Below are 52997 nucleotides of genomic sequence, written 5' to 3'. Positions count from 1 at the left end.
TCTTAAAGTGGTTTTAAGAGGGTTCGAGGTGGTTTCGGGCCTTGGAGTCAACTTTCACAATGTAGGCTTATATGATTTAATCTTAGTGTGCATTTTATGTCGGCTGCTGCGCATTTTCTGTCTTGTAGGATTGAAGATAAAAAGTTTACCTTTCTTGGAATTCCTATAGGTTGCAATCCTAGGAGGATTTCTACATGGAAACTTTTGGCGGGAAGCTGAAAGAGCGGCTCGAGAATTGGAAAGAGAGGTTTCTTAGTTTCAGATGAAGAATTACTTTGTTAAAATCAGTATTATCGACCATCTCTATTTTCCAACTTTCTTTTTACAACGCTCCCATGAAGATTTGCAAGGAAATTACGAAGATTCAACATAATATTCTTTGGGGAGACTCGGTAGATAAAAGAAGAATTCATTGGATAGGTTGAGATCAGCTATGTTTGCCTTATAAGAAAGGTGGTTTAGGCTTAAAGAGAATCGACGATTTCAACATTGCTCTTCTCTTCAAATGGAGATGAAGGATTTTGCAGGTGGGAGACTCTTTATGGAAGGATATCTTGACGATGAGATATGGCAATTTGAATTTCAAGTTAATGGCAGGTCACGGTTGTAGAGCTTCTGCTGCCAATTCAGCTTGGTGGAAAGATTTGATTAGTTTGGAGAAGAGGTTTCTTTCGCCGACTCTTTCAGATAACATTAATTTCAGGTTAGGCAATGAAGTTTTGGTTCTGTTTAGGAAAGATATTTGAATGGGGAGCAGAGCTTGAAAGGCTTGCTTCCAGATTTATTTCGCTTGAGTTCAATAAAGGATGAGAATGTGGTTTGTATGGGAAGCAGGTCAGATAATGTGTGAAAGTGGGGTGATTGTGGGATCGATTGCACTTCGAGTTAGATTGGGTCGAATATGATGCAGGAGTTTCGGGATAAGTTATCAGTGGTAGCGTAGTTGAAGGATGCAGAGGATGGTGTGGTTTGGAGGCATGATCCCTTGCTTGGATATTTAACAAAGTCTGGTTATGCATTGTTGGATAGGATGCATGAAAGCATCAATATGGAGGAAGGTTTGGAATCTCCTCTTGGTTTTATCTGGAAAGTTGTTGTCCCATACAAAATTAAAGGCTTTGGGTGGAGATGTTATCTAAATAGGCTACCGACGAAAGTCCTGCTAACTTTAAGAGGTATAGTTTTCCCTTCTAATGATCTTCTATATATTTTCTATTCAGAAGCAGAGGAAACTTTTGATCATCTTATTCTTTATTGTCCTATCTCTAAATTAATTTGGAACATTATACTAGATTGGGTTGGTTTTTGTTTTGAGTAGGAAGAGCGCTTATGGAGAAATTTCCTTCAGTGACATTTTAGTTGTAAGAAGAAGAAGTCGAAGGCAGGTAAAAAAAGCATTATCTGGTTGGCGGTGGCGTGGGGCATATGGAATTTGAGGAATGATATTATTTTTAACAATAGAGTGTGCAACGTTTCAGATCTCGTTTGGAATATAAAATTGAAGGCGTGGAAATGGTCCATCATCGAAGAAATTTCTAATTCGAAGTGTAATTTTTACAAATTTTGTAAGGATCCATTGTTCTTCTTATCATAAGTCACAATTGATTAAAAATTTCTCTTGTTCCGAACCCTATCTCGATTTTTTGTAAGCAGATTTGAGTATCCCTAATATTCATTTATCTACAAATCTTTGCTTATATATATATATATATATATATATATATATATATATATATATATATATATATATATATATATATATATATATAATTTGCTTAAGTAACCTTAAAATTAAAGGTAAATAAAATTGAAAAAAAATACTAGTAAAACTTATGTTTGCGAGTTGTGACAAGGGAAGAGAAAATATGGGAAACTAAAAAACAAAGATGGTGGACATGTAAATAAACAAAATAGAGACCCTTTTATGAAATTTAAAAGAAACAAAGCTTCTCACACACCCCATTCATTATTTTAGGAAACTCACCACTCCCCTTTTCCTTCATGTAGATAGATTCTCTCTTTCCGCGTCCTCAACTCGCTTTCCCAACTCACTCGTGACTCGTCCGAGTCCAACTACCTCATGGCCAATAACCCCTCCGACGCACCCGCCGCCGATGACTTCCTCGAACAAATCCTCAGCCTACAGACCTTCGCTTCCGCCGACTCTGGATTGACCGGACCCGACATCTCTCTGACGGGAACCTCGCCGATGATGCTGCAGCTCAACTCCTCCGACGCCAACCATCACCTCGCCGCCGGAGGTTCCTTTCATGCGCCGGTGTACCAGTTAGGGTTGAGCTTAGACCAAGGCAAAGGAGGAGGGTTTTTGAAGCCGGAGGAAGCCTCTGGTAGCGGGGAACGCTTCCGCAACGACGTCGTTCATGGTAGACCTAATAATGTGAGAATTCCTCTTTCAATTTTCGTTCTCTTTGAAATTGAGCTCTTGCCAGTGGTTTTATCGTTTCAGTGTAATATGAGGGTTTGTTTTAGTAACAAGTATACTTAGTTTCTAAGACGCTCAGAATCTCAGATACCTCGAACACGATGACGACACCGATAATAATTTAAAAAAATCATAATTCAGGTATCATGCACATGTACCAGTGTATGCAATATTATCAACCTTATGGAATTATTATTGCATGTAATTTTTGATGAAAATAACACATGGGAGTGAAACGTTAATTTGTTTACATGGAATACAACCTTGTGGAATCGACATAAGGCATCCGTATACAAATCAAAGATGAAGGAATTATGCATTAGGATTAGATTTGTACTGGACAAGATATTTGGAAGTGTTATACTGATTATGGATTGATTTGAACATTTCAGGATTGTGATTTGTAAATTTGGTTATTTATATCTCTTTGTCAATACTTATGGTTGCTTTTCTGGGATCTTTGAATTCTTGAATCAGATAGGATATATATATACTTTACTTTGAGTATACTTGAATGAATGGTTTATTGTTTTAACAGTATTTTTTTTTTTACTTTCCTTTTTGTTACTTGTTTTTTTTTGCCTCAGATAGGGAAGAGGGGGCATTGATCAATTATCATGTGTAATCCTTGTGCAGGTTTTTCATGGGCAACCCATGCATACAACTGTTCCTGCTGCTCCACATCCTCCAGCCATGCGTCCTAGGGTGCGGGCTAGAAGAGGACAGGCTACGGATCCTCACAGCATAGCTGAGCGAGTGAGCTTTGGATATTTGCATGGATATTGACTATTTGCTGGCTTTTATGTGTAATATTTTATATTGTAGATTAACTTTGTTTGATTGCAGTTACGTAGAGAGAGAATAGCGGAAAGAATTAGGGCCTTACAAGATCTGGTTCCAAGTGTCAATAAGGTAAGTGAAAATTGTGTGCAAATTTTGCTCCAAAGCATAAACATTTGAACAGTCTTGGCATATCAAGTTGCTAATTTTCTTTATCACACAAGTCCTAAATAAACCATGACTCTATTGAATAAAATTTGTAGTTTGAATTGAGACATATATGTATAAAGTAATTATTTTAGACCATTTTTCTAATGACATGTTGACAACTAGTTACATGCACTGCTTTGTTACACGGCCTCTGCATACAGAGATGTTGATTATGGAATTTATTGTGGATTAGAGTTGTTCTGTTGCATGATTGCTGTGTTCTTTTTTAAAGAAGGTAATGATGCTGAATTATTCCGTACTTTCTAATATTATGATGAATTTCTATTCTGTTCAGACAGATAGAGCTGCCATGTTAGATGAAATTGTGGATTATGTCAAGTTCTTAAGGCTTCAAGTAAAGGTAAGCCGCGACCGTTCTCCTTATTACTCCTGTCCAATTTGTAATTAGTGACAGTTTTAATTATAATGGCCTTTCACAGTCTCATGTGTATTGTATGTTAAATCTGCTCGCCTATGTTGTTTTAATTCTCACCTTACCGAGTTCCAGTAGTTATGATTCCACTCATAGTCAAAAGTGAAAACAACTTCTAATAACTGTTGATTTATCTGCCTTTCAGGTTTTGAGCATGAGTCGATTGGGTGGAGCAGGTGCAGTGGCCCCACTGGTAACCGATATCCCATTATCATCAGTCGAGGTGATTATTATGAAGAATGAGTAGTTGAAAAAACTAGTAGATATACATATAGAGTCGAGATCCATTTTTACCGGGAGTAATTTTTTGCATAGTAGCTCTGCCTGATAACAGTCTGTATAAGTTAAATTCCATAGTTTGAATATATCTTCAAGCAATCTAACAAATGTAGTGGTGATCAGGAAGATGGCAGTGAGGGTGGAAGAAATCGGCCGGCTTGGGACAAGTGGTCGAATGACGGCACAGAAAAACAGGTCGCTAAGCTTATGGAAGAAAATGTTGGAGCTGCGATGCAATTGCTTCAATCAAAGGCGCTTTGCATCATGCCTATCTCACTGGCATCTGCGATATACCAGTCACAGCCACCGGACAGTTCTAGTATAGTCAAGCCTGAAACCAATCCACCTCCACAGACCTAGGGCACAATCCATGGACCCCATCAAAGGCTCGTAGAAGACTTCTGAAACCCTCAAATCATTTTGTCTGTTTCACACCCTATAATTAAGTCATTGGCAAGCATCATGTTGCAATCAAAGTCAGATACCATGATTTTTTCCTTTTTGCCTTTCTCTCTGCTTTTGTCCATACAAAGTTTAATGTCAATGCCTTAGAAAATAGAGGCAGCCCCAAATTTCAAGAGGAAGAAATTGTCAAAAGTTCACTTGATATGCTTTTCTCTCTTTTGCTAAAATGGGTGGTGGGTAGTAGTGGAACATGATGCAAGCACTTTAATAGTGGGGCTTAATTTTTGTGTAGTGGGCTGTGGGACCCTTGTAAAAGTTTATATTATAGAATGGTGTGTATATTATTTATAGTATTTAGTAGTAGTGATTTGAAATGCAGGGTAGTAGTTGCTTTAACAATGCTGAGAGGTGCCATGTCCAGTCCAGCAGAAAATAATTGTGCTTTTTGGTTATTTAAGGATAGGGACAACTTTTTCTATTGTGTTGAATCATTATTGGATTTTGATGTATTGGATGGAGATGGAAGGGAACTAGTGTGGGAACACATATCTATATCAATCATTAAGCTGGGTCCTTATTCAACTTGTCTCTCGAATATAAGTATTATACGGTGCATACGGTAATGGGATTACTATAAGTAGGGACCAACCTTTTACTTCCTTTGGAGGATGACAAGTAACCCAATTGTTATGTTTACCCAATTGTTTGAAAAATTAAGGGGTTGTTTGAATTAGTTTTAATTTAGTTTTTAAAATTATTTTGTAAATTAATTATAAAAAATGTTTGGGTTAATACCTATTTTCATCTCTGTCATGTCATATGGGTTTGGTTAATTCTCCTAAAAAAAAAGTTGCAAGAATGGTCTCAATAAATTTTAAAAGTTCAAAAAGTCTGATGTGGCATTATTATTATTATTTTATTATTTGGTTCTTTAAAAGATTAAATATGAAAGTTTAAAAAATTGGTCATTTGAGGTGTTGAACTCAAGACCTAAAGCATACATGAAAAACACCCATACCATTAGGCTGTGCTTTGGTTTTTGTTCTACAATTGAGAAATGACCGGTCAATCAAATTTATGTACCAAAACAAGTTAGAAAAATGACACAAAGTCATTCTCCTAAAACTTGTAGTACAAAAACAAATATGAGTGATCAAGACAAAGTCAAGGAGATGAGATAATTACATCAACCAAGTCCTTCTTAGTATCTTAGAACAAATTTATCATCAAACCAATAATCTCATGATCACCTTAAAGTAGATTTAAAATGATAAAAGTTTATCAAGAACTAATCCAAACCTAATTGAACAAGATGACTACATCCTCATCCAATTGATCATAAAGAAAAAGAAAGAGAAGAAGATGGAGATGAAGAGATAAGGTAAAACAAAACAAGATAGAACAAACCAAATTGGATCATGAATTAGGTCTAATTACGTAAAAATTAATCATCCATTTTGGTGAATTTGGTCTTTCAACATATCAACACCCGAGTTCTATTGATGTTGATGAAATTTATGACCTAATAAGTCATAATCCAAGGCAACCAACAATAAGACCAATCATCAAACATTAATATCACATAATAAAATATAAAATGTATTTTTTTTTTGAATCAAAAGACTTGTGTATTAATTCAAAAAACCATAGGTACAAAGCGATCCAAACGGATCCAGCCATCCAACAATTGACTATAACATCAAAGTAGCTAGGTAAGGCCTTAGCTTCAACTTACCCCACCTTCTATAAACTATAATATCAATAATGTTATTCCCGATTGTCAATCTATCAATATCTTTCCCAAAACTAATCGAGTTCCTATACATCCATATACCATATACCGTTTCCGCTATAGCAAGCTTAAGCATATCCGATCTGGTAGATTTTCCTCTGCAATTCTGAATAAGCCACAGTATTTCCTGAGTCCAATTAAGTGGTTCATGTAGACAATTCAGCCAAAGTAATACCCTTTTCCAAATAGCCTTTGTCTCAAGACAATCAAAAAGCAGATGTTCTATAGTTTCTTCCTGCGAACAAAAACAACAACTAGTGTGGTCCACCATTCCAAATCTGAACAATCTATTTCTCATTGCCAATTTGCCATGACATGCCATCCACAAAAGGAAGAGAGCGCGAGACCGTGCACTATTCCCACAAAACAGCCTGAACCAAGGAACTTGACTATGTACTTTCATGAGTTGTTTATAAACCACTCTAGAACTGTAACCTTGCCACTGATTCCAGCCCTGCATACCAATTGCTACATCTCTTTGTTGTAAAATTGTCTTGAAGATCCAAGAGTGTTGCTCCTTAGCTTCCAAAAGCATTATGTCCTGACCCTTTATATAATAGCAATCAATCCACCTAACCCATAGGTTGTCTTTCTTCTGCTGAATATTCCAGAGTAGCTTCATCATGGTAACTGAATTCCACACTTGTAAATCCACTATATTGAGTCCACCTGCCTTCCTTGGTTTACATACTTGCTGCCATGCTACAGGGCTCTTTCGACTGATTATAGTGCCACCAGTCCATACAAATGTCCTACAGATAGAATTAATATGATGTATAACATGCTTTGGGAGAGGGAGACATTGTAACCAATAGTTTGCAGTAGCAAAGCAAACACTCTTTACCAGCTGGACTTTCCCTGCATAACTTAACAACTTACTACTCCAGTGAGTAATCCTCCCCACAATTTTATCAATCAATGGCATATAGTGGTGCAAATCCAATCTCCTGCTGGTCATAGGGATACCAAGATATTTGAAAGGCATCACTCCCTCTTGAAAAGTTGTAAGATTCTTCAATCTCATCTTGGTGTCTAGATCAACTGCCCCAAAGAAGATCCTACACTTCCTAGGATTCACCACAAGCCCTGTAGATTGAGCAAATGTTTGCACCACTTTCATAAGCATCTGCACTGAGCCAACATCTCCTCTTGAGAATATTAGAACATCATCTGCAAAAGAAATATGGGTTAGATTAACAACTTTACATCTGTTATGGTGTTTAAATCCAGGATCCAGTTGCATCTTGTATAGTAGTCTATGTAAGTATTCCATCATGATAACAAACAATAGAGGTGATAATGGGTCCCCCTGTCTGAGTCCTCTCTTTGCAGGCATAATAGAAGTATAAGTCCCATTTACATTAAATCTATAGGATACTGTAGTCACTGTCAGCATTATCCACTTTATGAATTGTTGGGGAATTCCAATCTCACTCATGATAGTCTGCAGGGCCCCCCAGTCAACCATGTCATAAGCTTTTTGTAAATCAAGCTGTAACATACATCTAGGCACCCCTCCCTTCCTTGAATAGCCTATCAGAAGTTCAAAAGCAAGTAGGATATGATTTTGGATTTGTTGTCCAGGCACAAAAGCTGCCTGACTGTGACTAATCACTGTCCCCATCACTTAAGCCAGCCTGCCAGTCAAAACTTTAGAGATAATCTTATATAGAGTGGTACACCCAGCTATAGGTCTATAATCCTTGATAGTCCTAGCTTCTTCACTCTTAGGGATTAAAGTGACAATGGTACAGTTAACTGCCTTGTAAATTCTGCCATGAACAAAAAAATCCCTAACAGCTGCCAAAATATCACTTTTAATAGTCTGCCAGCTTGCCTTGAAAAATTTGGCCCCATAGCCATCAATGCCTGGTGCTTTTAGGTCACCAATGCCTTTCAATGCAACCTCCACTTCTTGCTCACTGATTGGCTCCACCAGTTTAAGTCTTTGTGCAAAGGTCAGTTGTGGTCCACGTCTTAAGGCATCTATGTCCACTTGGTTAATATCAGTAGCAGCTGTTCCCATCAAGGATTGATAGAATGAGATAATGTTCTGCTCTATTTCCAATTGAGAAGACAAAACTGTCCCATCCTCTTTGTACAAAATGTGAATGCCTTTCCTAGCATGCTTAGCCTTCACAAAGGCATGGAAATATGTGTTATTCCCATCCCCTAGCTTCAGCCATTCAATCTTAGATCTCCGCTTTAACACCTTCTCTTCAAGTTCATGAAGAGCAACCAGCTTAGTAGTGCACTGATGTACTTTCTGTATTTTCTCACTATCCATCAAGTCATTTTGTAGATCCTGGTAGGCAGTATTAAGGTCATTCTTTGCTAGCATAATGTCATGCTTCAAGGTAGTCACAGGTTTACTCAGAGTACGGATAACCCTTTGGAGTCTCTTAAGTTTCTCCCACACAATGTACATGGGCCTCCCAGCTAAAGGCATGTTCCAGTTCTCTTCAACACTTTTCTTATAGCCCTCCATGTCCACCACACAATTATAGAATTTAAAGTGATATCTAGTGCTCTGCATAGGTCCCTTGTCTCTCAGCCACAATAATGCATGATCAGAAATACCAGGGTTAAGGATGTGTAATGTGGTATCCAAATTGCTTTGGAGCCAGCTAGTATTTGCCAAGACATGATCAATTTTGGTGTAGATAGGATTCTCCTCTTGGTTATTTGACCAAGTAAAGTAATTTCCCATTCCATCCATCTCATACAATCCTACTCGATCTATCATACTATATAAATCTTTAATTTCAGCCTGAGTTACTCTTTTTCCTCCAATCCTATCTTGCACTTTTGTGACATTGTTAAAATCACCCAAGGTCCCTGTTGATTCCTATGTAAATTCTCAATTTCTATCCACAAGCGTTGTCTTTGGTCCAAGGTATTAGCAGCATAAATGGCAGTGATCCAATACAAGAATTTGCCACTTAGATCACATACCTCACCATGTATCATCTGACTAGTAGTATACCTAACTTTTAAATCAAGCAAATTATTATCCCAATGGATCCAGACTCTACCATTATAGTGACTACAGTAGTTATCAACATACTTACCCCAATTAATCACTGTCGGAGCCACGAATTCCATAGTCAATCCCTTCGCCGGATTTCTGTTGTCACTCAATACATCAACCCAGAGTTTCCTCTGCTCAGCCACCTTCTCTTTCTCTTTTAGGGTTTCAGATTTTAACACATTTGGGGATGAAGAAGTGTCTCCTCCCTTCGTTCCACTTGTAGATCCACTGTTGTTGATTGTTAGATTCTCTTCCCCTTCATCATGATGATCCTTCGTCGTATGAACTGCCTCGTCGCCGTGATGATTCCATAGTCAAATAAAATCACCATAGATCAGAAATGACCTAAGGATCATATAATAAATTTTTCAAAATTTTTGAATGCCTAAAGGAATTCTTAAACTATTAAAAATGCATGTAAAAAGGAGAAAATTATTAAAAAAAAAACTAAAACATAAAAATAAAATTTCCAAAAAAATAACATTAGGTGTAAAATAATAAAGGGTTAACATCACTTTTCACCCCCCTGTAATATAGGCGAAATTCACTTTACCCCCTCGTAATATATATTTTTTTCATTTCCCCCTATAATTTTTTTTGGATTACCCCCATAAGCGTGCAAATTAAACACCAAATCGGGGGGGGGGGGGAATAAAAAAATATTACAGGGGGTAAACTTTACACTTAGGGAGAAAAAGACATAACATTTTTATATTTCAAGGGGGTGTTTAAATTTTTTTTTACAGGGGAGAAAAGTGAATTTCGCCTATATTACAGGGGGTTTGTATATTTAACTCAATAATAAAAGATATTTTTCTGAATTTTTTGGAGTTAAAACTGTTTTTAAAATGATTTTTGAAGTTAAATGAATTAAAAGAAAATAAAAATAAGCAATTAAGAAAAAACAGGAGGCAATGGATCTGATTCACTTAAATGACATGGCTGATCCATGGATCTAGAGACGTGTGTGCACCGTGAAAATTAATCAAATAAATGACACTGAATCAGAAAAAGTATAGCCAACCAAAACATTCTAATTGTCACACTCTCATTGGCTGAGAGGTGAAATTGGTTTGAAATTGAAAAACAAAGTCTCTGATCGTCTTCTCCGTTCAACCTTCATCAGAGTTTTTTAGTATTGAAACACGAGAAGCTGAGACTTATACTATTATGTTCGTCTCTTCATTGCCATCTCAACCAATATCTCAACATAAATTTATTCATACTCAATGAGGAGAATTTTGCAAAACAAGTTCAATAAAGCGAATTTCAACAAATACGAAAGGTAAATGCATCAGTTTAATAAAATTGAACATCCAGAAATCATCAACAAATCAAGAGCTACAGTGTGGTATCAAGATTCAAGCAAATAATTGCTTCTATCTACCTGTGTGAAGTGTGATTGAAAGAGCAAATTGAAGCAGTTGGTTGGAGCGATTCAGAGAACCTTAGAGCTTGACTTTTGTTGTGTTAGCTTCAGAGGAGAATGAAGGAGCTAATGACACTCAGAAAATAGATTGAAAAACTTTGAAATATGAAAACTAAGACTCACAATTGCAGGGTTTGGAGTGAATCTGAGCAAGGTATTTTTGCCTCTCTAATGCTTGGAATTGAAGCTAATATGTTGCTCTATTTATAGGGAGTGTTATGTAAGCTTCATATGTGTGAGAATGATGCAAAATGATCCAATTCGTGTGAACCAAGAATCTTGAAAAGTGTAAATTTTCTCGCCCTCAAAACTGAGCCAAACCTTGGGTTTAATGAGTCAAATTGCTTCATAATACATCACTAATCATGTTTGAATCCAAAACGCGTACTAATCTGATCAATTAAGTGGATTAAGTTGATAAAAAATTATGACTAAAGTGCAAAATTAGATTTCAAATGATCATGTTCTAGCTCATGTGCCAACTTGTACAATAAGCTTTATAGTCTCATTCATTTTCCAATTTTCTCACATCATCACAAAGAGTACAACGTGCCAAGAAAGGTTGCATTTGGATGCTTGTGGAAAAAGTTATGGCATCTAAAAGTTGGTACAAAAGTAATGCTTAAAACTCAAAATTTTTCTAAGTACAAAATGCATCAAAATGACCTATAATGTTTTCAAATCTTTCATGTCCTTTCAAGCACTTTTATCCTTTGTTCCTTGAAGAAAAATTGTAGAGGACATCATGAATGAAATTTGTGTAAAAATAAGCACAAAAAAATGTTGAATATTGAAGGAGTTGTGATCTTGAAAAGTTTAGCAAAATTCACTTGAATCCACAAAATGACCTATAATGTTTCTCCATCTTTGATGATTCTCCAAGAATAATTAGCTCTTGACTTGTGTAGAGAAGTTGTAGAGGATGTCAAACAAAGTCTTTTTAAAAAATAAGCACTAAAAATGTTGACTTTTATGTCAAGCTTCCTTGATCAAACTTGAATCTTTTGAGCTTTTCTTGCAATCCAAGATACAGTGATGCACATACGAACTCTTTTAGGATGTATTCTCAATTCAACGTTGATTAAATGTGGCTAAAGCTTAAGGTTTTCTTGATGATGAAGGCATGAAAATAAACACACGAACCCTGACTTTCTTGAGGAACAAGCAATCAAATCTTTGGGGAAATCTTGACCAATTGAGATTGAATAATGTTTGAAGATGATATGATCTAAGATTATAGGTCAATACTTGATGAATAAGCCTTGATAATCAATGTTGACCATACTTTTGACTTTGATCTGATAAAAATCCTAGTTGAGGGAACTTGTTTGATCTACTTGGTTCACAATTGTCCTTGCTAAATAAACAATGGAAAACAAGACATATTTTTAAATTTTGATTAGGCTTCCTTGATCAAACTTAGGCTTGATAATGTTGACTTTTATGTCAAGCTTCCTTGATCAAACTTGAATCTTTTGAGCTTTTCTTGCAATCTAAGATACAGTGATGCACATACGAATTCTCTTAGGATGTATTCTCGATTCAACTTTGATTAAATGTGGCTAAAGCTTAAGGTTTTCTTGATGATGAAGGCATGAAAATAACCACATGAACCCTGACTTTCTTGAGGAACAAGCAATCAAATCTTTGGGAAAATCTTGACCAATTGAGATTGAATAGTGTTTAAAGATGATATGAACTAAGATTATAGGTCAATCCTTGATGAATAAGCCTTGATGATCAATGTTGACCATACTTTTGACTTTGATCAAATAAAAACCCTAGTTGAGGGAACTTATTTGATCTACTTGGTTCACAATTGTCCTTGCTAAATAAACAAAGCAAAACAAGACATATTTTTATATTTTTATTAGTAGTTAGTAAAACATAAGGCATATAAAAGCAAATGTACAAGATACACAATAGGGTTCATGATGATCCCTGCATAGATGAGCTCAAATATAAGAGAGTGCTATGAGGTACCCAAACATGTGATCTTGATGTAATGCAAATACACAAATGAAATGGGATCTTAGGGATACGAATTAGGGTATGACCCTTAGAGGATGAAATGATGTCTGAACTTTGAAGCAAAGTTGTAGTGGATATCAAGAGGGACATTTGGCCTCAAAAAGCGCCTATAAAAGTTGAAAATTTAGAAAGTTATGCCTTTTGGACCAAATGGTATACCATACTTGATTTAGATCAAACACACTTGTACCAAATTGAAACCTTTGATGTTTTATTGTATTCTAAAGATAAATAACGATAAAATGAATACCATATGAATGAAACTTGAATGGCCTTTGATTAATCTTGATGATTGCTTAAGAAAATGTATGGAAAAGGCATGGAAATAAACCATGAACCAAACTTGAATCACTTGTGAAAATAAATAACAAACTTGAACTTATCTTGATCAAATGAGGTTGAATGAAGCTGGCCTAAGATTATAGGTCATGCCTTGAAGAAAAGTTCATTTGTCCAAAAGCTGAACATAACTTTGACTTTAAGGAACCAAAACCCTAATTTAGAAACAATGATTGATCTTTGGGAAAACTTCAACAACAAAATACGTTACTGTGAGATTTTGAACATATTTGATCATGAAATAACATCCTTTTTAAGTCTTGGTCATTCTCTTGTCTCTTTTATTGCCAACCATGCCTTTCACAATAAGAAAAGAAAAGCAACAAACATATTTTTGTATTTTGAATAATGGTTAACAAAATTAGATGATGAAACTAAAGCAAATAAAGATTAAAAAAAAAGCACAAAGGGTGCTTGGTGATCTCCCACAAAAGGTAAACCCAAAGACCAAGGGGATGGAGGAGAACCATGCTTGTGATCCTGTTCAAAAGCATATGAATGATAAGTGGAATCTTAGGGATAAAAATTGGGGTGTGACAAACATGTTAAGAAAACATTTTCTATTTGTATTATCAATTTTAGCTGACAGTTATAAACACATTATCTTATTTTTAGTTTATTTCAAATTTTCAAGGATTTGTAAGGAAAACTATTTTGAACAAGTTTATAATGTACAAATCTTCAAACATAGGAAGTAAAGTGAAATTAAGTGATATGTTTGTAATATATTTTATAATTTATACATCTTCAAACATATTAGTTTATTTGCTTTACACAAGGAAAACAAACAGATAGTTAGTTGAACCAATTAGCGTATTTGACCATAGAGAATTAAGAGGAAAAATTTAGCTTCCAACTTCATGCCATTTACCAATGATTGAGTAGAGTAGACAAAGATTTGTATATGTACGATTCCTCGCAAACTGCACAAGCTATTTATAGTTAAACTTGAGCTGCAGGTAGACACCAATGACTACAGACTTGCAGTTGCATAAATGGTGTTATCTTTGGCCTAAGATAGTAAATAGGTGTTTGACTATATTTTTTGCATGCTGACATTTGTGTGACTTAGCTAGTCCAAATTCAACACTTCTGATTTACTTGCACGTTAGGGAAAGACATTAGCGACGGTACTAAAATGCATGTAATAGTGTACGTAGATAAAGAGTCTTAAGTCAAATAGTGTTTCCGAATAACAACCACCACCAGTATTCTAGTCACCACCCCTGATAATCCCACATCAGAAATAATGGTAAGGAACAAAATCATATCAGCTTGCAACAATATGCCGAGGAAGAATAATATACAAAATATTTTATACATATGTTTTAGGTGAATTCTTATTTACCCACCTCAAAAAGGTGGGTAAGGTTACCTTTAGTGTAAAATGCATTGAAAACATCAAACAATTGTTCTATATGTTAATTAATTAAATACATAAAAATTGAATGGTATCGTCTGATTGGTGGAATGTACACTACCCATCTTTTTGTGATGGGTAGAGAAGTTGTCTCCTATGTTTTAATGTCTTTGAATCTGAAACAAATATTATTTGAATTACTATATGAAGAAAATAAGTATTGGCTCCTAGGAAGCAGCTAAATTGGTTATTTTAAAAACAACTGGTACGAAATCATCAAATCAATGAAGTTGTCATCGATTGTTTATTTATCCCAAGAGAAGGAAAAGAAAAACATCGAGTAAAACCTAAAAGGGAAAACAAACAAAGGTCTTACGACCAAGAGAAAGGGTAAGGATGTCGGTTATGCAAGGGGAAGGTATCAATACCCCTCACGTCCGTCGTACTCGACGAGATCCACTCTTGTTCGTCTAATTTGAGAGAGAGAGAGAGAGTGAATGAGGAAGAAGGGAGTAAATGAGGAAGAAGATGAAGAGAAAGAGGGAGACCAGAAAAGAGAAAGAAAGTGAGGGGAAAACAACAATAACATTCTGCCACTTGGCAAAACCTGTTGTTTTGATTGGGCAATGCAAATTGATTTAGTCAATTATCTAAAAAGGTTTTTATTAATGCAAATTGAAATTGTGTTAAAGGTTAATTAAGGGTGATCATAAGCATTTTCTATTCTTAGTTAGATAGTTGATTTACAAACTCAATGGTTTAATCATCGTACTCACATACGTAAAATAATTGATATTCATTAATATGTATGAGAAAAAATGTTGAAGATAATATTTTATAATTAATAATATTTTAATTCTTTTTTATTTTATAATTATGTGTTAAACAAAAATTTATTAAGTCCTAGTTTTTTTATTTAAACAAATTAAATGTTGTATTATATCATAATTTTAAAATATATAAAAACCCTTTTTTTTGTACATCTAGATCTAAAGTTTCCCTTACTACATTTTTCACGATGATGAAATTACTTAAATATATGATTGAATATCAATATCAACAACAACATTTTTAGGAACAAGTTCCATAAATATAGAATTATGGAAGGAATTCTCCCCTTTTTGATAGAGATGGCAATTAATTGATAGTGGTGTGCATATGTCCACGAAGCATAATATATGGGTGTATGTTGCATATATAATTTCTTTCAGAAAGATGGTTGGTCTACTAGACAAATCATGTGTTGTGTCTACATCATAAATATATTTATATGGAACTGGTCAAAATGTTGGAAGTCAAATGTCAGTGTTTGAAAGTGTAGCTTAAAATTGCTTCCTTGGACTTCTGTTACGAAAATGTACAGGGTCGTGCTTACCGGCTGCAACGGTAAAAGATAATCAACAAAGTAAAATAGTTGAATCCATTGGGATAGTTGTATAATTTACCTCAGTTTCAATAACGGTTATCCCTTTCGTTCTACATTCAGCAATATGAGACGACATTAGTGACAATTAAGGACACAAAGATTTGAGAAACTTAAAGATACAAGAGTTACAAGGAACACTGGAAGATCGAGATCTTAAAGTGAATCAAAGAGAAGATAAAAGAATGTTGAATATACATTGTTGGCTCAAGTTAAGAAAGAAACTTTTGAAGAAAGAAAGAATAGTTGGAAGAAATGAAGTAGAAGAAGTTATAAAGAATGGACAAGAACTGATGACAAACCTGAATCTTCAAGAGCATGAGAAAGGTTCATCAAAAATCATAGCAAAAAGAAGAATTATGACAAGGAAAAAATACAATGCTTCAACCATAAAAAGTGTGGACACATTCATCTGATTATTGGTTTGGCAAAGATAATAAAGATTGAAGAAGAAGAAAATGTGGCTCACGAAGATTCTGGCTAATATTTTGTCGTATTGATGGTAACAACATTTAGTATTAAGATCTGCAATTTAAAGAATGGTTATTGTATACTGGTTGCTCTAATCATATGACATGACATAAAGATTGGTTGAGAGATTTGGATACAAACTATTCAACTAAAGTGAAGCTGGCATACCATAGAACCTTAACAATGAAGGAATGGAAAATACAACTATCATGAAGGAAGATGAAAAAACGGAAATAATCGAAGAAGTGTTATATGTCTTAGGTATGCTATGCAATTTATTAAGTGTTATTGGTCAACTTGTGAAAAAAGGATATTTAATGAGAAAGAAGGATAGTGCATAGTAACTGTATGGTAAGAATCAATGATTGGCGTTGTAGTCGCCACTAGCAAAGACTGGAACATTTCAAATATCCATAAGAGCATAGGATATCAAGTGTCTTTGTGCACCAATAACCATTCAAGATAGCTGGCTATGACATCTCTTTTTTGGCCATTTGAATTTCAGAAGTCTTGCTCAATAACCTGATAAAGAACTATTGTTTGACATGTATAAAATAATCTCACCTGAGAAGACTTATGAAATTTGTCTAGTTGAAAAGCAACCTAGAAATTCCTCTAAGTCACATCTAACACATAGTTCAGTTAGTGTGCTAGTTGTTGTTCATTTAGATGTGCGTGATGAGTTCGATAGGAATTTTTTTATATTCTTGATTAAAGCCAAATGAAAAGATAGCCAAACACATCTCCAGAAAGATGGTTTAGAGTATGATGAAGTGCGCTCACCATTTACAAGGCTTGAGAGTTGAGACTGTAAGGATGATTGTGGCTATTTCATATGGAATAGGTTAACCTTTATTTCATTTAGATGTGAACTATGTATTTTTTAATGGACTTTTTGAGGAAACTATGTATGTGAAACAACCTTTGGACTTTGAAATCAAAGGCAAGGATTAACTGATATTCAAGCTGAACAAGACTTTATGTGGGCTTAAGCAAGCACTAAAATTTTAGATGGGTTGCTAGTACACCAAAAATTTAAGAAGTGTGCCTCAAAATATGGTGTGAATGTGAATAATGTAAAGAATTCAGGAATGTTGCTAATATGCATATATGTGGATGATTTGTTGATCACAGTCAACAATGTATTTGAAATTGTAAAGTTCAAGAAATAAACAATGGCATTTGAAATAATTGATTCGATAAGAAATCTTTTCTACATAGATGAGTAAGCACATTGAAATAAGACTTCAGTTTCTTAGAGAATAAGTCAACAAGAAAGTGTCGAAGGTGGTCTATTGTTCAACTAAAATAAAATTGACTGACTTATTCACTAAAATCGTCAAGATTGACAATTTTGAAAAGTTTTGTAAGAATAATTGTGTATCTCTAGATAACTTGAACAAAGGGATGGTGTTTACTTTCTTTTAATTCAAGCTATTTTCTTGTAGCTCAAGCTACTTTATTAAGGAAGATAGCTTTAATTGAGGTAATTAACATTAAGATAGTTAGTATTAGTTAGTAAATCAATTAAGGTAATTAACATTAATTGGTTTTGGTTAGGTTCAATTTGGTACTCTTAGCACTTGTATAATACATTCTTCTTTTAATCAATACAATACATTCATTCACTTATTCTTTAATTTTTCTCTACTTTGCACTAACATAAATGAAAAAATAGCATTGACTTTTGAAGTTTCTAGCAAGCTTGAATTTAAAAATCAAAACTCAAAGCCATCTCTACAGAATTCAAATTGGATTCTGTGCAGCTACGTTATGAGAATTCAGATTAAGAAAAATATCATCATCTGCATTTAAATTTGGACAATCTTCATGTATGCCTTAGGAGATGCACCCATGCATTTTGCTTTTGTTAATTTGAATGGTCATAAACATGCAAACCCCATTGCCTATGATCTTTTCACTATCTTCAGCCTTTTGCATGAGTATATAAACATGCTGTAATTATACAAATACATAAATATTAATTAATTTATTTCATGGAGCATATAATAAAAATTGAAAGAAGCTGATTTAATCAATAACTTACTTCCATGGAACATCTCCAACTAGCATCCAATCACCATCCTTGTCCTCATAAGTAGGAGCATGTTCACCTGAATGCTCACCTGTTTGATTAACCACAAGTTAATATTAATGATACTAAAAAAAAGAGAAAAAGTGAGCAACTGATAATTGTTTGTTATATACTGCATGGTTCTTACCAAATGTGCACTTAAACAAATTTTCCAAAGCTATTAGAAGTTCTGAATAGCTTTTGTAAAGTTTGAGATTTATCTTTCTCAAGTATGGTGTACCAACCATGCTCACTTTCACGTACATTCCACTTCCATCTTCCACTTTCTTTTGTTGTAAACTGTTCTTCCTAAACGATCTAATTGGTGGCCATCCAACTACTTGCACCCTGCAATATCCATCAATTTTCATTCATTAATTATATAATCTCAAAATTCAACAAAAGTTTAATTATCCAAATCAATATATTATTCACTACTTACTTTGAAGGTTGAACACTGCTTTGGTCATGATCACTTGTGGTTGAGGAAGTAGAAGCATTGCAGATGGAAGTCTCTTCAGCACTTGTTTTCTGTGAAAATGATCTCTTGTTGCTTCTAACAACCGATCCAATATTGCATGAATGTTGTTCATCATGGTTTCCAGGTAATCCCAACCTTAACTCGGTGTCCTTGTGATTAATAATCAAATCTGTTTCAATATAGCTTTCCATTTCTTGATAGTAATTCTTAGGGAATGGATGTGAGAGAGGATATGGAATGAGATAGGAAGAAAGATAGGTATCTCATCAAATTTATATAGTAACACATCTCTTATTGTCGTGTGGAGGATAATAAACCGACCATAGTCTGTCACACGCGCATCGTCACCGACCAATCAGCTATTGACAGAACAATGTTTAAAGATGTGGGTCCACTCCACACGGCGTGACTGTCTATCAGATGAAGGACATGGAAGAACATGCTGTTTAAGTTAGAAGGGACAATCAAGAAACATGTATAGTTAATAATAGATGGTGAATACAATGGACAACCACTACGAACGGACGGCTCGGATTGAAGGTGGAGGGTTGAGGAAGGAATTTAAGAGCGCTTGATCACGAGGGATTTATGATTGGGTAGGGTCCTACGTGGATGTTTTTGAGTGGATAGGTATTACTTCCTTGACATTTTACTTTCATTTTGTATTGTTTGTGCGAAAATTTTTAGGTAGATACATGATTACAAAAATAAATATAAAATTTTCTCTTATTTTAAAAATTAGACTGTGCATTAAACTGGTGAGAGTACTGGATCAATGATTTCTTGATTGAATCATGGGGTCTTTGATAGAACCGCGTGAGTAAATCAGATTAAATCGGATAATTCAGTTGAATAAATTAGTCTCTAGTGCAATAATATATATTTATTAAATCGGTAGAACCAAATGACTTAGTCTCTAAAAAATATTACAACACCTACAAAATTTTAAAATTTTGAAATATCATAATTTCACATATTTATTTTTTACATTCAAATTCTAAATATAATCATCACTCACAACAAAATAATACAAAATGTAAATTTAAATAAATTTTAAAATTAGGTCTAATTAGAAACAAGAGAAAAGTTGTTTCTAATAAGGTTTGAATAAAGTCTAATTATATTTTATTAAAAAAATCATGAAAACGACGTCGTTTTGTGCAGAAAAAAAGAGAGCATGCATTTGAACCATCGATTTTCTCAAACTGCAGGTTCATTGGTTTTTTCGGCTTTGATCGGTTTTGGCCGGTTCTCACCGGTTCAATAATATATTTGGTCTAACAATCAGACCAGACCAGTGACCCCTCCAGTTCCCAGTCCGACCAGTTGGTTTGGTCTAGTTTTTAAAATACTGATAAGAACCATACCATAAATTTAAATAAAAAAAAATTAAAAATTAAATAAATTATTTTTTTTTCACTTATTAGTTGTTTCTTAAAATATGGATTTATGATGCAAGAATTTCTCTATAGTTTGTTTTTGTGTCTACCACTTCTTTCAGATTCCACCCACCAAATAGTTTTTGATTAGATTAAATTTCTAAATTAAAATTGTAAATTTTCTTCTTCAACTTGAATTTCTATCAACAACTTATCTAGTTAAGTTGAGTAAAAAATTTTATCTAGTTAAGTAAATTTTCTATTAGCGGTAAAATATAGGCGTAAATCAATAAGAAATTAGTGGTACAATGTCAATTTTTAGAATACACTTAAATACTTAGTCTTATTGTTAGGAAAAGAATTAAAAAAGTGATTTGTTTGGTTGAAAATTTTTGTTTCTTAATGTTTCAGAGTGGAATTAAAGTTGATCCGATAGTGAGGATGTAAAGTTTGTTGCAATGGTTTTAAGCTTTTGATACAGTGAAGTGGGAGTTGATCTGCAAAGTTAGCATTTCAATGCACAAGTTCGTATGAAAGTGAAAACTGGAGTTTGTATGAGAAAGGATTTGAATACATGAGAAATGATCCATTTTGCTTTTTAAATAGGAGAAGCGGTTGACAACTGAACGTGAGAGGCACGACATGGGATGCAGTCAACGTCAGATTAATTTGGACGGTTGGCATGATACTCGTGTGAGGGATTGCCAGTTGTAAATTGTTAATATTTAATCACCATGAGTGAGTTCTAAAATGACAAGAAAATATGCATGTAAAGTTTGTATTTTGAGCTTGAAAATAGGCAACACTTCGTGAATTGTTGCAGTAGGCAGTTTGTATTTTGAATTCTGAAATAAACAACAATTTGTGAAGCGTTGCAAAATACGAAACATTACAACCTTTGAATTTTTTTTCCGTAGACGAAACAATGCAACATTTGAAAAGTGCTGCAGTAGACGAAACAGTGCAAACACTTAGCAAAAATGTTGCTGAAAGTGTGTGTTTCATCAAGGGTCACAACCTTATGAAACAACAACGGTTTGAACTTTAAATTGAGCATTCCAAATTCAGAAAAACACATCAAACAAGCCTATCATCTTCACCAAAATTCCAGACACTCATCGCTACATTCAAGTTTTCGTCAGTCTTGCGCAAACTCGATAAAAGGCTGAATATCTTGGATATTCTTGCGTCCAACTCTAAGAAATTTGAGAGTGCTTGAAATACTTATAAGAAAAGTGATTTTGTTCATGATTCTAGCCTCAAACCATTTGATTTAAATTATTTTTCTAACACTGCCTAGTAAGTGGAAAGAAAGAGTCTACTTGGTTTGCATTATGTGCTCCGCTGCTTTGTTATTGAACCTTTGTCTTATATACCTTGCAGTTGCAGACCACCTAGAATAGTTGTCTCCAAGCCCTTATTTCTTCTTTGTAGAGCGAGATTTGTGACACATATTCTTATTCGACCACAAAATTCCTGGGTGTGGAATCTCTCAATGGGACATTGTTATTCTTAGGTATAGGCGCATTACATGCCTTTCTAGTTAGAGGTAACGTTTAACATGTCTCTATACCCTACTTAGGAATGATGATGATTATTCTTTAGAGTAATTATGTGTTTTTTTTGTTGACAATTTTGAAGGAAATCTCAACTCTTGGTGGTGAACAATGAATCATACGATCCTCAATGTTCGAACAAGGTATAAAGGGTTTTGAAGTTTCATTTTTATATTTTCTACTATTAACGACCTGCAAAAGTGTTTTTCTCATTCCTTTATCATTATTCTCTGATGGCGCTCTTGTTCTAGCATTCGATCAAGTTTAAACAACTTTATTTGTTGCCACTAATCTTGCATGCAAGATTGGTCCTTCCTTTAAGTCCCAAAGTTCCACATTGTCCATTTGCTCTTGTTCAATTTTCTAAGGTTTCTAAGATAGTGAGTGTTTAATCTCTTATCTTCTTTTTTGGGAAATTTTCTTTGTTGTTGGTGTTTTCTTCTAAGGAAACAATGTTTGAGCTTGCTTGTTTGTTACATTCTACATGCATTAATTTTTATTTAAAAACATATTTTAATGAATAAAAATATGTTATTCTTACACCTAATCATGGAGAATAAAAACATATTTAAAAACATTTGATGATGAGTAATGTTATTCTTACACCTAACACTTATACCAATACTTACATCAAACACTGTTCACCGTATTTATACGGTGAACAGTGTTTTTTAAAATAAAATAATAATATTTATTTTTATTTTTGAAATTAAGAACGACACTGTTCATGTACGGACGTGCATTAACCAACTTCATTACTGCATTAACCAAGTTTTTACACTGCATTAACCAAGTTTGATGACTGCTAAAAATTATTTTTAATATCTGAATATTGCATTAACCAACTTTTATACTGCATTAACCAAATTTTTACATTGCATTAACCAAATTTGATGACTACTGTAAAGTACTGTTCATGGGTGTAAGAATAGCATTACTCAAATTTGGTTAATACAGTTTAAAAACTTGGTTAATGCAACATCCAGGCATTAAAAATAATTTTTAACAGTCACTAAACTTGGTTAATGCAGTATAAAAATTTGGTTAATGTAGTAATAAAGTTGGTTAATGCAACATCCAGGTATTAAAAATAATTTTTAACAGTCATTAAATTTGGTTAATGCAGTGTAAAAACTTGGTTAATGCAGTAATGAATTTAGTTAATGCACGTCCGTAATTTTAAAAATAAAAAATATTTTTTAAATATATATATTTTTTTTAATAAGTAATTTTATAAGATATCGCATTAGGGGTGCAACCCTTACAACAAAAACTCTAAAGAGAGTTGAAACAGTTTAGAGGTAATTTATACCAATCATAAAAAGGGGTCCTAGAAATAGGATCACTACCACCTAACCATCTCCAAGAGAAGAACAAAAGTAGCATTCTCAAAGATAATAGCATTTTTCATCAACCAAATGCACCAAATTATAGCTAACCAAATAGAATTTAATTTAATTCTAATATTGTATTTCTTCACCTTCTCTTGAATGCAACCGAAGCTTTTGAACTCGTCCAAATTAAACTCCACATCTTCTCCCAACCAATTGTAGACTTTCTCCCACACTGCTTTCGAAACATTACAATGAAAGAAGAGGTGAAGCGATGATTCCGGATGGTTAGAACAAAGGACACAATCAAGAGAGGTGAAATTAGAAACCCCCCTATGAAGCAAAAGGTCTTTTAAAGGAAGGCGATCAATAAAGAATCTCCAAGAAAAAATATGGACCTTTTTCGGAACCTTAGACTTCCACATTGTTTCCAACAACTTGATAGTATAGATTGGCCAAGCATTGTCTTTAGCAATAGAAACCAAACTAGTCACGCTTGCAACCGAGAAAACACCGGAGGGATTAAGTTTCCAATGAAAAACGTCATTGTCCGAATTGATCGGAGTGAAGCTCTCCAAAGATTCTTTTAAGTCCCTCAATTGAATAGCCAAATCCGAGATGGTACCATTTTGGCCGGAAGAGAGGGAAGACAAGTTCAAGATGGACACCCCGTCAATGCCGAAGAGGTCATTGATATTCCAAGAAAAGACACCATTATTCCAAGATATAATATCGCTAACCTTGCAAAGTTTATTGGTTGAGAGATCGAACAAATGTGGTAAAGATTCACGAAGAGTTTAATCGCCCAACCAACAACTATGTCAAAAGAGAATGTTGTTACCATTCTTACACTCACAGTTAATCCAATCGGTAAAGCCTTCAACGCTATCCTCCTCTTTAAAATCATTAAGGATGATATCTCTCCACCAACTAGAGTCATCCCGATTTAGAACATCCCCACAAGAAGCTAGCACTTTGAATTTCGGATTATGATATCTCAAGAATAGAAATCTACTCCAAATGGCATTATCCTCCTTCAAGATTCTCCATTTCCATTTGAGAAGGAGAGCTCTATTTATATCACCAACATCTCTAATACCTAATCCACCTTTCTCCTTAGGTTTGCAAACATTCTCCCACTTCACCCAATGAATACTTCTTTTATTTGCATTCCCATTCCACAAAAAATTACTAAGAAGACCTCTAATCTCTTTGATAATCTTGCTCGGAACTTTATTTTAAAAAACACTGCTCACCGTATTTATACGGTAAACATTATTTGATGTAAGTATTAGGTGTAAGAATAACATTACTCATATATGATTCATGTTAGTTTATTGATAAAAAAATCAATGATTACAAAGGTATGGTTTGTAATATATAAAGGAGTTATAAATTGGTTGAGTTCTAATAAACTCATAACTACTTTATCCACTTCTAACTATCTTCTAAGTGCCAAAAAGAATAAACCAACTAAGTTTAATTGTTCCTCCAAAATACCCTTATAATGAAGTATAATTATACATATCGTCATGTATACAATCAAAATAGCATTGCCTTTAGAAGTCTCTGAAAGGCTTATTATATTAAGAAATGAGGCCTCAAAAGCTACTTATTTAAAACTCAAATTCCATTTCTCTGATAGCTATGTTTTTCACGCTATGATTGTATTGTTGAGATCGAGATTGAGATCGAGATCGGATGTTTTCCACATTCACATCTACTGGACCATCCGTTCTCTATATATGTTTAACTTCATATGCTTCGTGCATGCTTTAGAAGATGCATCCATGATTTTTGGTCATAGACATGCCAACCCCTTTGCCTCTGATCCTTTCACTATCTTCAACCTCTTGCAGGAGGATATGAACATGCTGTAATCAATACAAATACACACATATTAATTACTGTATTGCACGAAACATAAAATAAAATAAAAATTAAAAGAAGTTGATTTAACTAATGTAACTTACTTCCATGGAACATCTCCAACTAGCATCCAATCACCATCCTTGTCCTCATAAGTAGGAGCATGTTCACCTGAATGCTCACCTGTTTGATTAACCACAAGTTAATATTAATGATACTAAAAAATAGAGAAAAATTGAGCAACTGATAATTGTTTGTTATATACCGCATGGTTCTTACCAATTGTGCACTTAAACAAATTTTCCAAAGCTATGAGAAGTTCTGAATAGCTTTTGTAAGCATTAAGATCTATCTTTCTCAAGTAAGGTGCACCAGCCATGCTCACTTTCACGTACATTCCACTTCCATCTTCCACTTTCTTTTGTTGTAAACTGTTCTTCCTAAACGATCTAATTGGTGGCCATCCAACTATTTGCACCCTGCAATATCCATCAATTTTCATTCATTAATTATATCATCCCAAAATTCAGCAAAAGTTTAATGATCCAATCCATAAATTATTCACCACTTACTTTGAAGATTGTTGAACAGTGCATTGATCATGATCACTTGTGGTCGAGGAACTAGAAGCATTGCTAATTGAAGACTCTTCAACACTTGTTTCTGGTGAAAAAGACCTCTTGTTGCTTCTAACAACAGATCCAATATTGCATGAATGTTTATCTTGTTCATCATCGTTTCCAGGTAATCCCAACCTTAACTCGGTATCCTTATGATTAACAATCAAATCTGTTTCAATATAGCATTCCATTTCTTGATATATGTCTTGATAAATTCTAATGAGTTCTTAGGGAATGAATGTGAGAGAGAATATGGAATGAGATAGGAAGAAAAGATAAGTATTTCATCAATTTTATACTAACACATTATTATTGTCGTGTGGAGGATAATAAACCGACCATTGTCTGTCACACGCGTTTTGTCACTGACCAATCAGTTATTGACAAAACAGTGTTTTAGGATGTCAGGTCCACTCCACATGGTGTGACTATAAGGACATGGAAGAGCATGATGTTGAAATCAGAGGGGACAAACAAGAAACATGCATAGTTAATAGTAGATGATGAATATACAAAGAACAACCACTATCAACCGACGGCTCTGATTGATGGTGGAGACTTTAGGAATGAATTTAGAACCGTTGGATTAAAGTGATTTATGAATGGGTAGGATCCTACGTGAATGTTTTTTATTGGTGGGTATTTTTATATTGTTTATGTGTACCATATCTTTACACCAAATGGGTGTATGATTAAAAAAATGGTAAATTCTTAGGTACCCAATTGTTTGGGAGGGTACTCATACCTTTTGATGACATGGATTCCAGATGACAAGTTATTAAAATCAGAATTTATTATTACTTTTAAAAAAAATAACATTGAACAATTTCTTTTAATTTTAGAATTATTATTAAATATCATGTGTCAGTTTTCTTGCGGTTACTAATGCGGAAGAATTAGACTGGGAGCCTTGTACCTACAATGACAACGAACGTGAGAATGTGTTGAGTTTTTTTTAAGAATTTGTTTTTATGGAGAAACTGATGAAAAAAACTCTACAAAATTACATTGCAGATACCATTAAGAATAGAGAGGGCGTTTAGAAATTGATTTGAAAAATTAAAGAGACAAATGGTAATTTAAAAAATTATTTAAAAAGATATTAAGTTTGAAGAAGAATTAAGTTGTTCATTATACAGAAATTATTGAATCACAATGGGGGAGGAGAACAAAATTTAATCTTTTTGAAGATGCACATTTATTCCATTTGTTCTGAGATGTCACTTTTGAGTTTGAAAGTTTATAAATTAAAATGGTTAATTTTAAAATAAAAATCAATTTAAATAAGTTTTAAAATGACATGTCAAATATTAACTTATGTGGCCCAATTAAAAACATACATCTCATATGGGTACCGGTACCCAATAATTTTTTAGGGGTACCGGAGTGTTCACCTAAAAAAATACTTGCATGAACACAAACGTGGCTTTACAAACAACCAATCACAAATTTTTATTAATTAAAAAACAAAAAATATTTTTTTCTCTCTCCTACTCAATCACAACCACTCCATGAATCCAATTAAAAAAGAAGTTTAATTTTAAATAAATTTAAAAATTTTCTCTTTTCTTATTGGTTGTTCCTAACACTAATGATTTATGTGCGTATCCATGCAAGTTTTTCTCGTATAATTATTCCACAATCACTGGATTTTGTAATAATAAATAATGGTAAATAGTAAATTATCTTCTTTACTTTGTATCCATATCAATAACTTATTTCAGTAAGTAAATTTTCAATCTATTGTAAAATGTAAGCATAAATCGATTCTGAAATTGGAGGTACAATTTCATTTTTTAGAATACACATAAATACATAGCTTATTGGTTGGAAAAGAATTAAAAAACGGCATGTTTCATTAAAAAACTTTATTCCTTAATAATTATTGTTCATGCAAGAACATCGATTAATAACTCTTTAGGGTGTGTTTGTTTGAGAGATTAAAATTATAATCACAAGAATGTTAATCCTAGGAATGTTAATTCTAGGAATTTTATTCCCATCAATTTGTTTGGTAAATAATTAAGCTTCCTTTGAATAATTTTAAATTTTATTTTATTTATTATTTTAAAATTTTAAAAATAAAAAATAATGGGTTGAAATAGTATGGAAGTGGGTAGTTATAGTTAGATATTTTTTATTTCCATGGGAATAAAATATTCCCACCCTTTGACATGAGAATAAATATTTACAATTTCATGAGTAACTTTTATTCCTGGATATTATTTATTCCAAGGCATTTTTTTTCTTTTCCATCTACCAAACAAAAATATAATTATTTCCAGCCTCAGATTCCCAGGAATTATTTTTCTAGCACCGAAACAAACACACCCTTAGATGATAGCCGGTAAGAGTCACAAGGAGTTGTTTTTTAGAATTCATTCTCTCCTTTTCCAGTTGTCGTACTCCTCATTTTATACTAACGGTCTACTGCTTCATCCAAGACAAGGGGTTTAAATGTCATTTAATCGTCATAGTGGGCATTCATAGCCATTTACTCGCTAATTATCACATTAGAGAGACATATTTGAATATATTGATATCGCACAATAAGGGACGTAGAGGGGAGACTCTTTAAGTGAGAGTACCAAAAATATATATATATATTTTTTATAATTAGTCTCCCTCTGTCGGGCTCAGGCCTAGTTTGGCAGGGTTGATATTAAAATTGTGAGCTGGGTTGATCTAGTGGAGATGCACGTTTTAATTATCTAATGGTGAGATTGCTCTATTTTGGTGTAGGCTGCTTATAGTCAAACTCTTCCTTGGGTTATCCTTTCTGAAACGCGATCGAGATCTCTTATTTGCTGTTGTCGGTCCGGTTGGACCGATGAGACTTCTTATCTAAAGATTGACCTGACCTCTTTAATTAAGGTGGCTTAGATGGTAAGGTGACTTGTGTTTTCTATTTTAGGATGAATTCTTTCTATTGTTTTAAAAATTTCCTAGAGCTCGAAGGTTCCGACTTTGTTCTAGAGATCCCACCGTATCCCTTCTTGTGTTTTTGCAAAACTTTTACATGGGTAATGAAGATCCTGGGGGATTCACGCTTTGTGCTCTTCATAATTCTTTTGCGTTAAAGTAGAGAAATCCTGAAGATTCCGACTTGTGCTCCCCTGAGAACTTGACATTGAATCAAGATGGGTTACACGTCATAGTTTAGGGAAGCTTACTTATGGAGATTCTTAGAAAGTCTTATCCTTAAACATTTATTAAACACCCATCGTCCGATGACAATCTGGAGATAGTCTCGGACAAGACGACACAGAGAGTCTAACGGGTTCCGACCAATGCCACATGTGGAGGTCTTAGGTTAAATGATTCCAAGAGTCTAGTGGATTTGTTCAATGCCTCAAGTGGAGTTCTTGGATTAAAAAACTCGAAGAGCCCAATGGATTTTGGTCAATGCTTCAAATGAAAGTCTTGAGTTAATTTGCAATAAGAGTTTGATGGATTTGGGTCTTGAACACTCACATTGAGAACTTTTATTCTTGAGTTCTTTGCACCTGCTCGAGATTTTGTTTGCTAGAACGATAAGTTTCAATCTCACTAACGTACTTGACAAATATGATATATTAATGAATAACAAATGTAACTAATAACATATTTTAACAACAATGACACCATTAGTAGAAAAATTTCAAGAATCTCATGTTGTAATTAATGAACAATCGATTAGATCGGCTCAAAATTGAATAACAAACGATTAGAACAACGCCTTAATGATGCGCAACGGCTACATATATGTTCATTCCTTTTAGAAACTTACAAACAATTATATTTCAAACTGAAAGTTTGATTTTTATTTTCCAACTCAATTGAAAAACAACAATCATCACTTTAGAGACCCACTATATTCTAACTACCAAGCACAACTAACTTCTAGATGAATAAAATTAAAGCATACATATCAATTGGCTTGCTATACGTACAAAATTGACATTATTGAATTACATGCAAAGATTAGAGAACTTTGACATATTTCTAACCACTCAATGAGATCAATAAAGTGTAAGTAAACACGGGATAATATATGATGTCTCATGCATTCGCATTTCTACCAGCTATAATTGAATTAAAATTTGATATAAAGGTCTCTATGTGCTGAGAATGAGATATGCCAGTTGCAAGTACTTGTGTCATGCATCCGCACATCAACATTTGTAACCCTTCTCATTGTCATGTTTGATATGACAAGGAGCATACAACATCACCATGAACAAAAGCTCTCTTAAATGAAAGAAAATCATTAATCTTACCAATGCTTTATCCAGCAGCTCATGATATTTATCACAAAATTAGTACTGTTAAAAGAAAAACACAATTTGTAAACGGTGTTAAAGTTAGAACCCAAAGCCAAGATGATCAATTCAATCACCAAAAGTCATGCACACTTGCAATGAAGAAACAAAATCTGCATCTATCTATTCAATACTTGGGTTATGTCGACGGTCACGGTCTCCGATCATAGTGCCTCGTACTTACCCGATCGCGCCTTTACGTAAGCTTTGAACTCAGATCCCAGACAATGGTAGGCACTCCCAGGTCACTGAGACTCCACACTCGTTCGGGTTACTCATTCGCCACATGAACCCACCTAGGGTAACTCTTAATCGCCAAGTCATAACCCCTCAACTAAATACAAACTAGGTACTTTTCGAATAGTCGGGTTCTTACTCATTTAATTTGTCATTTATGAACAATCACCCATTAAACAAAACCCGATGCATCAATACCGAACCCACTGGTGAGAATACAGTTTACTCGCAACTTATGAAGCTAGTCAGTAAACTATCAGCCATAATTATTACATAAGCAAAAATCATCACAGACCATTTTATTTTCTACACTAACTATGTCAAGTTACAATGTATTGATGTGGAATAAAGCACTAATAGTTTATTGGATAATCCGCATTCGAAGAAATCTCATAACTCCTATGAAGCACAGACTCCGACACGGACACCGGGACACGACACGACACGAACACTCCGACACCGATAATGTTGAAAACATAGGACACCGACCCCGCTACATATAAGCTAATATTTGAGTTTCATTTATTCATATATTGATCAAAATTAATGTCTTTAATTCTTTATTGATAACATTGTTTCAATACTTGTTTAACCCTTTTTGAAGTGTGTGAGATTTATCCAAAAAATATATAAATGTATGTTGAAGCAAAGAAAAAAACAAATTTTTGTTTAAAATATTTGTCTGAGTTGTCAAACATATGTGGTATGAGTGTCATACGAGTGTCGCACACTGATTAAAAGAGTGTCGAAGCAAAGAAAAAAACCATTTTTTAGGGGACACTTGTCTGACTTTTCCGACACTTGTTTGACTTTTCCGACACGTGTCGTACGGGTGTCATACAAGTGTCGGACACCGACGCGTGTCCGACACTGCAACACGCCTACTCCTAGAGATGTCCGTGCTTCATAGCATAACTCGGATGGTTGTCTAGTTTCTAAGATGAAACAAAATACTCATAAAATACTTATTCTACTTCATCACTTCCCTTGTTCTCCTCATATAATGCATGAATTAAATAATTTATAGTGAATTAATTCACGGCTTCAGCCCCTATACTTAATTATCATATTTCTACATAAAGACATGTTTACAGTTTACTCAATGAAAATCTAATAAAAATGAGTCATATTCCAGAGTCTATATCATGTGGATTTTTGTCTAGTTTCTAGCTATGTAAAAATTAAGTTCAAATGAGATAGACAATTTGCGACAGGGTGTCAAAAACGAGGCTGTAGAATTTTTTACAAGAATCCATTATGAATGTGTGAGAAACACAAAAAAGGGATATTTTAATTGAATTTTCAGATTTAAAACAAATTCTTTCCAATACAAAACAAAAAACACAAGAACAAAAATAAATGACACAATTATTTTTAACCTGATTCACTGTTAACGAAGTTAATCCAATACACCTGTCAAGGTGTTTTGCCTTTTCAAATAAGGACTTAAGCTACTATAACCGAACTGATTACATACACACAACAAAGACCAAGTGTCAATGTTGCAAACCACAAAGACTACCCGTTAATGTCTTCTTAAAAAATTATGACTAACACTTATTCTCTCAAGGAGCAATCAACCTAAGAGTTGAAATACAGAGAGTGTGTTTACAAAGTTGCTTCTAGAAAGTAAATTACACAAGTTTGAATACAATCAAATGACACAACTATGTTAATAGCAAGTTAATGAACAAAAGCTGCTTGCTTGCAAGTTAATGAAAAAAAGTTCCCTGCGTTTACAAAACTTTACAAAGAATATATCAGAGAGATTTAAGTTTTTTTAGAGAATTCATTGTTATCTTCCATCTTCCAAGTCTTCCTTTTATAGCCAAAAAGAAGTCTCTTGGAGGGTGGAATATGAATACTTAGTTCTAGTTGTTTTGTCCACAACGGTTAGTGAGGGAGTGGTAGACAACATAGTACCATAGTACTGTCCTTACACTACCATATCAGGGTAGTGAGAACATTTGTACCTTGTACTCTTTCTTCACGTAAACCAATTTTGACCTTATCTTCTAATCTTTACAGGCTTCTGATGATTGTTGATGAAGCCTGCTTAGAAGGACAAAAACTTGAATCTTCAGAACCTAAGTCTACAGAGTCTTCAGAACTTGTTCATTTAGAACCTTATCTTCAGAGTCTTCAGCATTTGGTCTTCTGAATATTTGTCTTCATAATCTTCACAACTTGTTCTTCCAGAACCTTGTCTTTAGAATCTTCAGAACTTGGACATACAAACTCTCTGTCTTCATAATCTTTAGAACTTGTTCTTCCATAACCTTTCCTTTAGAATCTTCAGCATATGGACATACAGAATCACATAGCTAAAGAAGTCTTCAGAAGCTCTTCCAATAAAGTCACAATCTGAATCTCTATCACTAACATTCATCAGAACCGTTGTTATATATAGAAGCATTCTAAAACTTGATTGAGTCTTTGTAAACACCACTAGTTTCTTTCAGAGTCAGAGTGTGTTGAGTTCAGAACCTGATGACATCACACGCCTTATCTTCATAGTCAGAACTTATAAGCAAAAGCTACACACTAGACATAAATAGTAGAGTACTAAATTATTTTCTAAGATATCATGTAATGTTATCATCAAAATTTAAGGGGAGATGCATAACCAAATCTTGTTCTTACACATTACTCCTTAAGAGATCAATTTATATAAATCATTTAGCTAAATTCCTACTAATTATTACACTCGTTTATATCCACATATGCAAAATGAACAACAGTAAAACAACAATATCAGCATGGAAATTAGTATTCCATCCATTATAAAACTCAAATAAAGTTCTAAGCAAATAACAAATATGAGTGAAATCACAAAGAAAAGAAAATGGCAATTAATATTTCATCCATTATAAAACTCAAATTCTCACCTAGGACAATGATATATCATAAAGCAAAAACAAATTAGTATCAAGTCCAACTTATGACATTAAGATTGCAAATAAATTCATTCAAATTATGCCCAAAACCTTTAGTCATAGATTAAAAAAATGACTTACGACAATTGCATTATTATTATTTTTTTACTATTGTAAATTTTTCAAATAAAAATGAAATTTATTTAATAAATATAAACGATAATGCCTCCCACACTTAAATCACAATCCTTAATGAAAGAAACAAGTATAAATTAAGAATAAGGAAAAAAGAGTTATATGTTCGAACTGCAATGTAATTGGAGTTTTCCAAGGAAAGTTTTGCTACTATTGCATCTTCGGGCACATAATGCTCACTCATAGCTTGAGGTGCTTCCCATTGACTTTAAAAAATTTATTAGTGCATTTTATTTTTATTTCTACTTCACAATGAGGAAAAATGTTCGTAACAACAGAGGTGTCAATCCACTTCGATTGAGGTTTACCAGTCATAGTTTTAATGTAGGAGTTGAACAATAAATATTTTTGGCCAATGGAAAACTCTTTTTTAGAAATCATCTTATCATGGAAGTGTTTAGTTTTCTCCTTATATTTTATGAATTTTTGATAGGCTTCTAGCCCAAACTCTTCAAGTTGCCTCAATAGGAGATTTTTCCTTAAACCTACCTAATAACCACCTTGCTCAGTTTCAACTAAGATGTAGCATATCTTATATAACACAAATCAATAAGGAGACATCGATATTTGCATTATTGTGCTCAATTCTATAATGCAATTGCAAGAAGAGTTTCTTTTTCACTTATGAAGGCTCGGGGTATTCCAAACCTACAAAAAATATATTTGACATGATAAAATCTACAACAACTCTAGAATCTTTAGTCCTAACGAGGATTGTTTTTACCCATAAAGTCAAAAGATACATGAAAAGTGCCCATAAAGTCAAATCCTCGCTTATCAAAGACTTCATAGAAAATGAGAGGTTGCTAAGGCATCTCACTTCTATGAGTGATTCATGTTTTGTAATAATGGCGGGTTAAAGGAAAAGTAAGTCTAGAACTTTTCTTATTTCCCGTTCTGGACAAAAGTGTTCACTACGTAAGAGGCATGACAAAAATGCATAATAGGCTCAAACTCATGATAGCGAACGTATATTCAATTGACCTGAACACTAAAATGAAATGAGGTAAAATGATGAGGAGCACATGAATCCGCAAACCACTCTTGGGACTCCAACTCATGTCGCAAGGAATACTCTTCATTATAGGCATGTAGATTTGTCGTGGCAATCACTTTAGTTGGAGTGTTAGAACAAAAAAAGTACACCATGCACCTCATTCTTGGCTTAACATTCATTGGCTCTATCATTTTTGTGAACAACTTCTGTGTGCAAGCACATGACCATACTTGCCACAAAATTGACAAGTTGGTCTTGAGCCTAAGGCAACTCCTCTTGAGTAACAACCACCTCTGACTCAAAATTTTCTTCGATATACACGAAAATTATGACCCCCATGCATAAAGGTGGATTTATGCTAAGCTATATTGGTCAAAACATTATAAACTAAAAGATGTGGTATCACCGTTTGTGGAATCGTCGAGAGAAATCATGTAATCAAACCAAATCTTGGACGATCCATGTCTTATAATTCTCAAAGATAATTTTTCTTAGACGGTCTTGAACTTAAGAGAGGAATCTTCCGATTAACAATATAACGATGAAGTATATGTGTTAAGATTACACCTTCAACCAGTTGGTTCTAGAGCAGGTCATTGTTGTTCTGCAACTTGATGGATATTTTTGGACCAAAGGAGGTTAGTGATGAACTGCCAAATGTAACTCCCTAATTCTCGACTCGACATAAAGTAGAATAATTTAATAAATAATCCAAACAATTAAATTGTCACGCATGGTTTGCCAACCATAAAAACAGCCAACCAAAAATATTTTCAATTATGCAGCGGAAAACAACAACGTTTTGATGTAAATCTCATCAAAACAGAATCACCATAATGGTTCAACAACACCAAAATGAAATAAAATATGCGACAACAAAAATAAAATAGTTCGTCCCTAGTGTTACACATCAGAGCGACTCCACTAAAGACCCGAATGAGATAAGCAACTAAAGAGGCATCAACATTGTCCTCTACCACAAGAAGCTACTCCTTAACCTAGTCGTATGTACTTCATAGGAGCACAGACACCACCACAAACAAATAGGTGTAAGAATACATTTTACAAAAGTTAATAATGTATAAAATTGATAAAGCATAAATATACACAGCATATCAACATATTCACATTGTTCACCCTAGCTCATCACCAATCGCCAACATGTTCATTATTGAAGTACAATAATCACCAAATGCAAACACGCACATACGTCACCAATTATATTTACATTCATCACCGATTATCATTGAGAATGTATATGCAATGTAATATTCACCTCATCACCATATGCATGTGGGACCAATCCTACTCACCAATTTGGATGTCAGATTTATATTACTAAACAATCTCATCATTTATTCATCACCAATCCCTAACTCTGACATACATGATGCATGAAAATTTTGCAACAATATAATATATAAATCATTAGAAATAGTTCTTATTTGAGCTATATAGTTCACCATAATGCACACCACATAATGACCTACCAATACATATATAATATCACACGACACATCACCAGTACAACACCATAAAATTCGCCACCAACAATGTTATACTCAAAACTTACATACAACCATACGTCACCGCTAATCATATAATTTTCATAATTAACTCAATTACTATTTCATCATGAAAATAACTCATCAATCGATATCAAACAATATCATAGAATGATGATCAATACTCAACAAAACCAAACCAACATAAAAAACGAGCTTATCGAGGAAATCGAGTCAAAATGAATCGAATTTGCGCTGTTAGTCTCGCCAGGCGATACATCAACTCGCTGGGTGAGCTCTCGCTAGACGAAGGATATCCTCTCCAGACGAGCTTACCAGAACGAGACCCATTTCTTTTTGCACAACTCACCAGGCGAGCCTCTGGTCTTTCCAGGCGAGAATGCACGAAACCGCAAAAAAATTGGATACGATTTTCCCCATTAAAGCTTCCCCAAGCTTCGATTCACCCAGATAAATCAGAAACGTAACACCCATAATACATTAGCAATATACCTCATCAAAACAACATCAATTATACAACACCATTAATTAAATCATGTAATTTCATCAACGATTTTTATCATCAGCAAAGTATAACACAAGATAACACCAATTGATATTTTTTCATACATATGGCATACAAATTTAACATATAATTTTGGTCTAAACATGATTAAAACACTACAATTTAGATATAGTATATACACCGCCATCTCATGAATTCAATCTTCTCAAATATGGAGGAAGAGGGTTACGATCCCTCATACTCTTTACAATTACATACACCCGTTAGAAAATAATCTCCCTTTTACCATGATTTTCCAGCAAAACTTTGATTTTTAGCAACGATAGGTCTTCTTCTCCCCCTAGACCTTCTAATTCTCTTGCCTCTTTTTCTCCCATATTATTTGGCTTCTTCGTACTGACGAGTTTTGACTCCTAATAATCCCTTTTTAATCAAAAACCTAATTTAATATTTTGATTATTACACCTTGGTCCAACTCACTTTTCAATTATCATCACTTACCATATAATTCTCATGTTTTCTATTTTCCACCCAACTCTTTAACTTCTCTATTTTATATTTATTTATCATCACTCTAAAAATTTTAATCAAATAAAATTAATTAAAATTCTAAATGATTCTTAACATAAGTCCCACAAAAGACCTACCAATGCCAAATAGTTCATATCACATTTACCATTGAAATAAATAATTAAAGGTGTGCAAAATCATCCAAATAATTAAAATAAAATGCACCTAAATTCAATCAAATCATTTAATTGAATTCAGTGTGTTACACCAAACAATGAACTTGTAGCTTGTGATGAGATTTAGTTCTTCAATATAGGGAATGACTCATCAATTTGTGTCATTGATGAGACCTTTGATACCACCGAGAGAGAATAGAAGGAGAAGAAGAAATAACAAGAAAAAAAGGGTTGATGATAATTAATACCATATTTAAGCTATGATATGATTAATATCTGATTCATCTGGTTTTATTGATAGAAAAATCAATAATTACAAGGGTAAAGTCTATCACATATTGAGGAGTTAGAAGATGGATGAGTCCTAACAAACTCCTAATTAACTCAACCAATTCTAACTATATCTCTAAGAGTCAAATAGAATCAGCCAACTAAGTCTAGTTATTGCTCCAAAAGATACTTGTAATAAAGTTTAATTATACATATCATGCATACATTCAAAATAGCATTGACTTTAGAAGTTTCTAATAAAAGGCTTATATTAAGAAATCAGGCCTCAAAAGCAACCTCTAAAGAACTAAAATTCCGATTCTTGGCAGCTATGTTATTCACACTATTAGTGTATTGTTGGTGGTAGGATCAAGAACATATGTAGATTTTAAAATAAACCATCCGCATTCAAATCGTTTGGACCATCCGTTTTGTATGTTTAACTTCATAGGCTTCATGCATAGAATATGCATCATGGTCTTTGCTTTTGTTTATCTTAAATGGTCATAAACATGCCAACCCCTTTGCCTCTGATCCTTTCACTATCTTCAACCTCTTGCAGGAGGATATGAACATGCTGCAATTAATACAAATACACACATATTAATTAGTTTACTTCACAAAACACAAAATAAAAATTAAAAGAAGCTGTTTAAATTATTGTAACTTACTTCCATGGAACATCTCCAACACATCCAATCACCATCCTTATCTTCATAAGTAGGTGCATGCTCAGATCCATTATACCCTTCTCTTTCTGAATATTCACCTGTTTCATTAATCACAAATTAATATTAATCATAACAAAATAATTAAAAATTGACCAATTGCTTATTGTTTGTTCATGCATATGGTTCTTACCAATTGTGCACTTGAACAAATTTTCCAAAGCTATGAGAAGTTCTGAATAGCTTTTGTAAACATTGAGATCTATCTTTCTCAAGTAAGGTGCACCAGCCATGATCACTTTCACGTACATTCCACTTCCATCTTCCACTTTCTTTTGTTGTAAACTGTTCTTTCTAAACGATCTAATTGGTGGCCATCCAACTACTTGTACCCTGCAATATCCATCATTTTTCATTCATTAATTATAAAATCTCAAAATTCAACAAAAGTTTAATTATCCAATCCATATATTATTCACCACTTACTTTGAAGATTGTTGAACAGTGCATTGATCATGATCACTTGTGGTTGAGGAACTAGAAGCATTGCAAATGGAAGACTCTTCAACACCTGTTTCTGGTGAAAAAGATCTCTTGTTGCTTCTAACAACAGATCCAATATTGCATGAATGTTTGTCTAGTTCATCATCGTTTCCAGGTAATCCCAATCTTAACTCTGTGTCCTTGTGATTAATAATCAATTCTGTTTCAATATAGCTCTCCATTTCTTGATATATGTCTTGATAAATTCTAATGAGTTCTTAGGGAATGAATGTGAGAGAGAAGATGGAATGAGATAGGAAAAAAGATAGTTACTTCATCAATTTTATACTAACACATTATTATTGTCGTGTGGAGGATAATAAACCGACCATTGTCTGTCACACGCGTTTTGTCACTGACCAATCAGTCACTGACAAAACAGTGTTTTAGGATGTCAGGTCCACTCCACATGGTGTGACTGTAAGGACATGGAAGAGCATAATGTTGAAATCAGAGGGGACAAACAAGAAACATGCATAGTTAATAATAGATGGTGAATATATAAAGAACAACAACTATCAACCGACGGCTCTGATTGATGGTGGGATCCTACGTGAATGTTTTTTATTGGATGGGTATTTCCTTTATATTTTATTTTATTTTTATATTGTTTATGTGTAACCATATCTTTACACCAAATGGTTGGATGATTATTCCACAATTACTGGATTTTGTAATAATAAACAATGGTAAATAGTAAATTATCTTCTTTACTTTGTATCCATATCAATAACTTATTTCATTAAGTAAATTTTCAATCTATTGTAAAATGTAAGCATAAATCGATTATGAAATTGGAGGTACAATTTCATTTTTTAGAATACACTTAAATACTTAGCTTATTGGTTGGAAAAGAATTAAAAAATTGGCATGTTTGATTGAAAAACTTTATTCCTTAATAATTATTGTTCATGCAAGAACATCGATTAATAACTCTTTCGATGATGGTCGGTAAGAGTCACAAAGAATTGTCTTTTCGTAAGAATTCATTCTCTCCTTTCAGTTGTCGTACTCCTCATTTTATATTAACTGTCCACTGCTTCATCCAAGACAAAGGGTTTAAATGTCATTTAATCGTCATAGTAGGCATTCACTTGCTAATTATCACATTATAGAGACATACTTGAATATATTGATGTCACGCAATAAGGGCCGTTGAGGCAAAATGCTTTAAGTGAGAGTACCGAAAATACATTATTTTTTTTATAATTATTCTCCCTCTGTCGGGCTCAGGCCTAGTTTGGCAGGGTTGATATTAAAATTGTGAGATGGGTTGATCTAGTGGCGATGCACATTTTAGTTATCCAATGGTGAGATTCCTCTATTTTGGTGTAGGCTGCTTATAGTCAGACTCTTCCTTGGGTTACCCTTTCTGAAACGCGGTCGAGATCTCTTATTTGCTGTTGTCGATCCGGTTGGACCGATGAGACTTCTTAGCTGAAGATTGACCTGACCTCTTTGATTAAGGTGGCTTAGATGGTAAGGTGACTTGTCTTTTTTATTTTTAGGATGAATTCTTTCGATTGTTTTAAAAACTTCCTAGAGCTCGAAGGTTCCGACTTTGTTCTAGAGATCCCAGCGTATCCCTTCTTGTGTTTTTGCAAAACTTTTTACACGGGTAATGGAGATCCTGGGGGATTCACGCTTTGTGCTCTTCATAAATCTTTTGCGTCGAAGTATAGAAATCCTGAAGATTCCGACTTGTGCTCCCCTGAGAACTTGACATTGAATCAAGATAGGTTACACGTCATAGTTTAGGGATGCTTACTTATGGAGATTCTTAGCAAGTCCTATCCTTAAACATTTATTAAACACACATCGTCCGATGACAACCTGGAGATAATCTCGGACAAGGCGATACAGAGAGTCTAACAGGTTCTGACCAATGCCTCCCCCGTGGAGGTCTTAGGTTAAATGATTCAAAAAGTCTAGTGGATTCTGTTCAATGCCTCAAGTGGAGATCTTGGATTAAACAACACGAAGAGCCTAATGGATTTTGGTCAATGCTTTAAATGACTGTCTTGATGGATTCGGGTCTTGAACACTCACACTAAGAATTTTTATTCTTGAGTTCTTTGCACCTGCTCGAGATTTTGTTTGCTAGAACGATAAGTTTCAACAGGGCCGGATTTGAGCCTGTGCAGTCTGGCCTACTGCATAGGGCCTCAAAAAATCCAAGGCCTCAAATTTTTACTTTATGTTACCTGCTAAATCCAGCCCAATCAATTAATAATTTTAAAAAGAAATAACAGCCCAGTTAAACAAACTAGAGTCAAGTAAAACACATAATATATTAGCCCAACCCATAAAACACACACCGCATTGGACCATTGGTTATATGCATATATATTAGGTTACGCACCGTACACGGAAATACGACATCATTGTGTGAAGTGAAAGCCTTCAAAAATTAGCAAATAGATAGCATAGAAAGATTAAAGCCGCGCTTGCGTTTTCTAAATTACCAGGTTCATCACTTTTTTATATTTTTATTGATTGTACAAATTTTACTATTAAAAAAAATATTTTTTTATTAATATTATTTAGTACAAGTTTTAGTGTTTTTTCATTGTTAATTTAGAGAATTTCTTTATCCACCTCCTAACCTTCTTAGTCACCTCTGGCGAATTTATCAAAATACCCCTTGTTTCGGAAATACATTTTCGAAAACGTACTTTTATTGAAAAAAAAAAGTGTTTTCGGAAATGCACTTCCGAAAACACGAAAAAAAGGTGTTTTCGGAGATGCATTTCCGAAAACACCCCCTTTTTTGAGTTTTCGGAGATGCATTTCCGAAAACACCCCTTTTTGGGAGAGGGGTGTTTTCGAAGATGCATATCTGAAATATTCCAAGACCAAATTGGTCTTGGAATGTTTCGGATATACACTTCCGAAAGAATTCAATAATTATTAAAAAATTAAAATCAAGGTGAATTAATACAATTAATAGGTATAAAATGAAAGTGAATCAATAAAATGAAGGTGAATCAATAAAATCAAGGTGAATCAAAATGTCCTAAACAATTTTAAAGTTAAAAATTATTTTACTAACTTATATAAATCAAAAACATCTTAATTTCATAAGTAAATTTTGAATTATATAAAATTAAATATAAAATTTATTCATTAAATAAAATTAAGACAAAATCTTTTTTTAATTTTTTAAACTAATTAAAAAATTATAACTCATTTTTAATTATGAATCAGAATAGAAATATATAAATATATAATCATAATTATTAATTTTGTAAGTGAAATATATAAATATATAATATATAAATATATAATAATTATTATATAAATATATAATAATTATTATAAATTAAAACACTCATTTTTTTAATTTTTATAATTATTATATAAATATATAAATATATAATAATTCTTATAAATATATAATAATTATTATAATTATTATAATTATTATATAAATATATAAATTAAAACACTCATTTTTTAAATTTTTTTTAAATATATAACAATTATTATAAATATATAAATAAAAAATTATAATTTATTTTGTAAGTGAAATTATTTTAATTTTTTTAATTAAAATTATTTTAAATTTTAAAATATGAACCATGATAGAAATATATAATAACTATTATTCATAACTCATAAATTATATCAAAATATATAATTATTATTATTCATTACTCATAAATTATATCAAATTTATGATATCGGAATTAATTAATATCCTAAAATTAATTTTGGGGATTCTTTTAGATTTTTTTTGTTGTTTCAGAGGTGCATCTCCGAATTAGTCAAAATCCCAATTTTTGGGATTTTTTCGGAAATGCACTTCCGAAGTCTGGAAAAATTTAGAAAAAAACATATTTCGGAAATGCATTTCCGAAGCGGGGTAAAATGGGGTTTTCGCTGGGGGTGACCCCCATAGGGAGGTGGGTAAAGAAATTCTCTTAATTTATCATAAGTTATATAAACTCTTTAATATATATATATATATATATATATATATATATATATATATATATATATATATATATATATATATATATATATATATATATATATATATATATATATATATATATATATATATATATATATATATATATATATATATATAAAAACTTTTTTTTCATAATTTATTTGTGAAAACTTTAAAAATTTATTTTTTGAATTGTTAATTTGTTAAATTATAATTTTATTTTTTGATTACTCATTGTCTTTAATTTTTTTTATCGGTTCAACTTTGACGTTCTCTATCTGATTCAAGCTCAACACCGTGCATTTGATCAAGAACAGCAAGAAATTTCAGGCTTTAAATTTTTCATTCTTCAAACATGTCTTCTAAATTGCCTCCTAAAATTAGAAAGTTTGATTCTGGATATGAAAAGCGTAAGAAAAAGAAAAGACTTGATGAGTTAACTCAATCTCAATTGGGAGCTCTTGATAAATTCATAATAAGAGAATCAAAAAATTTAGTTGAAAATCAGAATGCTGATAATATTGATGTAGAAATTCTTGAAAACATGGTTAGTACTGAAAATATGGAAGATAATGTTGATGTTAATGCTACTGAAAATGATATCTTAGACGTTGAAAATGTTGATGTTGAAAATGTTGATAATGTTAGTGACAATGGAAATATATATATTTGATCCGAGAATTTGGGATTCTCTTGATTCCAAAAGTATTGATTTATTAGCTACAAAAGGTCCTAAAAGAGATTTCTCTATTGTGAAGGGTCCTAAAGATAAATCTTCTAGACGCTTTTTTGATAATACGATATGTGAATGTTTCTTCAATTTCCGTAAGTGTTGAGGAATCTTTTTTAGGATTTATGAATGTGGATAATACAACTGGCCAAAGGCTTTTTGATGTTTTACAAAATGAATTGAAAAAGCTTGATCATGATCTATTTGATGTGAGAGGATAAGGTTATGATAATGAGTCAAATATGAAAGGAAAACATCAAGGTGTACAAAAGAAATTTTTAGACATAATTCCGAGAGCCTTTTATACTCCATGTGGTTGTCATAGTCTTAATTTGACGTTGTGTGACATGGCTAACTCGTGTGTTTAGCTAAAGACTTTTTTGGAGTTGTTCAACGCATTTATACTATTTTTTCTAATTCCACTAAGAGATGGCAAATTTTAAAAGATAATGTCAAAGAGTTGACTCCAAAATCATTATCATCTACTCGATGGGAAAGTCATATAATTAATAGTGTCAAAGCTATAAAATCTCAAATGTCTGATTTTAGAGAAGCATTGCTTGAAGTGTAAAAAATGGATCTCGATTCTAAAATAAGAAGTGAAACTAAATCCCTAGCCACAAATGAGCTTGGTGATTTTGAGTTTTTAATGAGTATAATTATTTGGTTTGAAATATTATACGAAATTAATTTGGTTAGTAAGCTTTTACAATCAAAGAACATGCTTATTGATGTTGCTATGGAAAAAATAAAAGGGTTGATTTCTTTTTTTGAGAGGTATAGAGAAAGTGGTTTTGATAAGGCCTTGGATAGTGCTAAAGAAATTTCTTTTGAATTGAATATTGATCCAGTATTTCCTCAAAGACGAATAATTAGAAGAAAAAGACAGTTTGATGAGAATTTGAATACCCCGTCAGTTGAGTTATCTGAAGAGGAATCCTTTAGGATTAGTTATTTTCTCTACCTTGTTGATCAAGCCATTGCATCTCTTAAAAAGAGATTTGAGCAGTACCAACAGTATGAAGGTATTTTTGGTTTCTTATTTACTTCTCATAAGTTACAATCATTGGATGATGCAACCTTGGAGTCTTGTTGTAATCATTTTGAACAGGCACTGAAATATAATGATCGATCTGATATTGATGGAAAAGAGCTATGCGTAGAGTTAAAGTTATTAAGAAACATCTTGCCCGAAGAAATAACATGACCTATTGATATATTAAAATATTGGAAGGGCATGAATTATTTTTCTAATACAATTATTGCATATAGAATTTTATTGACTATTCTTGTAACAGTTGCCTCTGCCGAAAGAAGTTTTTCAAAATTAAAGTTGTTGAAGTCTTACTTGCGGTCTACCATGTTACAAGAAAAACTTAATGGCTTAGCATTAATAGCAATTGAGAATGATATCTTAGAGACAATACAATATGAAGACTTGGTTGATGAATTTGCTTCAAAAAGTGTTCGAAGGATAGCTCTTTTTAAATAGATAGAATGTTGATCATAATATTAACTTGAAATTGTATTTTGATGTTATTGATTAAAATATAACTATTTTCAATGTTATTTATAAGGATGACTATTTTTTATGTTATTTAAAATTTAATTAAAGAATAATTTTATTTAAAATATTTATATTTTTTATTAAAGGCCCATTTTAAATATTAGAATAGAGCCTCCAAATTATTTGAGACGGCCCTGAGTTTCAATATCACTAAGTTTCAATATCACTAACGTACTTGACAAATATGATATATTAATGAATAACAAATGTAACTAATAACATATTTTAACAACAATGACACCATTAGTAGAAAAATTTCAAGAATCTCATGTTGTAATTAATGAACAATCGATTAGATCGGCTCAAAATTGAATAACAAGCAAATAGAACAACACCTTAATGATGCACAACGGCAACATATATGTTCATTTCTTTTAGAAACTTACAAACAATTATATTTCAAACTTGAAAGTTTGATTTTTATTTTCCAACTCAATTGAAAAACAACAATCATCACTTTAGAGACCCACTATATTCTAACTACCAAGCACAACTAACTTCTAGATGAATAAAATTAAAGCATACATATCAATTGGCTTGCTATACGTACAAAATTGACATTATTGAATTACATGCAAAGATTAGAGAACTTTGACATATTTCTAACCACTCAATGAGATCAATAAAGTGTAAGTAAACACGGGATAATATATGATGTCTCATGCATTCGCATTTCTACCAGCTATAATTGAATTAAAATTTGATATAAAGGTCTCTATGTGCTGAGAATGAGATATGCCAGTTGCAAGTACTTGTGTCATGCATCCGCACATCAACATTTGTAACCCTTCTCATTGTCATGTTTGATATGACAAGGAGCATACAACATCACCATGAACAAAAGCTCTCTTAAATGAAAGAAAATCATTAATCTTACCAATGCTTTATCCAGCAGCTCATGATATTTATCACAAAATTAGTACTGTTAAAAGAAAAACACAATTTGTAAACGGTGTTAAAGTTAGAACCCAAAGCCAAGATGATCAATTCAATCACCAAAAGTCATGCACACTTGCAATGAAGAAACAAAAATCTGCATTTATTCAATACTTAGGTTATGTCGAGGGTCACGGTCTCCGATCATAGTGCCTCGTATTACCCGATCGCGCCTTTACGTAAGCTTTGAACTTGGATCCCAGACAATGGTAGGCACTCTCAGGTCACTGAGACTCCACACTCGTTTGGGTTACTCATTCGCCACATGAACCCACCTAGGGTAACTCTTAATGGCCAAGTCATAACCCCTCAACTAAATACAAACTAGGTACTTGTCGAATAGTCGGGTTCTCACTCATTTAATTTGTCATTTATGAACAATCACCTATTAAACAAAACCCAATGCATCAATACCCGACCCATTGGTGAGAATACAGTTTACTCGCACCTTATGAAGCTAGTCAGTAAACTATCAGCCATAATTATTACATAAGCACAAATCATCACAGACCAGTTTATTTTCTACACTAACTATGTCAAGTCAAGTTACAATGTACTGATGTGGAATAAAGCACTAATAGTTTATTGGATAATCCGCATTCGAAGAAGTCTGATAACTCGGATGGTTGTCTAGTTTCTAAGATGAAACAAAACACTCATAAACTACTTATTCTTTTTTTATAAGCAACAGGATTTTATAACAAGAGCACCAAGAGTGCAACTTAACAAACATTACAGAGAGCACAAAAACAAGAACAGCTCCTACAACAACCTTTAGATTACAAATTAAAGGAAAAATAGAGGTTGCTTATACCACTCATAGAATGAACAATCAACCTTCTTTTTACTTCCTATTGCCAACCACCACCATAGATACAACTTAACATTGTGGACTATTTCAGCCACATCTTCCACAAGATTGTTGAAAATGATGTCATTTCTTTGTTTCCATATGCACCAAGAGACTGCTGCCCAAATTGCACCTACTCTCTTTGGTGAACATTTTGATTTCAGTTCAGCCATAAACTTCAGGAAAAAACTGGCACAGTCAGCCTTATTGAAGAGTAATTCAATATTCAGAAGGTGGACTGATCTTCTGATGGTTACTCAGAAGATAGTATTGACCAGAAGATGTTATCTGGGTCCCATTAGCTTAGCTGTTTAGTAGTAAGGGTACTTTAGTATTTTGTAGTACTGTACTGTTTGTACCTTAGACTTGTTCACTAAGTTTACTGTTTTAGGACTTATGTGGCAAGATTCTCTTTTCTTATAAATAGCCTTGTAATAGCTATCATTAAAAGAAGAATACAACATTTATTCTCTCATCTCTTTTGCGCCGTTATTCTATTATTCTCTTTGTCACCATCTTTATTCATTGTGCACCAACAATTGGTATCTAGAGCTCCGGTTCCAAACACAGGGAAACACGAGTGAACGTGAGTTTGTGTGACTGTGTGATTGATTTTGTTTCTGGGAAACAAAGTTGTGTTGAATCACATTTTTTCTTGATTGTTTGTGGGTTGGGAAACACTGTGTGAGTGTGAGTGAAATCTGTTTTTGTCTGCACAAGTTTAAAGATGAGTGGAAGCAACTTGAATACCAAACTTCCAGTTCTTGATGGTAAAAACTGGAATAGATGGATGATTCAAATGCGTGTATTATTTGGTGCTCAAGATGTTCTAGATCTTGTCACTGGAGGATATATTCCGGTTGCAGCGGATGCAACGGAAGAACAAAGAGAAGCGCAAAGAGAGACGAAGAAGAGAGACCAAAAGGCGTTGTTCTTCATCCATCAGTGTGTGGATGTGAATGTGTTTGAGAAGATTGCTGATTCTATGACGTCAAAGGAGGCGTGGGATATACTGGTCAGGTGTTACGGTGGTGACGTATCAGTGAAGAAGGTGAAGCTTCAATCCCTGAGAAAGCAATATGAGAATCTCAACATGAAGAACAATGAGAAAGTCTCTGAGTATATCTCTAGAGTGATTGTGATCACTAATGAGATGAAGGCCTGTGGAGAAACTCTTTCTGAACAAGTAATCATAGAGAAGATATTGAGGTCACTTACTCCTCAATTTGATTATATTGTTGTATCCATTGAACATTCTAAAGATCTGGAAACCATGAAAATAGAAGAGTTGCAAAGCAGTTTAGAAGCACAAGAGTTGCGTCTGACTGAGAGAACTTCTGAGAGAGAAGTTGAGCAAGCTCTGAAGGCTTCTTTTGTCAAGAAGGACCAGAAGCATATACGTGGTGATAGGTTCCAGAAGGAAGCCTCAACTTCTGATGAGAAGAGATATCAGAAGGGAAAGGATAAGAAGAAAGTTCAATGTTACTGTTGCAAACAGTTTGGCCATTTTGCTAGAGACTGTTTGGAAAACAAAGGAAGGAGATCAGAAGAAGCAAATATAGCCAGAGGAGGATCAGATGATGAACCTGTGCTATTGATGGCTTCAGAGTCGGACAAAAGATGTTCGTCAGAATGGTGGTATATGGACACTGGGTGTTCAAATCACTTGACTGGAAACAAACAATGGCTGATAGACTTTGACTCTGAAAGGAGGACAAAGATCAGATGTGCTGATGATAAGTACCTATATGCAGAAGGTATGAGAAATGTCAAAGCCAAAGTGAAGAATGGAAAGACTGTTCTGATCAAGGATGTTTGGTATGTTCCTGGAATCAGAAGCAATCTGATGAGTGTGGGTCAGCTCATTGAGAAAGGTTTCTTAGTTGTTATGAAGAACAACATCTTGAAGTTGTATGATCCCAATCAGAAGTTGATTATGCAATCTGAACAGGGAATCAACAGAACATTCAAGGTGAATGTAGAAACAGCTGAAACAGAGTGTCTGAGTGCTGAAGGCTCAGAAGGTGATAGTAAGCTGTGGCACAAGAGGTTGGGGCACTTGAACTATAGAAGTCTGGGGCATCTAAGTTCTAAGAAGCTCGTACGTGGCATTCCTAAGATTGTAAAACCTGAGAAGTCATGTGAGGTATGCATGAAAGGCAAACAACCCAGATTGCCATTTGTATTAGAAGTTGCTCCAAGAGCAAAGCATGCTATGGGAGTAGTGCACTCTGATGTGTGTGGACCATTTCCAGAACCTTCACTTGGAGGAAATAGGTATTTTGTGTCTTTTGTGGATGAGTTCACAAGAATGACGTGGGTAACTCTCATTAAGTTTAAGAATGAGGTGTTTACAGAATTCCAGAAGTTCAAGGTGAAGGCTGAGAAGCAGAGTGGTCAGACGATAAAGATTCTCAGAACGGATGGTGGAGGCGAGTATAACTCTACATAATTCCAGAAGTTCTGTGATGATAATGGAATTGAGCATGAAGTTACTGCTCCTTATACTCCTCAACACAATGGTCTTGCTGAACGTAGAAACCGTACTTTGCTTGATATGACGAGAAGTATGCTTAAAGAGAATAAGCTTCCTCATAATCTATGGGGAGAAGCTGTTGCCACTGCAGCATATGTGCTCAACAGGTGTCCAACGAAGAGGCTGAAGGAAATTGTTCCTTTAGATAAGTGGACTAAAGAGAAACAGAGTGTTAGTCATCTGAAGGTTTTTGGTTCTGTGTGTTACAAACACGTTCCAGAAGCTAGAAGGAAGAAGCTGGATGATAGAAGCAAAGTGATGTTATTGGTGGGGTACCACAGTACAGGTGCATACAAGCTCTATTGTCCAGAAACTAACAAAGTTGAAGTCAGGAGAGACGTCATTGTGAAGGAATCAGAAGTTTGGGATTGGAGAGAGTCTCAACCAACTTCTGATGTAGAGACAACTTTTGAAGAAAAGTTGGAGTCAGAAGATGAAGAATCTTCTGAAGACGAGTCAGAAGATGAAGCATCTTCTGAAGATGAGTCAGATGGAGAATCTGATTCTGATCCAGATTCTGATGATGATCCAGAGTCTGGTGGTAGTCATGATTCTGGAAGGGAAAACTCTGAAGACATAGGGTCTGGAAGACAAGCTTCTGGAGATGATCATGAAGGTGGTGACTCTGGAGTAGCTGACTCTGAAGTAGCTCAGCGACCACAAAGAGTCAGAACTATACCAAGAAGGTTTGCAGATTTTGACATGTTGCAAGACACAGAAGTTGACTCAGAAGGAGAGGTCATTCAGTGCGCCATGTTAGTAGACTCTGAACCAGTGAGTATAGAAGAAGCGCTCAAGAAGAAGGTCTGGCTGAATGCCATGAAAGAAGAACTTGAGGCTATAGAAAGAAACAAAACTTGGAAGCTGACAGAACTTCCGAAGAAGAAGAAAGCCATCAGCGTCAGATGGGTTTTCAAAGTAAAGTTGAAGCCAGATGGATCAGTTGGTAAACACAAAGCAAGGCTAGTGGCTAGAGGTTTTCTTCAGAAACCTGGACTAGATTACTTTGAGGTGTTTGCTCCTGTAGCTAGACATGAAACAATCAGACTGGTGATTGCGTTAGCTGCGAACAGAGGTTGGTCCTTGATGCATCTGGATGTAAAGTCTGATTTCTGAACGGTCCATTACAAGAGGAGGTATACGTATCACAACCCCCTGGCTTTGTGAAAAAGAATAAGGAAGGGCTGGTGTACAAATTACACAAAGCTCTATATGGATTGAAGCAAGCGCCCAGAGCTTGGAATTTGAAAATTGATTCATTTTTCAAGAAGCAAGGGTTTCAGAAGTGTGAGATGGAATATGGAGTTTATGTGCAACATTCTGGAAGCAATATGATTCTGTTGTGTCTTTATGTTGATGACATATTGCTTACGGGGAGTTGTCCAGAAGATCTGATGAAGTTCAAGAAGGTGCTGATGAATGAGTTTGAGATTACAGACCTTGGGAAAATGTCATATTTTCTAGGGATGGAGATTCTGTACTCAGAAGATGGTATCATTCTGCATCAGTTAAAGTATGAGTTAGAACTTCTGAAGAAATTCAAGTTGGAGAATTGCAAAGCCGCTGTTACACCGTCAGAAGTGAATCAGAAGTTGGACTCTGATTCTGAAGGTGAAGATGTTGATGCTACGGTATTCAAACAACTGGTTGGTTCTCTAAGGTATTTGTGTAATACCAGGCCTGATATATGCTATGCAGTTGGATTGGTTAGTAGGTTCATGAGTAAACCTAAGTGGTCCCATTACCAAGCTGCTGTCAGAGTCTTGAGATATGTCAAGGGAACTCTGAAGTTTGGCATATTGTTTCCTTCTGGGAGAAAGGAAGAATCAGAGTTATTGAGTTATTCTGATTCTGATTGGTGTGGAGACAGAGTTGATAGAAGGAGTACTTCTGGATATTTGTTCATGTTTCTGGGAGGCCCTATCTCTTGGAGTTCCAAGAAGCAACCTGTTGTTGCTCTATCAACTTGTGAAGCTGAGTACATCGCAGGCGCTGTAGCTGCATGTCAAGCTGTGTGGCTTCTGAATCTACTAGAAGATCTGAAGATTAGAGTGAAGAAGCCTCTAAAGCTGATGATTGATAACAAGTCTGCAATCAATCTTGCCAAGAATCCGGTGTTACACGGAAGAAGAAAGCATATTGAGACTAAGTATCATTTCTTGAGAAGCCAAGTCCAGAATGGAACATTAGAAGTTGTGCACTGTAGCACTCAGAAGCAAGTGGCAGATGTTCTGACGAAGGCGATCAAGACGGATCAATTTCTGCTCTTGAGGGATGGAATTGGCGTTGTCAGTTTTTGATTGAAGAATATGAATTAAGGGATGGTATTGAAGAGTAATTCAATATTCAGAAGGTGGACTGATCTTCTGATGGTTACTCAGAAGATAGTATTGACCAGAAGATGTTATCTGGGTCCCATTAGCTTAGCTGTTTAGTAGTAAGGGTACTTTAGTATTTTGTAGTACTGTACTGTTTGTACCTTAGACTTGTTCACTAAGTTTACTGTTTTAGGGCTTATGTGGCAAGATTCTCTTTTCTTATAAATAGCCTTGTAATAGCTATCATTAAAAGAAGAATACAACATTTATTCTCTCATCTCTTTTGCGCCGTTATTCTATTATTCTCTTTGTCACCATCTTTATTCATTGTGCACCAACAAGCCTCATGCACCACATTTAAGCCTAACCACGCTTGAATACTTTCCCACACCCTTTTCAGTTTAGCACAGTACATGAAAAGATGATTAATGTCTTCTCTAATTGGGCAGCCAAATACACACAAACAGTCTTCATTGTCAGCTATTATTCCTCTTTTTAGAAGTTGCATTCTAGTTGGCAATCTGTCTTGAACCAATCTCCACGCGAAAATCTTCACTTTCGACGACATCCTAGCTTTCCAAATTGCCTTCAAAAGCAGCCTATTATCTGACACTATATTTTCCACTGTGGCTACTGCCTGCAACTTGAGATAATAGGATTTAACAGTGAAACCCTCCAGTCCACCCAAAGGCGATACAATAGAATCTTGCCCAGCTTTCGGTAGTTCCACGCCCCTTAAAATATTCAGCAACTCATCCTTTTTCCCCTGCACCACACCGTTAGACTCCTCACCCGAAAGGTCAATCCTCCAATTCCACACTCGGTTCACTCTCTCACCCATTGATGCTACGCAACCATCACAGTCTGGAGAAAGAAGAAAAAGATTAGGAAAGACTAACCTCAATGCTTCCTGGCCGAGCCACTTTCCATGCCAAAATGGTGTTTTTGTTCCATCTCCCAATTTAAAAGACATCATTTGGACAAAACCACTCTCCTCTATATCATCACCAAGATCCATCATGTCCCTCCACCAGATTGACTTTAAATTCAAATTTGTACTCTTAGTTTTGCAAATGATTTGTTTGAACATCCCACCATACCTTTCCTCTAGAATAGCCTTTCAAATTGCGTTTTCCTCATTAACGAACCTCCATAGCCATTTGGTGAGGAGAGCCTTATTAAAGAGAAGCAAATCCTTGATACCTAGGCCACCGTCTTCCTTGGATTTACACACCGTTTTCTAGCTGATCCAGTCCACACCCCTCCTTTCCAATGCACTATGCCATAAGAAATTTCTTTGCAACTTAATAATCTCCTCATCCACCTTGATTGGAATTTTGAAAAAGGATAGGTAATAAACAGGGAGATTGGAAATAACAGAATCTATGAGGGTGACACGGCCGCCTATGGATAGAAGCTTCCCAACCCAAGGAGAGAGTTTTGCCTTCAGATTTGCCAAAAGAGGGTTCCAAAACTTTATCCTCCTCGGGTTCCCTCCCACCACAATGCCAAGGAACTTAAAGGGAATGTTGTCCAGTTTGCATGTTAGGAATTGACTAGCTGCC

General features: G+C 34.1%; 3 protein-coding genes and 1 pseudogene across 3 annotated transcripts; 1 reads left to right on the top strand and 3 right to left on the bottom strand.

The window, feature by feature from the left end:
• Nucleotides 1-1955: 1955 nt before the first annotated feature.
• Nucleotides 1956-5132, top strand: LOC131610128 (transcription factor UNE12-like). The gene is made up of 6 exons (XM_058882002.1): nucleotides 1956-2398; nucleotides 3080-3199; nucleotides 3290-3355; nucleotides 3729-3794; nucleotides 4012-4089; nucleotides 4269-5132. The coding sequence occupies exons 1-6, from the start codon at nucleotides 2081-2083 to the stop codon at nucleotides 4503-4505; spliced, it is 885 nt and encodes a 294-aa protein (XP_058737985.1). The 5' UTR covers nucleotides 1956-2080; the 3' UTR covers nucleotides 4506-5132.
• A 12781-nt stretch (nucleotides 5133-17913) lies between these two features.
• On the bottom strand, nucleotides 17914-19207 carry LOC131612467 (auxin-induced protein 22E-like). Its single transcript, XM_058884263.1, has 4 exons — nucleotides 18943-19207; nucleotides 18649-18848; nucleotides 18474-18552; nucleotides 17914-18382 (listed from the first exon to the last, which is right to left on the bottom strand). Exons 1-4 carry the CDS (start codon nucleotides 19170-19172, stop codon nucleotides 18334-18336), a joined length of 558 nt encoding a protein of 185 aa, XP_058740246.1. The 5' UTR covers nucleotides 19173-19207; the 3' UTR covers nucleotides 17914-18333.
• A 5348-nt stretch (nucleotides 19208-24555) lies between these two features.
• On the bottom strand, nucleotides 24556-25982 carry LOC131612466 (auxin-induced protein 22E-like). The gene is made up of 4 exons (XM_058884262.1): nucleotides 25689-25982; nucleotides 25396-25595; nucleotides 25221-25299; nucleotides 24556-25121 (listed from the first exon to the last, which is right to left on the bottom strand). Exons 1-4 carry the CDS (start codon nucleotides 25925-25927, stop codon nucleotides 25049-25051), a joined length of 591 nt encoding a protein of 196 aa, XP_058740245.1. The 5' UTR covers nucleotides 25928-25982; the 3' UTR covers nucleotides 24556-25048.
• Nucleotides 25983-37355: 11373 nt separating this feature from the next.
• LOC131610126 (auxin-induced protein 22E-like) lies at nucleotides 37356-38777 on the bottom strand (annotated as a pseudogene).
• Between the last annotated feature and the right edge of the window lie 14220 nt (nucleotides 38778-52997).

Source organism: Vicia villosa, linkage group LG6, assembly GCF_029867415.1.
Source record: "Vicia villosa cultivar HV-30 ecotype Madison, WI linkage group LG6, Vvil1.0, whole genome shotgun sequence".
Taxonomy (NCBI): domain Eukaryota; kingdom Viridiplantae; phylum Streptophyta; class Magnoliopsida; order Fabales; family Fabaceae; genus Vicia; species Vicia villosa.
The sequence above is the reverse complement of the archived record's forward strand: the minus strand, read 5'-3'. Positions and strand labels throughout refer to the sequence as shown.

Coding starts and splice junctions, on each gene's coding strand:
- LOC131610128 (XM_058882002.1), top strand. CDS start 2,081: ATGGCCAATAACCCCTCCGACGCACCCGCCGCCGATGACTTCCTCGAA. Junction 3,200..3,289: donor CTCACAGCATAGCTGAGCGA/GTGAGCTTTGGA, acceptor GTTTGATTGCAG/TTACGTAGAGAGAGAATAGC. Junction 3,356..3,728: donor TGGTTCCAAGTGTCAATAAG/GTAAGTGAAAAT, acceptor TATTCTGTTCAG/ACAGATAGAGCTGCCATGTT.
- LOC131612467 (XM_058884263.1), bottom strand. CDS start 19,172: ATGGAAAGCTATATTGAAACAGATTTGATTATTAATCACAAGGACACC. Junction 18,849..18,942: donor AGCAGTGTTCAACCTTCAAA/GTAAGTAGTGAA, acceptor TGGATATTGCAG/GGTGCAAGTAGTTGGATGGC. Junction 18,383..18,473: donor GTTGGAGATGTTCCATGGAA/GTAAGTTATTGA, acceptor GTATAATTACAG/CATGTTTATATACTCATGCA.
- LOC131612466 (XM_058884262.1), bottom strand. CDS start 25,927: ATGGAATGCTATATTGAAACAGATTTGATTGTTAATCATAAGGATACC. Junction 25,596..25,688: donor ACTGTTCAACAATCTTCAAA/GTAAGTGGTGAA, acceptor TGGATATTGCAG/GGTGCAAATAGTTGGATGGC. Junction 25,300..25,395: donor TTTGTTTAAGTGCACAATTG/GTAAGAACCATG, acceptor TTAATCAAACAG/GTGAGCATTCAGGTGAACAT.